At 41.6% G+C, this 72,089-nt stretch overlaps 2 long non-coding RNA genes across 5 annotated transcripts; one reads left to right on the top strand and one right to left on the bottom strand.

Annotated features, from left to right (window-relative positions):
* Positions 1-17,639: 17,639 nt before the first annotated feature.
* LOC144296501 (uncharacterized) lies at positions 17,640-24,961 on the top strand. The gene is made up of 4 exons (XR_013363598.1): positions 17,640-17,852; positions 19,194-19,327; positions 21,456-21,498; positions 24,235-24,961. It is a non-coding gene; the product is annotated as an uncharacterized LOC144296501 (long non-coding RNA).
* Positions 24,962-55,223: 30,262 nt separating this feature from the next.
* On the bottom strand, positions 55,224-61,901 carry LOC144295961 (uncharacterized). Of its 4 annotated transcripts, none has more exons than XR_013363116.1 (6): positions 61,663-61,901; positions 61,099-61,205; positions 60,333-60,542; positions 59,684-59,740; positions 59,141-59,257; positions 55,224-58,800 (listed from the first exon to the last, which is right to left on the bottom strand). It is a non-coding gene; the product is annotated as an uncharacterized LOC144295961 (long non-coding RNA). The 4 variants fall into 4 exon arrangements; XR_013363114.1 differs by having other exon boundaries at positions 60,333-60,545; positions 61,663-61,898; XR_013363115.1 differs by lacking the exon at positions 61,663-61,901 and having other exon boundaries at positions 59,141-59,253; positions 60,333-60,545; positions 61,099-61,482.
* Between the last annotated feature and the right edge of the window lie 10,188 nt (positions 61,902-72,089).

Here is a 72,089-nt window from a genome sequence, read left to right as displayed (position 1 = left end):
GTTCTACTTTTGTAGCTTCAGTTTTACTTTTGTCTGGCCTCCTCTTGAAATTTCTCTTCAAATCCTCTGAGAATTGATTTATCTGTTAGTATATAAACATGCCCAGGAAGACAGTGTGGTCTCAGATAGACCTATCAAATATCAGACTGCCTCCTATTCACAGTATATATTTGTTATCTATTGTGTAACACTTTACTCCAAAGCTTAGTGGCTCCAAACAACAACACTTATTATCTTGCAGTTTCCATGGGTCAGGAATCTGGCCATGATGTCGTTGGACTTTCTGGCTCAGGGTCTCTCAGGACACTGCACTCAAAGTGACTGCTGGGACTACAATCTCATCTGAAAGCATGATTGGGGGAGGACTTGCTCTTACGCTCATGTTCATTGTTGTTGGCAGACCTCAGTTCCTCATGGGCTGTTGCACTGAAGGCCTGTTTCTTTACATGGGCCTCTCCATAGGAGAACTCATGACATGGTAGCTTTCTTCATTAGATTGAAAAGTGAGAAGAGCTAGAGGGAAATACAGACAGTGAGTTGAAAGTTTAATCTTTCATAACCTAATCTCAGAAGGGACATCCCCCCATTTTTGCTTTATTCTGTTGATTAAAGTGAGTCACTAGTTTCAGCCTGCTTTCAAGGAGAGGGGATAATACATAGTATGGTGCAGATACCAGGAGGCAGGGATCTTTGGGAGCATTTTAGAAGTTGCCTATTATACAATGTGACTTCAGGAAAGTGAATGTCTTCCTACTTCAGTTTCTTCAGTTGTAAAGTGGGGATAATAATGCCTGTCTCATAGGTTTGAAGGAAAAAATAAATGGAGAGTACTGGGCACCTAGCAATTAAGAACTCAATGACCATTAGTTCCTATGTATTCCTGGTAGAATAATATCCATATAAATAACTGTAGAATTGAATTACTCAGGGGGCACCTGGCTGGCTCAGTTGGAAGAGCATCCAATTTTTGATCTTAGGGTCATGAGTTCAAGCCCCACATTGAATGTAGAGATTACTGAAATAAATAAAACTTAAAAAAAAAAAAAGAATTGAATGACACAGACTTTTTCGTGTTTTCTCCCCACATAGACTTTGAGGCCTCTGAGGAATAGTAGCAAACGGAAAATAGTGGAAACACAATGATTTATTTTATCTTAAAGTTATCAATCAAAATAATAAAATAATCTTTAACCTGCCAGTTATTTTTATTTTTTTTTAACCTGCCAGTTATATCCAGGAAAGAAATTAAGTAGTCATTAGAAGGCTGGTTTCTGTATTTCTCACAATTGTATTCCTACCACCACAACATCTGATTCATGGCAGACACTTAATAAATATCTCTTGACTTATATGCTTTTTTAAAATATATATATAAACTGTTTCCCAAGGAAACTGACATAACATGTTGCTTTGACTTCGAGGGACAAGCTTCTTAATATCACAGGGAATGTTATTAAAAAAAAAAAGACATTACTGTTTAATCCTTGTTTAAAGCTAGACATTTCTAGACATTTATCCACATGGAATACTGACATGTCTGATACTTTAAGAAGAAAAGTTCCTACTGAAGGATATTTTGAATGATGGTCATAATCTCAAATTCAAAGTGCCATATCTTTAGGGTAAGGGTGATCTGACCCTCAAAGGGATTTACCCCTCAGGTTCATACCATCTTGGGGGTTTAGGAAACTTTGGGTAGTGTTGGAACTGGTGGTGTCTCTACACCAGAGAGGAGCAAATGCAAATCCTCTCTGGAAAAAGAAGCTTCACCTGAGGCCTCAAATACTTCCTATAAATAATTATTTCTAGTACAGTAGTAGCATACATAGATAACAAATGCAAAAGGAGAATAAAACTGTGACTGAGAACCAGAGGAAACAACAGGACTAACCTCACAAAGGCATAAGCTATTGGAATTGTCAAGCACAATTGAACAACTGTACTTATTATATTTAAATAGATAAAAGATATAGGGAAATGAAAATAAACAGCAACAACAAAGATAATTTGATAAAAAAAGAACAAAATAGAGCATCTGGAAGTAAAATATATAATAACTGAAATTAAAAGTTCAGTGGATGGTTTCACCACCAGATTACACATAGCTGAAGAGAGAATAAATCATCTTGAAGAAAGGTCTGAGAAATTTTCCAAAAGGTAGCACAGAGAAACAAAAGGATAAAAAACACAGAAAAAAAATATTAAGGGATGCCTGGGTGGCTCAGCAGTTGAGTGTCTGCCTTTGGGTCAAGGTGTGATCCCAACTCCAGGGATTGAGTCCTGCATTAGGCTCCCTGTAAGGAGACTGCTTCTCCCTCTGCCTATGTCTCTGCCTCTCTGTGTGTGTCTCTTATGAACAAATAAATAAAATCTTTAAAAAGAAGAAAAAAGATAAAAGAGTAAAAAAAGTCTAACATATATTTAATCAAAATTTCATAAGAAGAGAAAAGAGAGCAACAGCAATATTTGATGAGAGAAGGGCTAAGAATTTTCTAGAAATTTGTAGAAATTGGGGATCCCTGGGTGGCTCAGTGGTTTACCATCTGCATTCGGCCCAGGGTGTGGTCCTGAAATCCTGGGATCGAGTTCTGCATGGGGCTCCCTGTGTGGAACCCGCTTCTCCCTCTGCCTGTGTCTCTGCCTCTCTCTCTCTCTCTCTCTCTCTGTGTGTGTCTCTCATGAATAAATAGTTAAAATCTTAAAAAAAAAAAAAGGAAATTTTTAGAAATGATTTAGAGATAGCAACCCAGAGATGTAAAGCCTTAAGAATCACAAGCAGGTTCAATTTTTTTAAAAAGTCCATGTTTAGGGGTACCTACATGCTTAGGTTAAGTGGTTGGTTAAGTGGCCGACTCTTGGTTTCAGCTCAGGTTATGGTCTCAGAGTAGTGGGATTGAGCCTCACATGAGCTCCATGCTTGTCAGGGAGTGTGCTTGGAATTCTTTCTTCCTCTCCCACTGCCCCTTCCCCTACTTGCTCGTGTGCTCTCTCTCTCTCTAAAATAAATCAGTAAATCTTTTTTTAAAGTTCATATTGAGATTAGAAGACCAAAAACTAAGAAAGATCTGAAAAACTACCCAAGAAAAGGATCTTCAAAGGTATGACAGCAAGACTTACAGCTAATTTCTCAATAGTAACAATGGAATCCAAAAGATGATGGAATGATATTGTCGAGTCATTAAAAGAAAAATCCCACTTTATATACAATAAAGATATATTTCAAGAATGAGGATGAGGGGCGCCTGCATGGCTTAGTCAGTTAAGCTCAAGTCATGATTAAGGGTGCTGGGATCAAGCCCTGTGTTGGGCTCACTGCTCAGCAAGGGGTCTGCTTCTCTCTTTCTCTCTGCCCCTCTACCTACTCATTCTCTGTCTGTCTCAAATAAATAAATAAAAAATCTTTAATAAAAAAGAATGAGGGTGAAATAGAGATTTTTCATAGAGAAAAACACAAAGTGAGAGAGTTTGCTGTGTCAGAAGCTCAATAAAGCAAATTCCAAAAGATGCATTTTCAACAGAAATAGTGTGATACCAAATTAAGAAATGAATAAGTGAAAAAGTGGTAAATATCTAGGTAAAATCTTAATTAACACAAATAAGATAGAACAATAATAATGCCTTGTGAGGTTTAAGGTAAAATTAAAATACATGACAATAAGAGCAAATGTGTTGGACAGGGATAAATGAGTTAACGTGTTCTAAAGGCTTTTTGTCCAGAGAAAGAATACATATTGACTAATTTTAGCATTGGGAAGTTAATTATGTATGTTTTAATTTTTAGGTATTCATTAAAATAATAGGATCAGAATATATAACATAAAAATCCACAGAGGGAAAGAGAGAATGATAAAACATAATCAAGTGAAAAGAGGCAAGGAAAGGGAAAAGAAAATAGATGGGAAAAAAAGAGAAAGAAATAGAGAATAAATGGTATAATTAGAAAGCATAGCATAAGGTACTGGATTAAAATGCAAATGTATACAAGCAATTGCATTAAATATAAGTGGACTGTATGTTCCAGTTACAAAACAAAGATTGTCAAACTAAGCAAAATTAAATCATATGTGTTTACAAGAGACTAAGCATAAAATAATAAAAGTATGAGAGAAGGGGCAGTGTATTACTTTTCTATTTCTGCTGTAACACATCACCACAAATTTAGAGGCTTAAATAATAACCGTGATATCTCACTCTGCTAAAGTCAAGGTGTTGTTGGAATTATGTTCCTTCTGGAGGCTCTAGGTGAGAATCCATTTGTTTGCTTTTTCTGATTTCTAAAGTCTGCCCATGTCCCTTGGCTCATGGCCCCCTGTCTTTGTCTTTCAAGGCCAGCAATATTGGGCTGAGTCCTTCTTACATTGCACCACTCTGACCACTCTCCTCATCTGCCTCTCTATGCTACTTTGAACAACCTTCTTGATTACAGCAGGCTCATTCAGATAATCTGGGATAGTGTCTCTATTTTAAGGTCAGCTGATTAGCCTGGTCATCTTAATTCCATTTGCAACCTTAATTCCCTTTGCCATGTAACCTATCATATGCACAGGTTCTGGGGATTAGGATGTGGACATCTCTGAGCGGCCAGAGGCAGGAAAAATACACCATGCAAATATTGACCAAAAGGAAGCTGGTGTAGCTATATTTCTACCAGGAAAAATAAACTTTAAGAAAGATATCAAAGAAAACCTAAATAAATGGAGGCATATTCTTTGTTCACCAATTAGGACTCAGTCGTCCTCATCAGTATAGTGGTGAGTATCCCCGCATATCACATAGGAGACTGGGGTTTGATTCCCCAATGGGGAGGCGAGATGCCCTTGGGGCGCCTGGGTGGCTCAGTCAATTAAACATCTACCTTCAGCTTGGGTCATGATTCAGAGGTCCTGGGATGGAGCCCACATCGGGCTCCCTGCCCCGTGGGGAGTCTGCTCCTCCTCTCCCATATGCTTGTATGCTCTTTCTCTCAAATGAATAAATGAAATCTTAAAAAATATATTGGAGTGCTTAAATTCATTAAGATTTCACGCAATTTGATTTGTACATTCAGTGCAACCCCAATCAAAATCTTAGCTGGAGTTTTTGTAGATAGACGAATTGAATCTAAAATTTACATAGAAAAGTGTAAGAAATAGGATAGTCAAAACAATTTTGAAAAGGAAGAAAAGTTGGAGGATTTGTATTGCTTGACTTCAAAAATTACTATAAAGCTACAGTAATGAAGACAATATGGTATAGGTGAAAGAATAAACTATGTATCCATACAAGCATGAAATAGACTCACCAAATACAGTCAATTGATTTTTAACAAAGTTAAAGGCAGTTCAAGGAAGAAAGACTAATCTTTTCAACAAATGATACTGGAGAAATTGGACAGTTATATGCAACCTGTGCCCCAAACAAACAAACTCCCCAAAACCCTTGGCCCATATCTTAGATACTATATAAAAATTGATTCAAAATATATTATAGACTTAAGTGTAAGGCATAAAACTATAAAACTTCCCAAAGAAAACATATGAGAAAAAATTTTTGTCTTTGAGTTTGAGAAAGTTTAGGACATAGCACCAAAAGCATGATCTATAAAATAAAAAAAGGGCAGCCCAGGGGGCTCAGTGGTTTAGCACCACCTTCAGCCCAGGGTGTGGTCCTGGAGACTTGGGATGGAGTTCCGGGTCAGGCTCCCTGCAAGGAATGGAGCCTGCTTCTCCCTCTGCCTGTGTCTCTGCCTCTCTCTCTGTGTCTCTCATGAATAAATAAAATCTTAAAAAAAAAAAAAGAAAAGAAAGAGACTTCAATAAAATTAAAAACTATTGATCTGTGAAAGACATTGTTAAAGGAATGAAAAGACAAGTCACAAAGTGGAAGATACTTGCAAATAACCTTATATGGCAAAAGACCTGTACATGGAACTCTGAAAACCTAACAACAAACACTAACCAAAAATTTTAAATGAGGAAAGGTTTGAACACTTTCACCAAAGATACAGTAGACACACATGCAAAGTTGTTCAGCAGCATTAATCATTAGAGAAATTTGAATTAAAAACCCAATGAGATACTACTACATACTTAATAAAATGGTTAAAACAAAACAAACAAAAGCCTGATAATACAAGAGCTGGCAACAATGCACAGCAATCAGAACTCTCATTCATTGCTGGTGGCAATGCAAAAAGGTGCAGCCACTTTGGAAAATAGTTTGACAGCTTCTTACAGAGTTCAATGTACATGTACCATATCACCTAGCAAGGCCATCCCTTAGAGGAAGAAAAAATTTTGTTTTCATGAAAATTTGTATGTGAATGTTTATACCTTTTTGTTTTTAACCATCAATAAAACTGTAATAAACCCCAGTGTTTATCAATTGGTGATTGGATAAGCAAACTTCGCTACAAGTATACAATGGAGGGGTACCTGGGTGGCTCAGTGGTTGAGCGTCTATCTTGGCTCAGGTTGTGATCCCGGGGCCCTGGGATCGAGTACCGCATCAGGCTCCCCATAGGGAGACTGCTTCTCTCTCTTCCTGGGTCTCTGCCTTTCTCTCTGTGTCTCTCATAAATAAATAAATAAAATCTTTAATAATAATTTTTAAAAAAGCATACAATGGAATACCACCTAGCAACAAAATAAATAAATTATTTATATATGCAATAATAAGGATGAATCCTGAATGCATGCTCATTGAAAGAAACCAGACACAAAAGGCTGTATACATCACAGTTCATTTTACGTGATATTTTGGAAAAGGCAAAACTATAGTGATGGAAAACAAATCTTTTTACCAGGAATCAGTAGTGGAGGTGTATACAGAGGAACAGTACAAAATCATTTTGGAGGCTGAAAGAATTGTTTCATACCTCAATTGTGGTGGTGGTTACACAACCCCATGCATTTGTCAAAACTCATAGAACTGTACCAAAAAGAATATTTGTAAAATAATATTTGTAAAATAAAAATAAATAATAAAAGGACTTTAAGGCAAAAAGGAATATTAGACATAAAGAGGGTCACATCAAAATGATAAAAGGTCAATTTATCAGAAAGGTTGATTAATTTCTAAATTTGTATTTACCTAATAACCATTCATAAAACTTAATGAAAGATCATTTGACAGAATCATAAGAGAAATAACCAACCTACAATTATCCTGGATGATTAAAAAAAACCTTATCTCTCAATAATATATAGAAGCAGCAGCAAAAGAATCACTAATGATAAAGATTAGAACATCATGATTAATGAAAGAGAACTAATGTAAATATTTAGAACAATGTTTCCGATAATTTCAAAATAAAAAAATATTTTGAGTGCACATACTTTTAGAGTTGACAATGTTCTGGGCCACAAGTGAAAATATTTTAAAGTATTGAATATGAAATTCTTATTATTTGAATAAAATATGAGTAAGCTAGAAAGCAATAATAGAAATATAACAAAATAATCTCCATAAACTTGGAAATTAAGAAATGTCCCATAACCATGAATTTAAAAAGAAATCATAACAGAAATTTTGAAATATTTTTAATTGAACAGTAATAAAAATAGTGCATTTCAAAGTTCATTGTTACAGCTAAAATTATACTTAGTGGACATTTACAACTCTTTTTTTGGTAGATTTTATTTTTAAATAATCTCTACCCCAACTTGGAGCTGGAACTCACAACTCTGATATCAACTCAGTTGCATGTTCCACCAACTGAGCCAGCCAGGCTCCCCTACAACACTTAATAGTTAGTTACATTATAAAAAAAAAAAAAAAGACTGAAAATAAATGAGCTAAGCATCCATCTTAGCTATTAGAATATAATAATAAAATGAACTTTAGAGAGTAAAAAACAAATTAGTTACGATGAAAGCAAAGATTAGTGTAATGAAAAATGAATCCACAGCAGAGAGGTTTGATAAGGCCAGATACTACTGTTCCCCCCAAAAAGATTAATAAATTTGACAAACCTTTGGTGAGACTGATTGAGGAATAAAGAAACATAGTAAAAAAATGCAGAAGTGGAAAGGAGATATAACAGTATAAAAACTAGCAATATAATAAGGTACCGTGAACAACCTTATGCCAAAACACTTGGGTCAAATGGATGAATTCTTAAAAAAAGACACTTTACCAAAACTGAGTTTGGGTTCTAAAACAAGATTGTGGTTATAGTTGCACAACTCTGCAAATGTACTAAACTATTAAATTATAAACTTAAGATGCTTGAATTTGATGCTACGTAAACTATATCTCAATAATGTTCAATATGAACATTGACTCTGTAAGAGAAAGCAAACCTGAAAATTTTTATAAACGACTGGAACGATTGAATTAGTAGTTAAAAATCTTCCTACAAGCATAATCCCAGGCCCTGCTGGCTTCACTGGAAAGTTCAATCCAATATTCAAGGAATAAATGATTGAAGTCTTACACAAACTTTTTAGAAAACATAAAAAGAGTTTCCTTCTAATTCATTTCTGAAGCTGTCATAATCTCAATATCAAAATCTGATAAGTAAGCAAAAAGAAAATTATAGGCCAATCTTACACAGGTACAAAAATTCTAAACAAAATGTTAATAGAATCTAGCAGTGTACAAAAAGGATAATATATTAGCACTAGATTGCTTTATTCTGGGAATCTAGGGTTGGAGAAATATTAGAGAAACAATGTAAATTACCACAAGAACAGATTAAAGGAGAAACATTTGTAATCATTTTAAGAGATGGAGAAAAGGCATTTTATTAAATTTAGTGTCCATTCATGATAAGAACCATAGCCAAAGTGGCAGCTGGGTGGCTCAGTGGTTGAGTGGTCACCTTTGGCTCAGGTCGTGATTCCAGGGTCCTGGGATGGAGTCCCACATCAGGCTCCCTGCAGGGAGTCTGCTTCTCCCTCTGCCTATCTCTCTACGTTTCTTTCTGCTTCTCTCATTAATAAATAATAAAATCTTTAAAAAATTCACAGCCAAATAGGAATAGAAGGATATATCTTTTTTAATTTTGTAAAAAGCTACCTACAAAACAAAACTAATGGAGCAAAATAAACAAATAAAAAACAAATCCTCAGCAAGCTACACACTTAATGAAACTAGAATCCACTATCATTGCTTTATTCAACATTATACTAGAAGTCTGAATCAGCACAGTAGTTCAAGAAAAGCAAAATTATTTATTTTCAACTTATTATTTCAACTTATTTAGTTGAAACAAAATTTCCATCATTTTACATGATCTGATTGTGCACATAAAAATTCCATAGGAATTTACAGTTCAAAGATTAGAATAAAAAATAAATAAATAAAAACCCAAAAGCAAAAAACAAAACAAAACAAAACAAAGATTAGAATCAATGAACGTTTAGTCAGTTGACTGGATGCAAAAATCAGTTATGTTTTTATACTGCTTGTCACACAGAAAACGAAAACAATTTAAGAATAATTTTATAATATCAAAAAATATGAAGAACATAAAAATATCTATACAATCCTTTTACCAAAATAAACATCTTTAGCATGAGATATTAGAGCATACCTAATTGTGGAGAAAAAAGTGGAGAAATATCCTATGCTTGTAGTTTGGAAAACTCAATATTATAAAATGTCATTTCTCCTCAAGTTCATCAGTAGCTTCAATGCAATCCAAACAAACTGTTAGTAAAACTTGATAAGCCAGTTCCACGATGTCTATGTTAATACAAGAGCCAAGAAGAGTCAAGGGGCTCATGAAAAGAAATATGAAGCATTTATTTTACAATTTATTGAGAATAATTGTAAAGCTGTAATAATGAAAGCAGTGTAGTACTGGAATAGAAATAGGCAGATGGATCACTAGAACTGAATATATATTAAGAAACATTCAAGGATACTTTATGTGTTCTAGAGTTGGCTCTGCAGAGTAGTGGAGGAAGAATGGTATATTTGGTAAAGAGTACTGGGGGTGAATACATACCCATTTGGGGAAAAAATAAGGTGGATTCCTATCTAACATCATTTACAATAAAACATTCCAAGTGGAAAAGTTTTTAAAGTGAAAGGAAAAATTTAGGAGATACTGTAGGAGAATATTTTAATAATCTGGGAGTAGGAATGGATTTTTTACATAGGACATACAAATTTCTTGACCTTATGGTGAGGAAAAAACCATATATTTGATTACATAAACATTAAACATTTCTATTTATCAAGACTTTATAAAGAGTCTTTAAAAAAGGCGGGGGGGGTGCCTGGGTGACTTAGTCAAACTCTTGCCTTCAGCTTGGGTTGTGATCCCCAGGTCCTGGGATCAAGTCTTTTATCTGGCTCCCTGCTGAGCAGGGAGCCTGCTTCTCCCTCTTCCTCTGCCCCTCGCCTCCTGCTCATGCTCTGTCTCTCTCAAATAAATAAATAAAGGTAAAATAAAATAAAATAAAAGTCACAGAAAAGCAGGTATTTATTGCAGCACATACATTTTACAGGGGATAAGTATCTAGAACATAAAAAGAACCTTTGTAAATCAGTAAGAAAAAGAAAAACAGCCTTCTCCAATGATCAAAACACTTAAATAAAAGGAAATTCAAAAGCCCAATGAATATATTAAAAAGTATTTAATGTTAGGTAATCAGAAAAATGGAAATTTTAAAAAATACATTTATTTATTCATGAGAGACACGGGGGGGAGAGACAGAGACATAAGCAGAGGGAGAAGCAGGCTCCATGCAGAAAGCCTGATGTGGGACTCAATCCCAGGACTCCAGGATCATGCCCTGAGCCAAAGGCAGATGCTCAACCACTGAGCCACCCAGGCCTCTCTGGAAATTTAAACAACCGTGACATACCAATATACATTCACCAGCTGGGAGAAATTAAAAAAAAAAAAAAACCTGACAACTATCAACCATTTAAAGAAAAACTAATACCAATTCTTCACAAACTCTTTCAAAAAACAGAAGAGAAAGGACCACTTCATTTTATGAGGTCAGTATTATCCTGATACAAAAACCAGGCAAAGACATCTCAAGAAAAGAAAACTACAGATCAATATCTCTTATGAATATACAGGTGACTCTTGAATAACATGGGTTTGAACTGCGGGTCGGCCTATATGTGGATTTTTACAGTATAATACTATAAACATATTTCCTTTTCTTTATGATTTTCCTAATAATGTTTTATTATTTATTATACTTTGTTTATATAGAGAATATAATACATACGCAAAATACGTGTTGTTTATGTTATTGGCAAGGCTTCCATGGACCACATGTGGGGTCGGTGGCCCTACATCATTCAATGGGTCAACTGTAGACACAAAAATCCTCAACAGGGTTCCCTGGGTGGCGCAGCGGTTTGGCGCCTGCCTTTGGCCCAGGGCGCGATCCTGGAGACCCGGAATTGAATCCCACGTCGGGCTCCCGGTGCATGGAGCCTGCTTCTCCCTCTGCCTGTGTCTCTGCCTCTCTCTCTCTCTCTCTCTCTATGTGACTATCATAAATAAATAAAAATTAAAAAAAATCCTCAACAAAAAATTAGGAAATATGGGGTGCCTGGGTGGCACAGTCAATTGAATAACCAACTCTTGTTTTGGCTCAGGTAGTAATCTTAGGGTCATGAAATCTAGCCCTGTGTTGGGCTCCACGCTTAGCACAGAGTCTGCTTGAGATTCTCTTTCCCTCTGTCTCTGCCCTTACCACTCATTCTCTCTCTCTCAAATAAGTAAATAAATCTTCTAAAATTTAGGAAATCGAATCTAGCAATATATGGAAAGATTTTACTTTGTGACCAAGTGGGATTTATCCCAGGAATGCAAGATTGGCATAGCATTTAAAAATCAGTGCAACATGCAAAAAATTAGTGCAATACACAGCATAATTAGAACATAGGTCAATAAACACACAATCATCTGAATACATGAAGAAGCAGTATTCAATCATGATAAAAGCACTCAACAAACCAAAAATAGAAGGGAACTTCCTCAATATGGTATAGGCCATCTATAAAAAGCCCACACTAACATATTTAATGTAAAAGCTTTTCCCCTAATATCAGGAACAAAACAAGGATGTCTCCTCTCACTACTTGGTTCAACATTGTATGGGAGATTCTATCCAGGGACATTAGGCAAGAAAATGAAGTAAAAGGCATCTGATTGGAAAGGAAGAAGTAAAGCTATCATTTTTTGCAGATGATTTGATCATATATAGAAAATCCTAGGGAATCCACCAATAAATTCATTCTACAATGTTGTAGGATACAAGATCAATGTACAATGGTTATTTATGTTTCTATATGGCAGCAATAAACAAAAAATGAAATTTAGAAAGCAATTCTATTTTCAAAAGAATAAAAAAGAACAAATACTTAAGACTAAATTAACAAATGCAGTACAAGATGTGTAAACTAAAAATTACAGAGAATTATTGAAAAAAATTAAAGACCCAAATAAATAAGAAGACAGTTTATGTTCATGATGGGAAAGATTTGGTATTGTTAAGATGGCAATATTCCCCAAATTGATATACATAGTCAATGCAATCACCATCAAAATTCCAGTTGACATTGCAGAGATTGGCAAGCTGATCCTAAAATTCATATGAAAATGCAAAAGATCCATGATAGCCAAAACAATTTTGAATAAGAAGGACAAAGTTGGAGGACTAATACTTCCCAGTACAAAATTTACTACAAAGCTGCAGCAATTAAGACAGTGTGATATTGATATAAGGATAGACATATAGATTAATGGAACAAATTGAGAGTACTCTACAAATAAGCTCTCACATTTTCAGTTAATTGTTTTTGACTCAAGTGTCAAGACATCTCAATAGGAAAAGAATTATTTTAACTGGTGGTATTAGAACAACTGGATATCTACATGTAAATAGATATCCACATGGAATAAAATTAGACTAATATCTCACATGATATATAAAAATTAATTCAAAATAGATAAAAAATCTAAATGGAAGAGTTGAAACTATAAAAAATTTATTTTATTTTATTTTATTTTTTTTTAATATTTTTTCTTTATTTATTTATGATAGTCACACACACAGAGAGAGAGAGAGAGAGGCAGAGGGAGAAGCAGGCTCCATGCACCGGGAGCCCGACGTGGGATTCGATCCCGGGTCTCCAGGATCGCGCCCTGGGCCAAAGGCAGGCGCCAAACCGCTGCGCCACCCAGGGATCCCGAAACTATAAAAATTTTAGAAGAAAATTTAGAAGTAAAACTTCATGGGCTTGGATTAGGCCGAATGGTTTCTTAAGTACAACACAAAAAATCATAAACAGTATACAGAAAATATAGGCAAACCCGACATTACATTTAAAACACTTGTGGGGGATCCCTGGGTGGCGCAGCGGTTTAGCGCCTGCGTTTGGCCCAGGGCGCGATCCTGGAGACCCGGGATTGAATCCCACGACGGGCTCCCGGTGCATGGAGCCTGCTTCTCCCTCTGCCTGTCTCTGCCTCTCTCTCTCTCTCTTTCTCTCTGTGTGTCTCTCATGAATAAATAAATAAAATCTTAAAAATAATAAAAATAAAATACTTGTGGTTCAAAAGACACTAACAAGAAAGTGAAGACAACCACAGTATGGGAGGAATTTTTTGCAAATCATATTCTGGTAAGGGAGATATATCTATCTTACAACTTAGTAATAAAAAGACAGCCCAATAAAAAAAAATGGCCAATAGAAAAAACACTTCTCTAAAGAAGATATACAAATGACCAATAAGCACATGAAAAGATGCTCAACATCATCAGCCAACAGGGAAATGCAAATCAAGACTATAAGGAGATCCCAAATCACATCCACTAGAATGATTATTATATAAAAAAAAAGATAATAACAAATATTGGAGAGGATGTGGAGAAACTGGAGCCATCATGCATTGCCGGTGAGAATGTAAAATGGTGCAGCCTCTTTGGAAAACAGGCTGGTAGTTCCACAGTTGGAAAAATGTAGAGTTACCATGTGATCAGGATCTCCACTCCTTGGTATATTAATCAAGGGAAATGAAAACACATGTCCACACAAAATCTTGTACTTGAATGTTCCATAGTAGCATATTCATAACAGTCCCCAAAGAGAAAGAACCCTAATGCCCATCAACTGATCAATGGCTAAATAGCATGTGGTATATGCATACAATGGATTGTTATTTGGAATAAAAATGAGATACTAATACATGCTACAATATGGATGAACTTTGAGAAATTACGCCAAGTGGAAAGGCCAACCACAAGGTTATGCCAACAACAAAGGTCCACATAACGTATGATTTCACTTACATGAAATGTCTGGAACAGGTGAATCTATAGAGTCCAAAAGTAGACTAATGGGTGGAGTTTGGAAGATTGAACAGTGATATCTAAGGGACATAGGGTTTTTTGTTCTGGTGGTAATTAAAATGTCCTTAAAAATTTCAAAATATTGATTCTTGGGACGCCTGGGTGGCTCAGCAGTTGAGTGCTTGCCTTCTGCCCAGGGCGTGATCCTGGAGTCTCAGGATCGAGTCCCACATCGGGCTCCCTGCATGAAGTTTGCGTCTCTCTCTGCCTATGTCTCTGCCTCTCTGTGTCTCTCATGAATAAATAAATAAAATCTTTTTTAAAAATTAAAGAAATAAAAAAATAAAAATATTGATTCTCTTTTTACAGCTTTGTTGAGAGCTTTTTTATAACTGATAAATAAAATTGTAAGATATTTAAAGTACATTTCAATGATTTGACATATGCATTAGAAAATGTTCCAGGGATGCCTGGATGGCTCAGTGGTTGAGTGTCTGCCTTTGACTCAGGTCATGATCCAGGGATCCTGGGATGGAGTCTCACATCGGGCTCCCTGCAGGGAATCTGCTTCTCCCTCTGTCTATGTCTCTGCCTCTCTTGTGTGTCTCTCATGAATAAATAAATAAAGTCTTTAAAACAAAGAGAGAATGCTCCAAAAATTGATTGCGATATTGGAAGCACAACTTTGTGAATATATTAAAACTGATCAAATTACATTTTGAAAGGGTGAATTGTGTGTTATGTGAATTATATCTTAACAAAGTTGTTTTTAAAAAACTCTGACAGAAAAGATAAAAATAAAAATAAAAAAATAGAAACTCTGACAATACCAAGTATTAGGAGCACATTGAGCAATGAGAACTCTTAGGTGCTGTTGCTAGGGGTGCCAATTAGTATAACCTCTTTGGAAAGATGTTTGGCAATGTAGTTGAAGATATGCATCCCTATGACTCAGCAATTTTACTGCTGAGTATACCCCTAGGGAAACTTGTACACACATGTTCCAGGATACATTTACAAGAATCAGCATTGCTTGTAATAAACAACCCAGATGTCCATCATTAGTAGAATGTGTAATTAAGGTCTAGTCATATAATGGAAGACTATCAAGAAAGAAAAGAAATGATCTAAAACTGTTCTCAGAAAACAATTTTAAAAATAAAATACAATAAAAATAAAACTGTTCTTAGCAAACATGGATAAATCCTAAAAAAACCTAATGTTGATGAAAACCTAATGTTGATGAAAAACACAATAAAACACAGAGAGTCCACTTACATAAAGTTCAAAACCAGCCCAAACTGAAGTTTAGCATATAGGAGTATATCCATTGATGGTAGAACATAAAGAAATGCAAGATAGTGATGATCTCAAGTCCAGATAGTGTTTACTTTCCCTTTGGAGGGAAGGGACGGACACATAGGGGATTTGGAGATGCTGGTAATGTTCTTCCTTGACCTGGTTTGAGTACATAGCTATTCCCTTTAACATAGTTCATTAAACTGTGTATTTATATATTTTTGTCTTTTTCTGTATGCAATAATACACAAAGAGTATTATTTGTGTGTAAGAGTAATACAAAAAAGAGTCAAAGAAAAGTTTGAAGAAAGTTTTGGAATGAATACAGGGAGCACCGTGTTAATATTTTAAACTTGTTTTTATTTATTATTTATAGGTATTTGGAGTGAAGTGGGAGAATGATATGTGCTTACATATAATACAGCCCTCCTGACCCAGAAGTTGATATATTGCATTATAAACAAAAGAACTCATTGCCTGTAGCACCTGGAATGCGACTATATGCTGAAGTTCAGGAGGGGTTTAGATGAATTGATGAAAGAGAGATCTCAAATGGTGATACATAGGATAAATTCCTAACCTTTTGAAGCAGATGTCAAAGAGGGTAATTGGATTCCCTTCAACATGTTTCTTGTTGCTGTTGTCAGATAGAAAGCTAGACTGGATCGATGGAGGGGCTGACCCGGGAAGGCAAATCTCATCTTCTTCTGTAACTACAGAAGATACAATTCTTCCCCAGAGGATCTCAGCCTGTGTCAGGTGCCCAGAATGAAGGTTGCAGCTGATCAACTAGCATTTTCCATACAATCTAGGACTAGAGGAGATTCTTGATCCTTGTTTTCAAAGAATTTACAATCTAACTGGGGAGACAAAATGGACACCTGAATAGAAACCTTAAATTTTGAGTTATATGGTTTTAATTATAAATATATTAAGAGGGAAAATATTTGTACATAGATACTATGCCAGAAAAATGTACAAATTGTTAAGAAAAATATAACAGCCCAATAGAAAAATGTGCAAAGGACTCAAGTAGGAAGTTCACAGGAAAAGAAATTCAAACAGCAATAAGCATATGAAAAGCTCCTCATCTTCACTCATAATTAAAGAACTGTATACTAAAGCTATTCCTTATCACCTATCAGATTGGCCAATATTTACTGGTTTGAAAATAGCTGGTGTTGGTGAGGATGTAGGGAAATAAATATTGTTTGCTGCTGGCAGAAATGTAAATTAGTATTTACTGAGTCCTAATTAGTATTACTAATTCTCAGATTGATATTTACTCATCACTAATATTTACAAATTATATAAGTACAAATTTTTGAAGAACAAGTTGGCAGTACCAATGAAAAGCCTAACAAAATCACATACTGTTTGACCCAACAATTTGGGTACTTGGAATTAGCTCTTGGATAGTCTCTTAAATGTATGACCAATGCAGATATAGGTAAGAAAGTAACATTAATTGCCTCTATGGAGGGGGAACTGAGACCTGGTGGTTGTGCAGGAAGGGTGTGGAATGGGGATTACAGGAAAGAAAAAGAGACTTTTTACTCTATAATCTCTTGTACATTTGGATTTTGAACCATGTGAATGTGTTATTGTTTTTTTAAAAAAATAAGACTTAAACGCGGGACCTCGAGACAAGTTCAATGGAACAGGATTATAGCAAAGAATTGAAAATTGCCCAAATATCCACCAGCAGGGGGCTGGTTAAGTAAATATACATATGGTGGAATACTATGCAGTGGTTGAAAACAGTGAGATAAATTCTATAGAAAACATCTCCCAGATGTATGCAACAAAAGTAAGCTTATATATACATACATACAGGGTAATTCCATTGTGTGTGTGTGTGTATAAACAAAATCTTAACTAGGGGTGGCGGAAGGGGAGGTGGGTGGGGGGTGGGGGTGACTGGGTGGTGGGCACTGAGGTGGGCACTTGACGGGATGAGCACTGGGTGTTATTCTGTGTGTTGACAAATTGAACACCAATAAAAAATAAATTTATTTTAAAAATCTTTGGGAAGAACTGGGATTGAGATTTATTTATCTTTATTTTGCAGTTTCTATATTTCTTGAAATTTTTACGTTTTGCATGATTTTTATTTTAAAACATTTTAGTAAAAAAAATAAAACATTTTAGTAAAGTCCTTCAGAAGATCATTAATTCAGCAAACACTGACATTTGTTGTCTTCCAGACTCTCTGCTAGGCAGAAGAGATGAGACATGAAAAGGCATAAAACCTTTGCTGGAAGAACTCAGTCTAACTGCAGACCACAAAAGTATTTACAGGTAATTATAGGACAACAGAGTAAGCCCTGCTTGTAAAGAGTGACTAACACTGTCTAGAGAGTCAAGGAAGACCTGGATGTTGAAGAATCTGTAAGGGTGTCCCAGGCAGTGAAGAGAATGTTGCCCTGAGCCAGGCAAGTGATGATCAAGATCCAGTCTAGGGCAGTAGCAATGAGGATGGAGGATGGAGATGAAGGATTCCAATTGTTTCAGTAGTAGAATTGACTCAACTTAGGTGATTCATGGGACGTGGGTGGGGCTAGGCAGTGAGGAAGAGGGTTATTTCCACGTCACTGGGTTAGAGACATCAACTGAATTTGGTATTATTTTCAGAGCAGCAGAAGCTGTTATGCATACTGACTATGCTAAGTGTTGGGATGCAAGAAATGTACAATATGGTCCCTATCCCCAAAGAGGGTTACAATCTTGTTGATAAGAAAAATAATATTGGCTTCTATTGACTATTGGTTTAATGCACTTTTATTGACAATGTCTGCCATGCAACATTTGTTAACAAACACCATCAAAATACTTTCATCACGCAACATTGCCACTGTGGAACTGTGGAGTCATACTGTCTGACTTTGCCACTTACGATCTTGAGTAAGTGACCCAACTGCTCTATACCTCACTTTCCTTATTTGTGAAATGGGCATGGTAATAACACCTGTGAATCAGGCTTTTATGGCAATTAAATGATCAAAGATGTGTAGGGAGCTTAGCACAGTGTTTGACACATATTTATGCTCAATACATATTATTCTTAATTGTTATTTGCTACATTGATACATATAGTTATTATGTTATTTATGTTATAAAATTGTAGGGGTAGGACTTTAGATCTTCATTAGCAAAACTCTTCCTAGGTATTTTTAAAATTTTATTTATTTATTTATTTATTCATGAGAGATACAGTGAGAGAGAGAGGCAGAGACACAGGCAGAGGGAGAAGCAGGCTCCATGCAGGGAGCCTGATGTGGGACTCAATCCCAGGTCTCCAGGATCACACCTTGGGCTGAAGGCGGCCCTAAACCGCTGAGCCACCAAGGCTGCCCCTTCCTAGGTATTTTAAATTGTGAATAGGCAGTAACGCTATTTGAGCTATGAAGACTGAATGCATACATGCAGAATTTGAGAATAAAATCCACAATAAGGTTGGTCTACCCCTCTTAGGGAAGTGTATATTTGTTGTTGTGCCACATGGTAATTAGATATATACAGCAATCTATTTGTATAAAAAATAATTAGTGTAAAGATGAGTAAATTTCTCTTTTTATAGGCTGAACAATATTCCATTATACATATATACTACATTTTGTTTATCCATTCATTTGTTGATAGATATTTTTGTTGCTTCTACCTCTTGGCTGTTGTGAACAATGCTGCTGTGGACACAGATGTGAAAATATCTCTTTGAGACCTTGCTTTCAATTCTTTTGGATATATAACCAGAAATGGAATTGTTGGATCCTATGGTAATTCTATTTTAAAATTTTGAGGAAGTATCATACTATTTTTCATAGTAGTTGCACCATTTTATGTCTATCAACAGTGCACAAGGGTTCCAATTTCTCCAAATTCTTGCCAATACTTATTATTTTCTTTCTTTCTTTCTTTCTTTCTTTCTTTCTTTCTTTCTTTCTTTCTTTCTTTCTTTCTTTCTTTCTTTCTTTCTTCAGATTCCATGCCCAATGCAGGGCTTGAACTCACAACCCTGAGATCAAGAGCCTCGTGCTCTACTGGCTGAGAAAACCAGGCTACCTCTCTCTCTCTCTCTCTCTCTTTTATAGTAGTTATCCTAATGGGTGTAGGATGATAGCTCATTGTAGTCTGGTTTACATTTCTATGATGATTAGCAACACTGAGCATCTTTTCATGCACTTGTTGGCCATTTGTAGAATTATCTTTGGAGAAATGTCTATTTAAGTCTTCTGCCTTATTTTTAATTGGTAATTTGAATTTTTTTGTTAGTTATGGGAGTTCTCTGCGAATTCTGAGTATTAATCCCTTATCAGATACATGATTGAGAATATCTTCTTACATTCTGTAAGTTTCCTCTTCACTCTATTGACTGTATTTTTTGATGCACAGAAGTTGTAAAGTTTGATATAGTCCTATTTGTCTATTTTTGTTTTTGTTGCTTGTCCTTTTGATGCTATATCCAAGAAATTATTACCAAATCTAATATCACAAGTATTTGTGATTATCTGTGCTTCTTCTCGTAGTTTTATCATTTTGGGTTTCATGTTTAGGTAACACATTGATTTTTTAAATTTCCATGAGTCTATACTAATAACTAGAATGAAGATAAAAATAAAATTAATGATAGAAGAAATGATAGATAGCAATTATATTTAATCTTGATTCGGGTAAGGATTATGAATGGATGAATACAATTGTTGAAGAATAACATATTTCTATGGTCTCCACGTATTGCCCCTCAGAATCTTACTAATTACCAAGGGCAACATGTACCTTTAGAGTGGAGAGAACTGTGGGTCATCACTTGAGTTCAGAAATGAAATTTAGCATCACTAATAATGGGACACCCTGACATTCTGCACCTTCTGATGTGATGCAACAAGGGGTACACAACATTGTCTATGATGTACACTTGCCAAAAATGTCTGACTTGAAACTGAGTTATGAGGAAGCAATAAGACAAATCCAAAATATGAAGCATTCTCTAAGACAACTGGATAACTCGTCTAGACTTGTCAAAAATTAATATAACTTAATATAATATAATATATTAAAAAGGCAATAATACTGTTTTAACTTAAGAGAGTAGTAGATCATTATAACAAATGCAATGCATGACATTTAATTGAATCTTGGATGAAAATAGAACAACAATAGCACAACCATAAGTATTCTTGGTCAACTGGAGAAATTTGAATATGGACTGTATACTGGATGATGTAAAATTATTGCTAATTTTTAAATGTGATAATGCTATTGTGGTTATACAGAAGATGTCCTTTTCTTAAGCAATGCATTATTGAAATATTTAGGGAAGAAATATCACAATATGGAAAGAATGAGCAAAATGGCAAATATCAACTGGTGAAGAGTTTGTAGAGTTTCTTGTATTAGTCTACCACTTTTTTGAATGTTTGAAAATTTCAAAATAAAATGTTGGGAGAAAAAGGAAATTTTTGAAATTTTAAATTTGTGTCTGATGTGCAGCAGATGATCAAAAAGTCATTCTTCTGATTATCACATTTTCATCAGGCTATACAAATGTTCTTGCTTATGTAGCTCTTAAGCATTTTTTAAAAAAACTATGTTCTCTCTGACACATTTTACTTCATTCTTTAAAAAAAAGGTTTTATTTATTTATTTGAGAAAGTGAGTGAGAGAGAGAGCATGAGCAGGGGAGGAGCAGAGGGTGAGGGAGAAGCAGGCTCCCGGTTCAGCAGGGAGTCTAGGATCATGACCTGAGTTGAAAGCAGACACTTAACTGACTGGCACCCTAAAACTAAAACATTTCTTTAATAGTTGAAAGTTTTGCATAATTCCATTTCTCCTTGGAATTTATAATTGTCCTAAACTTCCTGCACAGAATTTTGTCCTAATGTGACTCTTTTTTAATGTTTGCAGGTTCTTCGTTGATTATCTTATCCTACTTGACTATTATAAAAAGGTGTGTATAATGTGAAATGTTAAATTTGAAATCATAAGTCTCTAATATTTCAATAATTTTTTTCAGGGTTGAGTTAGTATTATTAACATACGATCAAAACAACCTAAGAATTTTGTAAATAATTATTCTCTTCGCATTCTAGTCCAGGCTGGGAAGTTAGGCTGGAGGCTCATTATTTAACCAGAAAGAGATTGTCAGGATTTTGTCTAGACTTTTCCTGCACCACAATCAGTTTGATTCTTTTTTGGAGAAATGCATGATGTTGTGGAAAAGTGTGCTTGAAATTGAGGGATTTCCCAGGATGCAGGATTTTGGGAGATAACACTGGGATAGTCCCAGCAAACCAGGACAGTTGGTCACCCTATGTCTGGTTACAAAGTTCCTGATTTGGATTCTGGCTTGGCTACTACATCAGTCAGGGATCAACATAAACAAATTATACCACTCAAATTAAGAGAATTCAGAAGGGCAGTCCTGGTGCCTCAGCAGTTTAGAGCTGCCTTCAGCCCAGGGAGTGATCCTGGGGACCTGGGATCCAGTCCCATGTCCGGCTACCTGCATGGAGCCTGCTTCTCCCTCTGCCTGTGTCTCTGTCTCTCTCTCTATGTCTCTCATGAATAAATAAATATTTAAAAAAAAGATAATTCATGTGGGAAATATCAGAAAGGGAGACAGAACGTAAAGACTGCTAACTCTGGGAAACGAACTAGGGGTGGTAGAAGGGGAGGAGGGTGGGGGGTGGGAGTGAATGGGTGACGGGCACTGGGGGTTATTCTGTATGTTGGTAAATTGAACACCAATAAAAAATAAATTAAAAAAAAAGATAAGTCAGAAAACTAAGGGGTGCTTGGCTGGCTCAGTCAATAAAGTATGAGACAGTTGATTTTGGGGTTAAGTTTGAGCCCCACATTGGCTGTAGAGATTATTTAAATAAAAAATAAATCTTAAAAAAGATATTTCAAATAATTCAGATAATTTAAAAGTGAAAGAATAGTATAAAAGATACCCATAAACCCATCACCTGCTAACATTCAGCACATTTGGATACATCTACACTCTCTCTATCAAATTAAAACAATCTAAGAGGCTTTATTTACAGAGGAACTCATTTAAAAAGTGTGGTTGGGTAAAGAGGAACCACAAGAATGTTGCAGGAACATGAGGCTAGCAGCATTTAGAGGTGTTACCACTTCTAAGCTTGAAGGGAAGAAGTTACCAGAACTGGGAAGGAAAGTTATGTAGAAAGGTTGCCTTGAAAAGAGCAATGACCTTTGGTCCAGATTCATAGCCTTCTGAGGTAACTTCTTAAGGAGAGAAACCAGGGGAATAAATATCCTGACCTCAGTCCCTTGCCTTCTTCTGATCCCTTGCCAAACTCCCCACTGGCCAAAATCAATGAAAGTCACAGGGCACAGAACCCTGCTGGTCACATTAAATTCAGCTGTGACACTGACAGGGTGGAAAAAGTGGATGTGGAGGGGCAAAGAGCAGGTGTCTGGCACATGTAGGTATTGGCTTTGTAGTTCTGGGCCCCTTTACAGGGTTGTCATACGAAGTAAATGGGGCGCTGCCTGTAAAAACATTGGCTAAGCCATAAATAGTTATTACATCAATTCTATTTAATAAAACCCCTATCTGCTCCAAATTAAACTCATTACTTCTTGTCTTATGCAATTCCTAGTGTGGTCCCTAGTACCTAGGAGGAATCTGGTAAATATTTGTGAATGTATATGATTGGTGGGGGTAGTTAGTGGAAGTGGGTTGGGTGGATGGAGGATCTGGTCATAGCTAAATACCAGGATATCCTGGGCCCATGTTATTACTCTTATAATAAAAAATAAAATAAAATACAATAAGAAGAAAATGCATTGTTAACTCAGAGAATAATGAGGGAAACTTTTGGTAGAGAAAACTTAGTTGTTGGAGTGAAGATCTAAGGAAGAAGCCTCAGAGATTCCATGCTAAGGACAAGGGGCTAAAAGCCCCAAAACCAAAATGCTAAATGAAAGGAGAAACATTTCTGCAAGAAGAAGAATCTTAAGGCAAAATGCATGTGTGGGGTAACGGGTCTATGGGAAGTCTCTGTACCTTCCCCTTAATTTTGCCATGAACCTAAAAGTGCTCTAAAAAATAAGGTCCATTAGAAAAAAGAGTGAGAAGGGAAGGATAGGGGCAGGCAGTGACCTTTTCTGCTGCCTAAAATGTCTCTTCAATGAAAAAAGCATCTATTGATGAGCTGTAGTTCATTCCTTCACTTGACATTTGGAGATGCTTTGAGAAATCCTGCCTCGGTATATCTGGGGGCTGCATGCTAAAGCCTGTCTAATCCCAGATGGCTGCATGGGGGTGGGTTTCTTTCCTCTTGTTTTCTGTGCCAAAGATGCCTTTCGAATGACGATTCCTTGGCCTTATGAGAACACAAAAGAGAAAGTGGACTCGGTTGGGTGCAGAAAGTCAACACTGGATGGAGTAAAGGATATGGGGACAAGTTGCAGGGCTTTTTTGGTGGCCTGTATCTCCATCACTGTGCCACATCTTCAGAGCCTTGCTGACATGTGTCCACACAAATACATTAGCATGTCCATCTCAGCAGATGTCTATTCAGCAACAGTAAGTTCATGTGCCAATGTGTGTGCTGACCCAACATGATCCTTCCACCAAAAAGTGGAAAGTAGGCCATTGCATGAAATCAACCCTTGAGAAGCAATACGACTTTGTTTCTCTTGCTTTTCCCAGGGACACCCATTGACCTACAGGTGGTCAATGTTACACTCATGTGCAGAGAGAAGAAGAGGAGTGGAACACAGACGCAGTTTACAATTTATCGAGAGTGCTGGTGGCTGTGCTTTCTTTAAAAAATCTTTCTATATTATTGGCCCCTTTTAGAAATTTGCAATGTCATTTTTAAAAAAGATTTTATTTTTAGGTAACTTCTACACCAAAAGTGGGGCTAAAACTTATAACCCTGAGGTCAAGAGTCATACACTCCACCAACTGAACCTTCCAGGTGCCCTGCAATGTAACTTTTTATGTTAGGATCTACAGTTACACTGCTTGAGGCCTATGAGTTTTTAAAGAGCTTACAAAAAATGAGATAGAAAAAAATGGATGGCTCCAAAATAAAAACAAACAAACAAACAAACAAAAAAACAAACGAAAGTAGCAGATACTGAACTAAATATTCACAAAACGTAATTTTATATTAATTTAATGAATTACTAAATTTATTGTTCATAAAATACATTATATTTAAAAGCTATCTGTAGGTTTGATTTTTCTCAGTTTATGAGAATTCTGGTATCTACTAAGTGATTACTGAGAAGTGGGTGCCTGGGTGGCTTAGTCGGTTAAGCATCTGCTTTTAGCTCAAGTCATGATCCCAAGGTCCTGGGATCAAGTCCAGCATTGGACTCCTTGCTCAGCAGGGAGCCTGCTTCTCCCTCTGTCTCTGCCTGCTACTCCCCCTGCTTGTGCTCTCTCTTTGTTAAATAAATAAATAAATAAATAAATAAATAAATAAATAAAGTCTTTAAAAAATGATTGCTGAGAAGTCATAGCCAAATTAAATGTGTTCTTCAGAGCTAAATTATTTCTTTTTTTTTTGAGCTAAATTATTTCAAAAGCAACTTATAAAACCCCTTTAAACTTTTTACTGCAAAAACAGTGATGTTTGATGTGAGCTGGAGGTGCATTTTACAATGTTTGGTGTGATGTGGAATGGGGCTGTAAGAAAAGATAGGGCCTATGAAATCTTAAAATGGCAATATATGCAAATACCCAACTGCAAAGATGTTCATCACAGTGCGATTTACCTACAAGGCTATTCATCACAGTGATTTGAAATAACCTAAATACCAACAACTGGAGACATTTTTAACAAATGATAGTACCACACAATAGATGACCACTGAAAATGAAGTCATAGGAGAATATTTAATGAGCTAGAAAGTTGTTCACAGTATATCAAAATATAAAAAGTTTGCACAATATGATTGTTCTTGTATGTAAATGAAAAAAATACTCTTAGGTAAAAGATTGGCAGGATATATTCCAACATGGTAGTGATTAGTGGCTATGTGTAACGGTAGAATTACAAGTAAGTTAAGTTTTCTTTTCTTTTCTTTTCTTTTCTTTTCTTTTCTTTTCTTTTCTTTTCTTTTTTTCAATTCTTTCTATTTTCTGCCAGCAACACTGCTGGCAAATTTCTGGAAAGCAGACAGATAAGATTTATAAAGATGGAAAATCCTTTTGATTTGATGGCTTTTTTCTCTGACAATTAATAAATTCTAACCCAAAAGGCTTATGTTTGGCTTGCATGGAAGCTGCTTCCTTTTGCCTCTCTCATGTCTGAGGTTGAACACCATGGAAACATCATTTCGATGTAGATTCTTACTGGATAATGGCCATAAACAAACAAATAATGGCTTATTTTGATGCAACCAGTAGTTGGAGTAAGCCATTTAAAAAATAAATTGAATTTTGCAGCCTTTAAATGTCTTCTTAGGATAAGATCTGAAACCTTTATCAAAACCACCCCCTTCTCTGAAACTCTGTATGTGTCTCCAGGGTCTTCTTTAGCTGCTCACACGCTCCAGTGTGAGAATCTGTAGTCATGAAAAGATGCCCCTACTGCACCGGTGAGGTACAAAGCAGATTACAGAATAGTGTGGATGGCTTATTCCCATTTATGGAAAATTGAATACCTATGTTTTAATCTGTATACATGACAAAACTTTCTGGAAGGATATGCTAAAAATGTTAACTGTGGTTACCCTTGGGTATTGTCATTTTGAGTAACTTCAAAACATATGGTTTGAAATTCTTACAGAGTTAAAGTGTCATTTTCAGGGAATTGATCTGTGACTCTTACATTGTTTGACTCACTGTTGTTTACTTTAGTAGTTCTGATGGAAAAGAGCAAATGAAATGAGGTCTCAGAAGTTAATTTTTAAAAAGGGAAATGGATGGAAATTGTTCTAGGGCAGTAATATGAAGTAGGGCTGCTGAACTGTTTGGTTTCCTTCTGTGGGTCTGTGTCTGGTCTTAAGGCTGAAGTAACGTGTTATGAGGGCGACCCAGGTATTTGTTGATTTTTCTCTTTGGCTAAAGGCTCAAGATGTCAACACTGCTGAGGCTACTATTCTCCCATAGAGGGGCATAGGGTCAGTCTGCTTTAGGCAAACGCCACGAATATACCCAAGGGCCCCACCATCTTGGAGGAGGATACCAATTTGCAGGCAAAGCACATAAAAGAGAAAACCACCTTTTGAGAGCTGAAAATTAAACACTCTATTTAAAGGTTTGTGGGCGGTGCTATAGAGAGGTGGTTAATTGGAAGAATCTGGGGTCAGAGAGGTTTCTGTTCCAAGTCTGCCTCTACCACACACTAGCTGTGGACCTTCTTTTTAAAAACCATTTCTTTAAAAAATATCTTATTTATTTATTTGAGAGGGAGAGAGAGAGAGCGAACATGCGTGCACAAGTAGGGGAGGGGCAGAGGGAGAGGGAGAAGCAGGCTCTAGCCCAGTCGGGAGCCAGATGCAGGGCTGGATCCCAGGACCCTGAGATCATGACCTGAGCTGAAGGCGGACACTTAACTGACTGAGCCACCTGGGCGACGACTTTTCTCCTCCTTCTTCTTCTTTTTCTTCTTCTTCTTCTTCTTCTTCTTCTTCTTCTTCTTCTTCTTCTTCTTCTTCTTCAGATTTTACTTATTAATTCATGAGAGACATAAAGAGAGGCAGAGACACACAGGCAGAGGGAGAAGCAGACTCCCTGTGGGGAGCCCAATGCAGGACTCAATCCCAGGACCCCGGGATCACATACTGAGCTGAAGGCAGACTCTCAATCACTGAGCAACCCAGGTGCTCCCGGCTGGGGACCTTCTTAACATTCCAAACTCAGTGATGTGCCATCTATGTCTCATGTCAATGAAGGACTCCTTGTCCTAATTGCTGGAAGTGTGGTGAGCAGATTTTTTCTCAGCTTCCTTGGGGTCTGCTTCATCTGCAGAGCCACCTTGCCCGAAGTCCACCCTTCTGAAGGATCCATGTCTAATGACTGATTGAAAGGGAGTATAAAGACCTGGCCATCTCAGCCCAGTTTGCAACAATGCCAAAGGGCCATTCTATCTCCAGAGCTTCCCATGGGTTGGCTGAGGCTGTCAATGGGCATCACAGCTCAACTTGTCCTATTCCCATCCCCTCTGCTCCACAGATGCTGATCTCGAGGGCACTCCCTAACAAACATCCTGCATAATAGCTCCAGAGTCTGCTTCCTGGGGAGCCCAATCTGGGACATTTAAGTTACTTAATCACACTGAGCCTCCACTTTTTCATCTATAAAAAATCAGGATGATAATAATAGTGCCCGTTTCATATGGTTGAGAATTATATGAGATTATGTATGTAAAATGCTTGCCATATAGAACATATATTCTTATGTTATATATGTGACATATAGCAATTATTCAATAAATGCTAACAATTATTATTGTAATTGGGAAAGAAATAGCCTATCCTTAACAATTCACCACCATGTCAACAGTTTATCAGAGTTTGCCTCAAGGAGAAAGGTCTTAAAGATGTAGATACAGGATAAAAATATGTTGGTGGAATATAAAAGGTTGGGAGCAAAGAGTTTTACCAAATAAGGACAGACTAGAGACCTACATCCTCCTAGTAAGAGAGTCTAGACATCTGGTTTATCTGAATCTTTTACCAGTTTGGTCAGCACAAAGCAGTCCTGCAGAGCCTGGCCACTTTTGAGCAAACTGATAAGTTGAAGTCCTGGCCTGCAAGGCTGAGAGAAGGAGCTAGAGCTTCAATGTCTCCTGGAAGACTGAAGAATCCTAAAAAGTTCATCTTCTTGATGCATCATAACTGACAATGTCGTATCATCATGTCTGCCAATGATGGCCCACAGTGTAAGGCTGTGCACATAGTAGGGCCATGGATACATGTGAAGCCAGGGTCTCACACTTTAACAAGGAATGGACATCAAGTGGGCCGTGTTGTTAGAGGAGCATACACCCTTCCACTGTTACTGCTGTGTTCTATTGACCTCCACTCACCCTGTACATTTCCAGGGCTTTGGTATCTAGTTTGTGGTCCTCCATCCACCCCCTCCCTCCCGCCACGTACATGTGGTGCTTGATTCTGACAGAAGAGTGATCGATGACTTTATAGTGACTGGAACTTTTTGTTCCCTGGGTTGTTTTTGTATCTGCCTTGGCTGCGTTTTCCTCTAGAAATCTGTGTCCTGGGTATAGCTTTGGCTTTGAGAGAACTGTCCATCTGGATTTGTTTGATTGTAAAGTGCTGTCTTGTATTTAAAGCTATGGTTGTTCATGATGAAGAGCAGACCTGTGGATGTGGTTTTCTAGCCCAGAGATTGCACAAAGCCTCTGGGGCTTAGATGAATATGGGAGGCGTGTGGTCTGTAAAGTCATCTGGTGTTCTGAGACACCCGATTTGTCCCTGAGCTCTGGCAAGTGATGCTCAGAGCAGCCTTTGGCTGCCAATCTCTTTACACAGTGCCTATAAATTTTAGAAATTTTACTTTAAGGATATCATTTCACTAGGACATCATTTTTCTGATGGTTTATTGACACTCAAAAATAATGTTTGCAATATTCCAAGTTTGGACTAATGTGCATTGATGGTCTACCATCTGGCATCATTAGGAAATAAGGTAGTCCTCTCTTACAAAAACAATAACCTATTAAACAGAAAAGTCACTTTCAAGATAAATCTAATACATAATGCATACTTCTCCACTTTTTCTTTCCTCTTAATAAATTTATTTATTTATTTATTTATTTATTTATTTATTTATTTGAGAGAGGGAGATGGAGAGGGAGGGAGAGTCCCAAGCACACTCAATGTGGGGCTCCATCTCACCACCCTGAGATCATGATGTGAACCAGAACCAAGAGTCAGATTGTTAAACTGACTGTGTCACCCAAGTGCCCTTCCTCCTTTTTTCAAAAATTCCTAGCATTATTGAATACTCATTCTCTGCCAGCCCTATATATACATTATTGAATTCAGTCCTTAACAACCCTGCAAAGTAGGGATTATTATTACCCTTTATTCAGTAAGAAAAACAGAGGCTCAAAGAACTTACGTAACTTGGCTAAAATCACATGTTGGCTGAGGGCCAGAATGGGGGTTTGAATCTAATTTGTCCAACTCCAAAGCCAATGTTATTGGTACCACACTGTGATAACTCTCCTACTTTTCTCTCTCTTTCTTTCTTTCTTTCTTTCTTTCTTTCTTTCTTTCTTTCTTTCTTTCTTTCTTCTTTCTTTCTTCTTTCTTTCTTTCTTTCTTTCTTTCTTTCTTTTTTCTTTCTTTCTTTCTTTTTTCTTTCTTTCTTTTTTCTTTCTTTCTTTATTTTTCTTTCTTTTCTTTCTCTTTCTTTTTTCTTCAAATTAGTGATTATCAAGTACAATTTAACCTTTTTTTGATGAATTAGAGATGAGATTCTAAATGTTAGTGATAACACAATGCTGAAGTACTGATTTAGGTGAGACCCTTGGTTGAAGTAACAGAAATGCAGTGATACTCATGTAAGCAAAGGAAGGATTTATGAGAAGACAAGGTAGGTTGTGAGGTGCAACCAGGTCCCAGTAATGAAGAACTGGGACATGAGACTCAGGCTCATCAGACTTTCCCTGTTCCTCATCCTTGCTCTACTTATGCATGTTTTCTATTTTCTTGTTTCTCGTTGTGTAGTCTGGTCTGAAGGTAAGCAGTCTGGGGTATAGTGCTGCGGTTCTAAATCATCAAAGACCTAGATACCTCATAGCTGCTCTGCCTTTCTTTTGCTTTTGTGCCATTATCAGAAGATGGCTGCTATATTTCCAGACATCAAGTTCTTATTTCAGGCTAGAAGACAACGGGCAAGAGGGAATTTGCTTTTTTATTCAAAGGATGTTCTGTCGAACAGAACAACTTCCTCTGTCTTTTTTATGGTTGCATAGTATTCCAATATATGTGTTTACTACAATTGAAGTGAATCTTGAGGACTTTTAAAAAATGCTCATGCTCTGGGTTTTCCCCAGATTTAATACCTGGATAGAATGTGCAGAGGGATGTAAGAACCATTGGTGTTGCCTACTGGCATCTTTCTTCTTCAGTCTTGAACAGAAATGAGGCTGGTTTCCTAGAATTCAGAAACCTGGTTCAGGGTTCCGGAAAGTGAAATGAAGAACAGAAAGCAGTCATAAATAAGACTCTCATTAGCAAGACATAGTCACAGGAAATTGGGAAAAGCTGGCTTGAAGCCCTGGACCTGTACACAAGAGGAGAGCAGGGGATTGCATGGTGCAGTCTCCAAGTATGCAGTCTGCTTTTGACTTACCAGATAGTAAAAATGTAGACTGAGGGTCATAAAAGGAAAGAAGCTCTTGCCAGACTCTCTGAGCTGCAGAAAAGTAGCAAATGAATTTCAGCACGGCTACATAAAAGACAGAGTGTTGAGAAAAACAATCATCCAAACTATACTTACAGTTTCTTGGCTAAAATATCTACAGATCATATTAGACTGTTCTCTGAGCTTCTCAGCTTCAAGTAGCCAAAAAAGTTAACTAAGTGTAGGGCCCAATCAAGAAAGGTATTAAAAACACAAGGGAAAATATTATCATTGTACTGTCACATAAAAGTCTTGTGTTCTTGAGTCTGATTTGTGTGCGGAATTTCGGTCAACACATCTCAGAAAAATATGCTAGGACTTGAGAAGGGTGCTTTAAAAACTGAAAGAATCAGGCAAGGATGAGGATAAGAAAGGAAACAAAGCATTTAGGCTTTTGAGTATGATAAAACTGTTGGCTGAAGGTGTAATTTTTAAGAAAAAATATTGTAAAGTCAAATAGATTTCCAAACTGAAAACATCCCAAACGTCCTTCAGTTCAACTGTGCTGCATATATACTATGAAATACTACTCTGCCATAAAAAGAAACAGATTATTGATATGTGCAGCTACTTGGAAGGATCTCAAATCTCTAAAGGTTACATCCTGTATAGTTGCATTTATACAACATTATATAAATAAGGGACGCATGGGTGGCTCAGCAGTTGAACATCTGCCTTTGGCCCAGGGCATGCTCCTGGAGTCCCGAGATCGAGTCCCACATCAGGCTCTCTGCATGGAGCCTGATTCTCTCTCAGCCTATGTCCCTGCCTCTCTCTCACTCTGTGTCTTTCATGAATAAATAAATACAATCTTAAAAAATTATATAAATAAATTATAGAGATAGAGAACAGATTAGTGTTTTCCAGGGATTAGGGAGCAAAGTGAAGAAGGGAGGTGGCTCTGAAATGGTAGCATGAGGGGTCTTTGTGGCAATGGAACTGTATTGAAGCTTGATTGTGGTAGTGAATACACAGATCTACACATGTGATAAAATTACATAGAACTAGACACACACACATACAAGTGTATGTAAGATTAGAGTCTAAATAAGGTCAGTGGATTATACCAATGCTCAATTTTCTCGTTGTGATATTGTACCATAGTTACACAAAATGCTTCCATCTGTAGGAGGTTGGGTGAAGGATGCATGGGATCACTCTGTATTGTTTCTTACTACTGCATGTGAATCTACAATTATCTCCAAATCTAATTTAAAAAATTAAATAAGCATAGAACGTTAGCACTAGAGAAAATTAGAAGTGGACAAAGCAACATTGACATTGCTTTCTATCCAATTCAGAAAGGGGCAGCTCTTGACCTTTAATATAGTTTTAAAACCAATGGGACTATGCATCTTTTAATGCATTGAGTAATGAACTTAGGGGATGTATTCACCTAAAAGATGTGAGATAAGTATACTTTAAAAGATATAAGTATACTTTTAGAAAGCCATAATGGGTCTCTAAGACACCTTAAGATGTTTTGGAAGCTTTTTGAATCTTGGAGCTTGACACCACAAAGAATCACATACTTTCAACAACAGGGTCACGATGTGAGATGTAGGAATTTTTAAATTAATTCAGCAAACATTTGCTGAGCTATTTTGTGTCAGGCACTGTCCCAGGTACTCTCTGTCAGAAAGGCAAAAGACACAGCCCTGTCCTCCAGAAGCTCATTACCTAGAGCTCTTCTGTAACTCTGTAAATGTTCCACTGTTCAGGAATTCAATGTTGGTGACATTATTTATGGAACAGAAATGAATGTCATCCTGACAGATATTATTTTTAATGATATCCTGATTAATAGTCACACTTGAGGCTATTTTAAAAATGGAAGCAGTCACCATGAAGTGTGATAGGAGTTACCCCAAAATAGACCATTTTATCCTCTGTGAATAATTTAGACCCTGGCACTCCAAATGCAGTGAAGAGCATGAGGATTGTGGAAGAGCTGATTGGGAGCTTTCAGAAAGCAGGCTCTGCATCTGATCTCTGCATTACAGGACTTAACAGTGTGTGGTTGGTATGCAGCAGGAGCTCAATAGATGCTGAATTGACAGTATACAGGATCTTCTTACTCTAATTTTATATGAGTTTAGGCCAGAAGGAGGTTATGGACTTACCTTTAATGGCTAAAAATTGATTTTGACTAGTGTCAGAAGAATCTAGAGTGGGATATAAATGAAAAATCTGAGGAGAGATGTAAAAAATCTTTGGCACAGGACTGACTTATAATTGTACCTGGGGAATGCTTTTGACAACCGGACACACTTGGGCCTGCACCAGCTCATCCCTGCACACTGGCCGCTCTGCTACCATGAACTTGAGTTTCTCCTTTCCTTTCAGAGATAACACAGGGATGTGTCTTGACTGGCCATTTAACTTTCATGCAGAGAGATTAGCCTGGCATTGTGAACATTATAAAAATGATACCATGGCAATGGCAAATCATTGTGAATACTTCTGGGTGGTGAGCTTCTCAGAAGGCAATTATCAAAGAAATTATATGGGACAAAATGTGAAGATGGCCTTTAGCACTTTTGCCTTTGTTGACTGCCATCAATGGCAGTGCTGTTTTTGATCTGTAGGAGAAAATAACAAACATTTACCAATATGGTGGAGATTATGCAGTGATAGGAAGTTCATCTCTGTGATTAATTGGCACAACTGGGTATTTAGATCAACAAATAAGCAAACAAACAATTGAAAAACATTATGTGTTTATTCTTTTGTTGAATGTAACTTTTTTTTTCTTTCTGTGCTGTTGGAGTCAGAGAAGGCCTAGAGCACTGCAGAGTAGTGACCATACCTGGCAGACCTCCAACTGTAGGGGTCATAAGTAACCAAGGGTCCCAGCTCTTTGCTCTGAAATCTGCAGCAGTGTTTGTGCTGAGTCCAGGCTTCTGTTGGGTGCTCCCAGTCAATGACTAAATGTGCAAGGATACTGACAATTGACCTTGGCTTTAATACTCCTTGGTGGCCTTGCAGAAACTTTCTTAGACTCCATAGCAATCCGGGATGCTTTCATCTAGCCTCCCTTCCTCCCTTTTTCCCTCAGTTGGGGTCAGACCTGTTTCATGATCTGACATGGCTCTCCAGGCTTTTGGGCTTCCTTCTATTTGGTCTCCCATAGACATTTCCCCTTGCATGCTTATTCCTTTCATGGTGTTTGCTTCTCAGAGGACCTGAACCAACATAAGTGGTATTGCGAGTGGTGTGAGAAAACCAGGGGCGAGATGGGGATGGGGGACTGGATACGCCACCACCCAACATAGGAAGAATAAGCCATCTTGATTAGGAGGTGAATCACTATAATGTGGTGGCTCATTTGTCAAAGATTTCACTGGTGGTGACTCGGAAAAATGTCATGGTGGAGGGGAATGCTGTGGCAGGTGTAATGATGCAGGAATTTGAAGAAAATGGAGGAGAACAGGGAATCCCTGGGTGGCTCAGCGGTTTAGCTCCTGCCTTTGGCCCAGGGCGTGATCTCTGGATCCTGGAGTCCCAGGATCGAGTTCCGCATCAGGCTCCCTGCATGGAGCCTGCTTCTCCCTCTGCTTGTGTCTCAGCCTCTTTCTCTCTGTGTCTTTCATGAATAAATAAAATCTTAAAAAAAAATGGAGGAGAACAGTGCCTACAAAGACAATGGAGCCGAGTGATGACTGCAAAGTTGTACTGATGCTCTGCAAAAGGATAATGAGAGACTGAAAGCTATTAACAAGCAGATAATGGCCAAATGCAAGAGCCAGAATGGCTTGGTGGTAGTTGACAAAGAGGCAGACACACTTGAGCAGCAGGCTGAAGAACTCATTGCAAATCATAGAGCTCCAAATATATTTGAATGCTCTGCTAAGGCAGGTCTGTTATGCAAAGAATAGGGCACTGGGAAAATCTGTGCTATGAACTGAATTCTGTTCCCTTCAAATTCATATGTTGAAGCTTTAGTCCTCAATGTTACTGTATTTGGAGACAGAACTCTTAGGAGGGAATTAAGGTTAAACGAGATAATAAGGGTGAGACTCTAATTTGATAGGACTGTGGTCTTCCAAGAAGAGGAACAGAGATCTCTTTCTGCCATGTAAGGACACAGCAAGAAGGCAGCCAGTCTGCAAGCCAGGAAGAGAGATCTAGCCAGAAACCAAATTGGCCAGCACCTTGATCTTAGACTTCCCAGGCTCCAGATCTCTGAGAAAATGACTTTCTGTTGTTTAAACTGTGTAGTCTGTGGAATTTTGTTATGGCAGCCCGAGCAGACTGAGATGATCTGGGACCCTAAAACATGGGACAAGGGCATCTAGATGGATGTTGAGGATGTTAACTCTACAACCACTATGAGGCCTTCTGGGCTTGAGGAGGTAGCCAACCTTTCCCTAGTAAGGTCTAGACTTTTTTTTCTTTTCTTTTTTTTTTTAAAGGTCTAGACCTTTTGTTTTGCTGGAAGATGCTGCAGAAATCACTCCCCCAGGGGCATCTGGGTGGCTTAGTTGTTGAGCATCTGCTTTTGGCTCAGGTTATGATCCCAGGGTCCTGGATTGAGTCCCACATCAGGCTCCCTAGAGGGAGCCTGCTTCTCCCTCTGCTTATGTCTCTACCTCTCTCTGTGTGTGTCTCTCATGAATAAATAAATAAAATCTTAAAAAAAAATCATTCTCCTACAAAGCGTCAGGTGCTCTCCCTAAGGAGTTGATCTCATCTCCTCTCCTGACTGCCAGGCTGATAACTAGTTAAATCTCAGCATAGATTTAAATCTGACTGGAGGTATGCTCAGCCAGATGAAGAACAGAGACTCTGCACCTAAAGAATTATATAAACTAGATGACATGTACTGGCAGGATGCAGGGGGGCATGTCTGGGATAGGGGTACTTGATCAGAGGAGTTGGAATATGAAGCTGGATAGGCAAGAATGCATTGACTTGGAGGCACTTGAGAGCATGAGATTTAACACTCTATTGATGACCCCACAGGATGGAAAAAATTCAGCTGCTTGCTGGGGTAGCTCTTAGAATCCTGGAAAAAACAATGGCCAACACTGAGCAAAGTGAAAAATATCTGAGTTATTCTGGAAGATGGTAGTAGAGGGCAGAAAGGGGGAAGTGGGTATACTAGAATAGATATATAATATAGGGCCAGAAGAAGATCCATTAGAGGTTTATGTTCAATGGGCAGGCCCAGAGGATACATCATTTTACTATGGGCATTAGGAGTGAATAAGGAAGTTCAGTGGTGGTTCTTGTCTGCAGGCCAAGAAGGGTAGAAGAATTGACCACAGAGCTAAGCCCACTAACCCTTATTGGAATGAAGAGTTCTGAGTAATAGAGGCCAGGTGGCAGCAGGTAACTCCCAGAAGCCAGGAGGCCACAATAGCTGTAAAAAACACCAGGGATGGAGAGATAGCCAAGTGGGCTTGACCCTCAGGGAATTGTGGAAATGGTTTGTAGAGCATGGCATCTCTAGAGGAAGAATAGACAGGTGTCAAAAAGGATGCTGTTTTAACATCTATAATAAAAAATAAGGCAAGAATGGAGGTTAGTAGCCTGAGGACAGCTACTCCAATAAAAAATCAAAATCCTTTGTTCAGTTCCCTGGCTTGAGCCAATTTTAAGATCGGAAACCCATTGACTAAAGAGATAGTCCCTAGAATGAGAGAACCTACAATATCATGGCAGTATAAATTGTAATGATCTCCAAGTCCTTCCCCAAGAGGCCCAATTATTTGGGTAATTGAACATAGAGGAAAGAGGAAAACAATATATATATATTTTTGAAAACAAGATATATTGTTTGTTTGTTTTTTAAATTTTATTTATTTTTATATTTTAGATTTAAATTCAATTAATTAGCATATAATGTATCATTGGTTTCAGAGGTTGAGGTCAGTGATTCATCAGTCTATATAACACCCAGTGCTCATTACATCAACTGCCTTCCTTAATGCCCATCTTCCAGTTACCCCATCCCCCATGCCCCCCCCCCTCCAGCGACCCTTGTTTGTTTCCTATGACTAAGAGTCTCTTATGGTTTGTCTCCCTCTGATTTTGTCTCGTTTTATTTTTTCCTCTCTTCCCCTATGATCCTCTGTTTTGTTTCTTAAATTCCACATATGAGTGAGATCATATGATAATTGTCTTTCTCTGATTGACTTACTTCACTTAGCATACTATCCTGTAGTTCCATCCATGTCGTTGCAAATGCAATATTTCACTTTTTTTCTGATGGCTGAGTACTGTTCCATTATATATATATACCACATCTTCTTTATCCATTCATCTGTCAATGGACATCTGGGCTCTTTCCATAGTTTGGCTATTGTGGACTTTGCTGCTATAAACATTGGGGTGCAGGTGCCCCTTCAGATCACTACATTTGTATCTTTGGGGTAAATATCCATAACCAGACATTTTGAAGAGCATTAGAGCCAGGATCTGAGATGACACTGACACTTGGAGATCCAAGGTATTCTTACATTCCCTGGTAAGAAAAAAGGCCTGTGAGGGCCAGGCAATAAATGGGGTCCTGGTACACTTAATGGTGGGTCTACTGGGTCTTTAGATCCACTTGGTGGCAAATTCCCCAAGTTTAAAGTGCATATTTGTAATAGATATGCTTGGCAATTGGAATAACCTCCACACCAGTTCCTGACCTATGTTGTACAAAGCCACCATAATGCAGAAGGCCAAATGGAACCACTGAAACTGACCCTCTCCCAGCCAAAGAAGTAAATAAAAAACAATATCATGTCATAGTGGGGGTTGGAAGGAAGAGATGATTAAAGGATGTAGCAGTAGTAGTCCATTTAATTTGCCTGTCTGGGTCCTGTAAAACCTGGTTGGATTCTAGTCAATGACTATACTACCACAGACTTATATCAACTAGGCCTTGATTGTAGCTTCTATATTGAATGTGGTATCACCATTAGAGCAGGTTAATCAAGCCACAGGTACATGATATGTGGCCTGTGATTTGGGAATGTATTCTTTTTAAATCCAATTAGAAGAGGATTAGAAACAGTTTGCATTCTTGTGGGGTGGACAATGTTCATTTATGGTTTTGCCTCAGATCTATATTAACTCTGTTTTCTGTCATAATATAGTCCAAAGAGATCTGGATTACACTACTATTGATGACATCCTGCTGTTAGGATGAGCAAGAGGCAACTAGTCCATATTGCTGGAGGCTTGTGTAAGACATATGTACTCCAGTAGGTGGTAAGAAAGCCCTATGAAGATTCAGGGATTGGGCACTTCAGTTAAGTTTTTAGGAGTCCAGTCATCAGAGCCCTCCAAAATAAAAAACAAATTGTGTATCTTGCATCCTGTACAACAATGAAGACAGCCCAGCACCAGTCAGCCTATTTGAGTTCTGGAAAAAACATTCCACTAGTAAAAACATTGCTCTGGCTCATATAGTAGTAACATTGAAGAGTCCGGCTTTGAGGATGACCCAGAACAGGAAAAGGTAATTTAGCGAGTCTAGTTGTGGTGTAATTGCCATGCCACCTGGGTCATCCAATCTTGCAGATCCTTTGGGGCTTGAAGGTGTGAATAAAGGAAAAAGACACCCTATAGAGCTTATGGCAGCACCCATGGGAGAATTACAATGCAGGTTCTGGGATATGGGAGCAGAGTCATGTCATCATACTCAGAGATTGCCATGTCCTTTGAGAATCTGCTTTCAGCATATTACGAGGCCCTAGTGAGAATGGAACACTTGATCATGGGATACCCAGTGACCCTGCACTCAGAACTGCTTATTATGGGCTGGGTCTTGTCAAATACACAGAATCATAAATTAAATTGTAGCATTCCATTGTAAAATAGAAATGGTACATCTTAGATTGAGTCTGAGCTGGACCAGAGGGCATGAGTAAGCTGCAAGAACAGGTAGTCCAGACCCTTATGTCATCACCCATCACACTTGTCCCAGTGCCCCTCCTCCATGGTTGTACCAAGGGCTGTGTACAGGATCTTGCATGACCAGCTGAAAGAGGGAGGAAATCCCAAGTTTGGCTTACAAGTGGGTTGGCTTGATATGTGGGAACAAACTAAAAATGGATAAGAGTCACATTCAGGGATAGCCTGGAAACTCATTTTAGAGAGAAAGTCTTCTCAGTGGACAGAGCTGTGGGCAGTGCACTGAGCCATCCACTTTGTATAGTACCTTAGTTGGATGTAGGCTGATCTGGTCAGAGGTAGAGACATGTGCATATACAAATAGAAGGGAGTACAAAATGTGAATAATTTTGTAGCACACTTTAATGTCCACCCACAAGCATCTGCTATGGGAGAGGCTCTGAGCAATCAATTAGACAAAATGATTTGGCCGATGATGTCAGCTGTCATTGTCCACCCCAGAACTGGCACAATAGGTTCATGAACAGAATGGCTGAGGTGGCAGAGATGGAGACAATGTATGGATCCAACAGCATGGACTCTCACTTACCAAGGCCAATCTTGCTACTGCTGGCTCTGAATGTCAGCCATAAAGCTGCCCTTGAGACAGCACTGTTCCTCAAGGACACCAGCCTGAAAAGGTCACTGACTCATCCTCACATGGGTAGACACTAACTCTGGGCATGGATTTACCTTTCTTGCTTATGATGCCTCCACCAGCACCACTACCTGGGGGCTTATGTAACTCCTGATCTACAGTCATGGATTCCCATATGGCATAACATCCAACCAAAGGGACACATCCCAAGCTAAGGAGGTTCAGAAGTGGGCCCACGATCATGGGACTCCCTAAGTGTATCACATACCGCTCCATCCTGAGACAGCTGGTCTCACAGAATCCTGGAGTGGCCTTCTAAAGGAGCAATTGAAATGCCAGCTTAGAGGAAGTAACATGAAAGGATGGATGCCATGCTTCAGTGGGCAGAGATGTATATGTGGTACATCTTCCTATATATAGGAAGGATTCACGAGTCTAGAAAGCAAGAGGTAGAGGCAGAAGTGACCTTACTTACCATCATTCTCAATGACCCATGGGTCAGATTTTGTGTCTCTTGTTTCTGAAACTCTGTGCCTTGCAGGGTTGGAGGTCCTGGTCCCAAAAGAGGGCACACACTTGCCAGGACACACAGCAAGGGTCCTATGAAACTACAAGTTGAGGTAATCACCAGGATACTTTGGAGTCCTTGTGCACAGAGATCAGCAGATGAAAAGGGGAGTCACCATATGGACAAGAATCATTGACCTTCATCAGCAGGGGAGGTAGGAGTGTTTTCACACATTGAGGGGCCACCACTGAGGCACCTCCTGCGACTCCTTTGTTGCACTGCAGCTGTGACTGGACATGTGTAGCCACTCCAAAATGAGAAGGGTATGATGATCAGTATTTAAGATGCTTTAGAAATGAAGTTCAGGGCAGCCTGGGTGGCTCAGTGGTTTAGCACCGCCTTCAGCCCAGGGCGTGATCCTGGAGACCAGGGATCGAGTCCCACATCGGGTTCCCTGCATGGAACCCGCTTCTCCCTCTGCCTGTGTCTCATGAATAAATAAATGAAATCTTAAAAAAAAAAAAAAGAAGTTAGACCCTCAGGTAAGCCACTGACACCTGCTGAGTTGAGAGCTAAAGGTGAGGAGGATTTAGAATGAAGAATGGAGAGAGATGAGTATGCCAGTTGCAGCCCCAAGATCAACTGCAGTGATGGGGGCTGTGGCTTACCCCTTAGGAAGCAAAGCCCATGGGAACCTTCAAGGAGTTGTTTCCTGATCCTCCCTGTGTGGTGCAAGGGGTGGACTGTGGTGATAGCGAGAACAGGCCACGTGGACCACCACCAACAGAGATCACGAATGACTTAGGGTCCCAGATGCTGGGCTCAGAAATCTATTGCCACATTTACACTGAGGCCACACTTTCCATGGGCTGCTCCCTGTAAATGACCAAGTGCTGCAGGGATACTAAGACAGGCTGGTTCCTGGGACACCTACACTGAGGGCCGACTTGGGCTCAAGGACTCCCCAGCAGCCAAGCAGAACCTTTCTTCTAATGCTTATATAGTTTATGATGCTTCCCCCCAACCTCCTTTTCTCTCTCTTTCCCTGGCTTGGGGTCAGACATGCTTTGCTGTCTGACATTGCTCTCTTGGCCTTTCCCATTTTTTTCTCACACAGGTGCTTTCCCTAATAAAACCCTTCCGTGTTTAATCCCATCTTGGCACCTGCTCAGTGGTGTGTGGTAAACCGAATCTCCAAGAAACAAAAGCCATGATTTGTAGCAATGGCTGGCGTCCACGGTATAAATACTCCCACCGTGGCAGGCCTCCACCAATGGCTCTTGCAAAATTCCTAAATAGCTCTCATGAGTGGTATAAGCCACCCCAGTGCACCACTTCATCTACCTCTGAGGGCTGAGGGGATCTGGACCAATAGAAGAGGGATGAACCTAGAGGAGATTGGGTAGGACAAGTCAAAATTTGGCTTAGGGGGCATTTGCTGACTGTCAGCATTTGACTTCAATAGGAAGGTATATTTTCGGTGCTTGAAAGTCCCTGGTGTTTCTGGCACTTTTTCATGGGAGTGGGGGCTTAACCTATGAACTTACAGAAAGATGACATGTTCCCCATCCTTAGCAACGCATCATCTACTCATCTCGCCATTTGTCTCTATTCCCTTCCATCTGTTCACTTGCCTGCTGTCTGATGAGCTTCCCTAAAACAATCTCTGACATTAGAACACCCCTGCTCAAAAATCTCCAACAACTGCCTTGTCCTGGAGAGATGTTTTTCAATGTATGGAACTCCCTTTTGGAGGATGTTAGGTGTTGTGAGAATCCAAGGGTAGCATGAGCAAATGAATTCGGGCAACACTAAATTAAACAAAACTTCAGGATTATCACTGATAAGCTATTGTATATTGCTCATAGGGCTACATAGCATTTCCCAAACTTATTCAATTATGGCTCCATCTTCTTCTTTACCCACAGCATCTCATGGAACCAGTGTTATGTGGAACACACTATGGGAAGGCTGGCATAGAGGATAAAATATTGGACTTTGAGGCCCGGTTGTCTAGTCTTCAACAGCTATTTGAACTTATTTTTTTTCCTGAACCCTCATTCCAGGAAACAAACTTCTCACTGTGCCTATTATGAATACATCACTGCCTTTGGACATTTCATGCTCTTCCCTCTGTTTCTATTGTCCTTTCTTCTCTTTACATGGTGAAATTCACCTGACCTTCCAGGCACAGCTCAAGGCTACCTCTTCCAGGAAGTCTCCTCTGAAATAACACCATATTTTTAAAAATTGTGGCAAAATACACATTTATAAAACTTACCATCTTGGGCATTTTTAGGTGCACAGTTCAGCACTATTAAATACATTCATATTTTTGTGCAAGCATCACCACCATCTATCCACAGAACTCTTTGTCTTGCAAAATTGAAACTTTGTGCCCATTAAGCAAGAACTCTCCAACCCTCCCTCCCCCAGGCCCTGGTACCACCAGTCTCCTTTCTGTCTCTATGAATTTGACTGCTCTAGATGCATCATATACATGAAACAAACCAGCATTTGTCCTTTTGTGACTGGCTTATTTCAAGTAGCGTAAGGTTCATCTATGTTTTAGCCTGGGTCAGAATTTTATTCCTTTTCAAGGCCAAGTAATATTCTGTTGTATGGATACTCTGCATTCTGTTTATCTATTCATCTACTGATGACATTTGAATTGCTTCCACCTTTATGGCTATTGCAAATAGTGCTACAATGAATGTGAATGTGTGAGTCCTCGCTTTCAATTCTTTTGGATTTATACCTAGAAATGGGGTTGGTGGATTCTATGGTAATTCTATTTGTAAATTTTAGAGGGTCTATTGGTTATACTGTTTCCCACAGTGGCCACACCATTTTGTATTCTTGAAACTACATGATGTTTTAACAGCAGACTGTTAGTTATTACTTTCTGTTATGTTTTCAGCTCTTTCTACAAGTCTTCTCTTCCCTGTATTATTTCTAGAAACTAAGAAATCCCCAATCCAGATGTTGAAACTTTAATCCCCAATGTGGTGAGTGGGACCTTGGGGAGGTAAATGCATTTGAATGAGGTCGTGGGAGTGGAGCTTCCTTGATGAGATTATAAGGGGATGGAGAGGTCAGAGCTCCCTCTGTGCCATGCGAAGACATAGGGAGAAGGCAGAGATCTGCACACCAAGAAGAGAGTCCTTACCAGGAAGCGAACCTGCTGGCACTTTGATCCTGGACTTTCCAGCCTCCATATCTATGAGAAATAAGAGTCTGTTGCTGATGCCACCTGGTCTATAGCATTTGTTTTAGCCCTAACTGACTGAGAAGTGGTACAAGGTCAAGTTTGATAGCTGGCCTTCGGCTTCCATTCTCCTCCTGGAGCACTGCTTCCCTGTTGAACAAAGATGGGGAAAGTCTCCATCTTTCCTACTTGAGAAGGAAACAAGGGTGAATGGGGAGCAGATCCTCACCATTTTTGATCCTTCCTACTTTGGGAGGAAGACATCCACCCAGCAGGCCTGTCTTTCTGTTTTCTTCATCACATTCTTCTCCCATAACTACTATTCTTCTTTCCTCAGGTTAACGTTTAACGGGGGGGGGGGGGGGGGGGGGGGGGGGGAATGTCAGCTACTTAGAATTTTGAGCAAATGTTAATCACCAACAGCAGTTTTAGTAATCTGCTTTTAACATTTCTCCTGAGGTGGGCAAGGCTAATTTAGCTCATCAGTGGAGGTTTTGTCTGCTATTAACCTCTTCACCTCTTTGTCTTTCCTGAGTCTCTTTGCTTTTGCAGGGTTTAATTGGATTAGGGTTAGGGTCTCAGATACTTTCAGATCTGGAACCTTTATTAGATGAGACAATGGGAAACAGGAGGTATGGGAGGGTGGGGGGACAGTAATTCAATGCCTGGCCTCAGAGGAGAGAATTAAACCCAGAATTAGTGAGGCTTGGGAGCAGGGCCTTTCCATGGGGATTTCCTTCAGGTCCCAGATTGCTCTCTGTCCAGGAACCCCTGGTAGATGAGAGCTTAGGCATTTATGCATTTCTGATGTTTCCTACCCCCCCACCCCTTTCTTTTTTAGGCAGGAGACAAGACATATTGGTGGTTTGCTAGGGAGAGAGCACAGTAAGGTAGGAGTGTAGTGTTGTGAAAAGCACCAAATGTTATACAGTTGTTTTTTTTTTTTAAAGTAACAATTTGTGGGATCCCTGGGTGGCACAGCGGTTTAGTGCCTGCCTTTGGCCCAGGGCGCGATCCTGGAGATCCGGGATCGAATCCCACGTCGGGCTCCCGGTGCATGGAGCCTGCTTCTCCCTCTGCCTGTGTCTCTGCCTCTCTCTCTCTCTCACTGTGTGCTTATCATAAATAAATAAAAATTAAAAAAAAATAAAGTAACAATTTGTAATCTTCACAACTCACTTCTATCATAAACTAAACTTGACCCTGAAGCATGCTGGGAGCTTGGCACCAGCATCAGGAGCAGTGGTCAGCATTTCAAACCACGGGACTCCAGAGGATGTGATGGGATCTGGTGTTGAGGCCTTCTGAGGAAGGAGGATGTGGGAGGGAGATGCTGGTCTGGTGGATTTGAGTCCAGAAATAGGATATTCTCACCAGGACCTCTGCCACACAGTGTGTACACCGTACAAGTCCAGGAGCACCTTCCATAGAACATTGGTGGTCATAGAACATGGTGGTATTATTTAGTACCTTTTCCTAGGTGGCTGCTCCTCCCTTACACCCACAGTTACCATGGGAGCTCATGCCTACACCTAGCTCACACTTGACCAATTGGGGGTTTCCATCTCTTTGGTCAAGTTGATTGGTCCCAGGGTGGGCACCTGACCTAAGCTGGGCTATAAAATGTAAAACCTGGGAAATCCCAAAGGCCACATGTCTTGCTGTGTGGACTTGGGAAGCAGAGGCCAGTTTGCAGAAAGAGAAGAATTAACTACATGCAGAAAAGCATGGAGATGGAAGACTCAAAGATGTTTAGTCCCATGTTTCCAGCCATTCTTTAGTTACTAGATTCTTGCACAGGGTCCATAAGTTGCTAAATTCTCATGAATGTGTACGCTGGTGCAAATTGGGTTTCTGTCACTTGAAATTGTCAGAGTTCTGAATAATATGCCAGAGGTCATGGTCAAGGATGTAAACATACTACTGTCTGAAGTCCTTCATCAGATATGGAACAGGAATCCTCCAGAGGTCAAGCCTCCCCCTCAGAAATTGGAGACAGGCAAGAAGGGTTTCAGAGAACCCAACAAGGAGGTAAGTTTGAGGATTTAAGCATATACTACCAGGAGACCCATGGTGATCAGCAGGCATGCAGGTGACCAGGGCAACTACCTGATACTAGAGTTAGGACCATAAGATTTCATTCAGTGGACAAGGGGCTGCTGACGCTGCCATTTGTTGCAACTGCCTCAGATTTGACAAAGTAATGATTGTCACAGCAGCAACAAAATCAAACAATCCAATTAAAAAATGGCAAAGAACTTGAGCAGACATGTCTCCAAAGAAGATATATACATGGCCAATAAAAAAAAAAAGGCCAAAAAAGCACATGAAAGGATGCTCCAACACCACTAATCTTTAGAGAGAGCAGATCAAACCACAAGATGCCACCTCACATCCATTAGGATGAGTGCTGTTTTTTAAAAAGATCTTATTTATTTATTCATGAGAAACAGAGAGAGAGAGAGACAGAGAGAGACAGAGACATAGGCAGAAGGAGAAGCAGGTTCCCTGCAGGGAGCCTGACTCAGGATCCTCGATCCTGAGGTCCTGGGATCATGACCTGAGCTAAAGGCAAAAGCTCAACTACTGAGCCACCCCGGCGTCCCAGGATGACTGCTATTTAAAAAACAACAGAAAATAACAGATTGGCAAAGTTGTGGAGACATTGGAACCTCATGCATTGTTGGTGGGAATGTAAAATGGTGTATACTATGGAAAACAGTGTGGTGGTTCCCAGAAAAAATTAAAAATAGGATTTCTATGTGCTGTGAACTGAATTATCTCCCCCCAACCCCAACTTCAGATGTTGAAGCCCTAACCTCCATGGGATGGTATTTGGAGACAGCAAATATTATTTGGGAGTGATCAGGTTTAGAAGAAGGTGGGAACATCATGATGGCCCTTATAAGAAAAGACCAGAGTTCTCTCTTGCTCTTTGTCACATGAGGACACTGCAAGAAGGCAGCCATCTGCAGGCTGGGAAGAGAGCTCTCACCAGAACCCAACCATGCTGGCACTCTGATCTTGAACCTCCAGCCTCCAGAACTGTGAGAAAATAAATTTCTGTTGTTTAAGCCAGCCAGTCTGTGGTATTTTGTTATGGCATCCTGAGCTGACTAAGACATTATATGATCCAGCAATTCCCACATGCAATCTGGCCCCAAACTTTCTTTCTGATGTATTGTCATTATACCTAGGCTTCGTCCTGCTGACTCTCCTCATCTCTGGGATGGTGCTCAAACTAATCTTACCATTTAGGATGCTCCTCCCAACCCCCACTTCAATATCCCACCTGCCTCTTGAAGTTTCCCTAACCCTCTCCTTGGAAAAGGCATCTCTTTCATTTGAGCTCTCCTAGCATTTTGACCATCTCTCTTATATGACACCCATCACATTTGGCTTCGTCATGATTATTTTCATATTTGTCTTAGTTTTTCTTAGTCTGTAGGATTATTGAGGACAGAGAGGGAGTGAGTCTTATGCATCTACACATTCCTCCTAGCTGACATCAATGTTTGACACACCGCAAAATTTTAAGAAAAACTGCTTGAAAAATGAATATGAGAAAGTTAGAAAAGATCTGTAATTAACAGTATGAGAAATAAGCATGGAATTAAATTTAGGAGCATGTCCCATACTCGTGTCTATTTTCTCTCACATACAATTTGGTCTGTGAATAGGAACAAATGTCAGTCACCAGTGTGACCACGCTAGTCCTGTCATTTCTGCTGCACAGATGTACCAAGTTATTGTTGCCAAGAATAACCCTCCACAAAAGCATTGCTATCCCCACTCCTGACACATGCACATAGTACAATAATCCTAGAGATTCCAGAAGGCTTCATGGAATCACAGTGGGAAAAGTCAGGACGGGCTCACCGCAGAGACCATGGGCAGGGCAAAGGACAAGGTTGGTCCAACTCAGATTCTGAGGGAAGAGAAGGAGTTGTTTCCTGTGTCTGGGGAGGAATGGGCCTTGAGTATAATGGCTAGTGAGCATTTATTGAATACTTACTATATGCCAAGTATTATACTAAAACCTGTACTACCTGGCACAGGAGCCACTAACCACATGTGTCTACTGAGCACTTGAAATATGACTGAAGAGTGGAGTCTCTCATTTAAACTTAAAAACAGATACTCTGGGGGCACCTGGGTGGTTCAGTGGTTGAGCTTCTGCCTTTGGCTCAGGACGTGATCCCGGAGTCTGGGATGGAGTCCTGCATCAGGCTCCCTGCAGGGAACCTGCTTCTCTCTCTGTCTGTCTCTGCCTCTCTCTCTCATTCATGCTTATGAATAAATAAATAAAATCTAAAAACAAACAAAAATCCCCAGATACTCTGTTTGGTTATTAAAAGATATTTAAGGGCACCTTAGGTGGCTCAGCTGGTTGTCTCTACCTTCAGCTCAGGTCATGATCTCAGGGTTCTGGGATGAGCCCTGCATTGGGCTCCCTGCTTGGAGGGGAGCCTGCTTCTTCCTCTCCCTCTGTGTGCTGCCTGCTCCCCTCCCCCCCAGATTGTGCTCTCTCTCTGTGTCAAATTTTTTTTTTTTTTTACAGAAAATAGAATGGTGAGAACTAACTTGAGCATGTGAATTTACCTCTTCAGCTACAAATTCTATGAAACCAAAATATGAAGCAAGTTATTTCTGATGAAAATTTAGCATCTGAATTGAGATGCATGAGTATAAGATACACATCAGAGTTTGAAGATTTACTATGGTAAAAAAAAAGGTTAAATATCTTAGTATGGTTTTTATATTGATTGCATGTTGAAATTACAATATTTTGGGTTATATGTATTGGGTTAAATAAAACATATGCTTAAAATCCATGTCAAATGTTTCTTTGTACTTACAATATGGCTACTAGAGATTTTCAATTTCCATATATGCTAGCATATAATTTTATTGAACAGTGCTTTGTGCTATGCTAAACATTTTAACATGCGTTGTTTATTGAATCCTGACAACAACCCTATGAAGTAGATAGCATTATTATCATCACTTTTTTACAGAACATGCTCAGAGAGGTTTAGCAACTTACCCTAAGTCACATAGCTTACTGAAGGAACCATGAATCAAGCAGAGGTAGTCTAATGCCAAAACTTGCAGTCATATGCCCTAAGCTATGTTCTCTCTGGGGGCTGAGGGCTAGGCCTGAGCATACAGGACTTTCTTCTTGGGTGCCAGAATCACAAAGGGTCTCATAGGAAGACTTTTTAGTAATATCTTTGGAAGATGCTACACATACCGTATAGAAAGCAGATATTAATCATGTAATTTCAAATTCTTTTTTTTTTTAAGATTTTATTCATTCACTCATGAGATACACAGAGAGAGGGAGAGAGAGGCAGAGACACAGGCAGAGGGAGAAGTAGGCTCCATGCAGGGAGCCTGACATGGGACTCGATTCTGGGTCTCCAGGATCACGCCCTGGGCCAAAGGCAGCTGCCAAACCACTGAGCCACCCAGGGATCCCCTAGATTCTTAACTATAAGTATATAAAATACACCATAAGTTGGGTGACTCTGCTTTTGGCATTTCTTAATTTTGCAATATCCTGGAATTGTCAAAAAATGGAAGAAACCAAATTCCTCTAGACTTCTGAGAGGCCCTGGTATTGCACTAAATGATGTTCCTAGATGCCCCACATGCTATCTTGGATAGTTTTTAGTCAATAGCATGATGAGTGATTCAGGAATTGAGTAAGACAGGTTTAACGCAATAGGGATGCAGTATGGCCTGGCAGCAAGATCATGCTCGTAACTTCTCATGCCACGCTGTTGCTATTGATTAATTGTCCACATGAAGGTGGCAAGATGCTGAGATAGAAGGGAAAGAGTGGAAAGATGGGAGAAACGTTTGACATTTTCCAAGTTCAAGTTTTCTCAGAGGTTGGCAGAAAGCTCGAAGGCAGTTACTGTACGTGCTGGAAATAAGTCACAACCCTTTTTGCTTCTTGCCCTCCAAGAACCTGCTCTGGCCCTGACTTTGCCATTTTTGGAAACACAGATGCACTGTGGGAATAGGACACAGTCAGGGTGTCAAGGAGAAGGGGGAGCTCTTTTAGACAAGGGAAGGACCAGCTAGGAAGAGAGTGAACAAAACCAATGCTGGATTATGGCAAAATCAAGCTCTGTCCAATTCCAATTTTGCCAGGAACACCTTTGAGTCTGCTTTGGATTTCTGGAGTGATGTGGGTTCACCGTGTCACATAGTCCAGCATTTAATTGAATAATTAATTTTCATTCATGGAATTGTGAAATCAGAATTCACAATTATGCAAAGTGACATGAAAGGGCTCGCTTTAAATGTGGTGGCCTTAATCTGAACTGGATTCATTATGCAAAATAATAAAGTTTTGCATTTATTAAGCAAAAATCACATCACAGGTGTTTTTGTTAACTGGCTCTGGGTTCTCCTCCCTGCCTTCAATTGGGACTAGTAGGCCATCAGAGCTTAAGGAGGGAAACAACGAGATTCATTTGGGGTTCTTGTATATTCTTTTACTTTTTTTTTTTTTTTAAGATTTTATTTTGGGTGGGGGGCACCTGATGGCTCAGTTGGTTAAGTGTCTAACTTTTGGTTTCGGCTCAGGTCACGATCTCAGAGTTGGGAGCTCCAGCCTGGGAGCTCCAGCCTTACGATGGGCTCTGTGCTGAGCATGGAGCCTGCTTAAGACTCTCTCTTCATGGGGAAAATTAACAAGACAGGAAACCACAAATGTTGGAGAGGCTGTGGAGAAAGGGGAACCCTCCTGCACTGTTGGTGGGAATGTGAACTGGTGCAGCCACTCTGGAAAACTGTGTGGAGGTTCCTTAAAGAGTTAAAAATAGATCTGCCCTACGACCCAGCAATTGCACTGCTGGGGATTTACCCCAAAGATACAAATGCAGTGAAACACCAGAACACCTGCACCCGATGTTTCTAGCAGCAATGTCCACAATAGCCAAACTGTGGAAGGAGCCTCGGTGTCCATCGACAGATGAATGGATAAAGAAGATGTGGTTTATGTATACAATGGAATATTACTCAGCCATTAGAAAGGACGAATACCCACTATTTGCTTCGACGTGGAGGGACCTGCAGGGTATTATGCTGAGTGAAATAAGTCCATCGGAAAAAGACAAACATTATATGGTCTCATTCATTTGGGGAATATAAAAATTAGTGAAAGGGAATAAAGGGACAGGAGAGAAAATGAGTGAAAATATCAGTGAGGGTGACAAAACATGAGAGACACCTAACTCTGGGAATTGAACAAGGGGTAGTGGAAGGGGAAATGGGCGGGGGGTTGAGGTGACTGGGTGATAGGCACTAAGGGGGGCACTTAGCGGGATGAGCACTGGGGGTTATGCTATATGTTGGCAAATTGAGCTCCAATTAAAAAATTAAAAAAAAGTCCCCTCCCCGTTCACATGCTCTCTCACTCTTAAAAAAAAAAAAAAATTTTTTTTAAAAAGTAACCTTTACACTTCCACCTGGGGCTTGAACTTACAGCCCTGAGATCAAGTTGCAAGCTCTACGGACTGAGCCAGCCAGGTGCCCCGAAATGTGTTTTCTCATGAACTATGTCATATCTGTGTGTTTGGAGCATTGGTCTGTCTGGAATGAAGGGGCAATGAAGCTTTCCTCACATAAAAAGTGGGGATGCTAGTGCTCTCCTGCTTTCCCACTTTTGGATGCCTTTATTAGAAATTTCTACAACTGAATACCACAGAAATATCTCTGGGAAAGTTAAGAAACTAAGCAAATTGCATATTATTGTTGAGATGACTTAACCTCACTGATTTTCTCCTAATCCCTGTTGACCACAGAGAATATGAATGTTTTCAAGGGACTGGAGGAGGACAGCTGAAGGAAAAAGTTGATATTTATTTATTTATTTATTTATTTATTTATTTACTTACTTACAACACACCACTGCGTCGTTAGGCAGACCTTGGATGAGACATGAATCCGGGGTGATGAAGGGAGAGATTTGAGTAGACGGGTAATGACAAAGTAAAAGAAATATTCTGCAAAGAGGATAGGAAGATTTCAAAGAAGAGGTTTTTTTGCTCCTTGAATTTTTGCCTGGGATTGGGCACGCATGCAAGTCTCTCTACCATGCACACACTGTCTGAAAATCAAACTCCAGACCTCTGGCTGAGTCAAGCAGGGCTGAGGCTCAGGGATGAACTGGACACACTTTTAAGCCCCTTCATTCCCTGTGAGGTCACTCTATCTGTCCTCTGCCCACAAGACCTTAATGCATAATTGAAGCTTTTCTGCAAGAAAAGCAGGACAGCTGCTGCTAATTTAATTACATCCAATTTGGTGGTATTTATGGAGCCTTATGTGTAAGGCACCTTCTTAACAGCGTCCCAGACCTCCACAACATTCACTCCCACTTCCTCCCTCTGAAAAACCTGACCATTGGATTCCCACGCCAGGATGTCTTTGGCCTCCTCTGGCTTCGTCTGAAGGGGGTGATGGGCTTCCAGGTGGCAAAGGGCAGCCCCAGCCGAAGCCAGCTGCTCTGAAATTTTGTTTTCTTTCCATCGATTCTGACGCTGATACTATGCAGGTTGCTACAGAACTGCTAGAGATCAATGTGAGAGCACGTTAGAGCATTTAGGGCGTTATTTCAAAATGGGGGAAGCAGGGAAAACAGACAAAGAAGAATCTTCCTGCCGTCATGATTTTTTACTTTTATTTTCCTGTTTCCAGAACACCAGGAATGAGAAGCGCTTGCTTCTGTATGTCAGTGAACTTGGAGCACACAAATAAAACGAGGCAAAAAAAAAAAAAAAAAAAAAAACCCAAAAAACAAAATCAAAACCCCAAAAAACCCCCACACCACTTTTTAAAAAAAGGCTCTGGCCCCCAATTGCGTCAGCTCCACCCGGTAAGGAACTAAAGCAGGAGCTGTTTCCAGGGCATCTGTGGGAGAGACAAACGCTCCCTCCTCATCTCTGAAAATGGTGCCTTTTCCAAATTGCTTTTTCAAGTTTCCCTCCTTGAAATGTGGAATGACAAGGTCTGGGCACAGGGTGAGAGCCGATGGTGTTACACATATATATGTGGTAGCTGTCAGCCGGGCCCTGGGGAGGTAACAGGAGAGCCAGGAGGGAGGAGCAACTCAGGGGCCAAAGCACTGCACTGGCCTCTGGCTGAAACAGGCTACTCCAAAAATGGCTCCAGCCAAAGAAAGCCCAGAGGTGGTGAAGAGAGAGCAGAAAAACTTCAATATTATATTTTAAAAAAAAACCTGGGAATTGTTGACTTCACCTGCAAAGAAGAAATCTCCCTCCAAAGGAGGAAAAAAAAAAAAACCCAGCTTCAAAGTCCCCCACCTCCCCCAACTGTGCTAAGTGCGGGGACAAACAAAATGACTGATGTGCCCTGTAAATCAGCTCAGGGTGGGGGGAGGGTCTGAATAGAGGCGAAGGAAAGAAGCAGAAGCCAGGCATAGTGTTAGCTGATTCCAGCAGAGGCAGTAAGCAGCAAGGGGCCTGGGCTATGGGATACATAATTGGCTAACGAATAATAAAGCCAAAATTGGATATTAACAGCAATTAGTTTCTGTAGAGGCACTGGGGAAAAAAGCTGCAGAAAACCCCATTGGGCCTTAAACTGAGGCAATCTGAAATTAAACCAGTGTCTCAATTAAATGGGAATAAATATTGCCACATCAATCTGTGGAAGTGTGAGAGGGGGCTGAAGGGAAGCCTCCTGCAAAGTCCAGGTGCACTCTCCCGCGAATCAGAGGCTTCTGGTGGAGTGACCTCTGCCAGGCACGTTCTGGTCCGGACTGCAGTCTCTTGAGGCCAATCGGCCTCCTTTCCTTGAGCACATGACCTTGAGACCAGGGCTCTGAAGGTTATTTCAGGGCACTGGCCTGTTAATTCCAAAGAGCCTCACATCACTGCCTCTGCACCGTGGTGGGCCTAGCAGGTGAAGAAAAGGAGGGAATTCAGTTCTCTTTAGAAGGGAGACTGCGTCCAGGGGACCAGTGGACGGGAAGGTGGTGCATCTCTTCCGCCTGGGCCTGGGACCCCAGCAGGGGTTTGGAGGCTTATGAGGAGGGAGCTCATCTGCTCCCCCCTTTTAAAAATATTTATTTATTTATTTATTTATTTATTTATTTATTTATTCATTCATTCATTCATTCATTCATTCATGAGACACACAGAGAGACACAGGCAGAGGGAGAACCAGGCTCCATGAAGGAAGCCTGATGCGGGACTCAATCCCAGGTCTCCAGGATCAGGCCCTGGGCTGAAGGCAGCGCTAAACCGATGAGCCCCCCGGGCTGCCCTCTGCTCCCCTTTCTGAGGCCGACTTCCCCTCTGGCAGAAGACTAGCACCAAGGCTGAAGGAGAAATGTGTCCTCTTTCTTCCCGGTTGAGGATTTTGTGATGGTTGTTTTGGCTTCTTCAGAGTGTAGTGGGGGCGGGGGAGGAGGATATTTGGGGATGGTGAGGACCTAGATGGGGTGGGGGGTGTGGATTGCTGGGTCCTGGGGGACAGTGCCCAGCGACCTGGCCCCAAGGCTGGGGGATAGAGCAGGCTGCGCGGTGTAAAGGGGTCACAGAGGACTTACTGAGGAAGAAACACCGCCCCCGTCCCAAAAAATCCACCCCCAAGGAGCTTCCACCCGGCCGGAGCTGGCTCCTGGGATGCCCAGAGGGGTTGAACAGTGCCTTTTCGGTTGGGGTCCTCTCGCAACCTCCTCCCTGAGCTGTGCCCGCCCCTCTTTCTCGGACATTCTGTGGTTTTACGGGCTGCGGAAGGAAGGAGATCGCAAGGAGATGGTGGGGACTGCAGCTGCAGGTCCTGGAGCGGACAGGGAGGAGGCCTGGAGAAGGATGAGGGGAGAGGGACTGCCCCGGGGGGCCCCCATCCTCCGCGCGCACCAGCCTGGCCAGGTCTAGGCCGCGGCCTGCGCCTCCGGTCGGCCACGTCCCGTTCTTCCAAGCTGTACCCCCGCCTCGACCCGCCCCTCCCATCCCCGCCCCCGGACTCCGTAACCATCTCTCACTTGACCTTCGTGTATCCATCTGGCGCTGGAGCGAAATTGGGGGAACGGAGGTGCGCGGCAGAGGGAGAGAGGGATGGGCCCTCTGGGGCCGAATCCGCCGCGGGAGCCTCCGCGCCCAGGGCGCCCAGCTGTCTCCGCGTCTACGCGCACTTCGGATCAGTCCGAAGCTTTAGGAAATCCGGGACGACTCAGGGCTTGGGGGCCCCATCTCTTGATTTAGGTAAAAAAAAAAAAAAAAAAAAAAAAAAAAAAAATTAAGGCTGGGGAGACAGAAGCAAGAGAGAAAAGAACGAGGAAACCAGAGCCTGTTCTTCGCCTTGCTCAATTTAGAGGTCTCAGGGGGCATGAAGAGGAAGAGAAAGCCTCGTGCGCTGGAAAGCGGGTCACTGGGAAGCCCTGGGCGTGGGGCCGCCGCCCGGCGGATGGCAAGGCCTAGCCCGCACTCCCGCCGCCCGGGCTGGACAGCAGCACGCTCGCTGCTCTCCACGGAGAGCGGCCTCTAACAGGCTACATGAAGTAGCAAGCGGAACTTCCAGCGAAAATACCGCCTCCTAGGTTCTAGGTCTCAGTATTTGTACACGTCTAAGAAATAGACTGGATTCTAATTTCAAATAAACCTGTCCCCGTTCTAATTCTGAGAAAGCCCTTAGTGATCCTGGAGGTTTGTTTTGGGGATGGGGAGGGGGAATGCAGCCATGAACCGGATCCTCATTTTTTGGGCAAACGTTTCTAACTTAAGATGAAAGGGCGAATGGTAAGAAAATGTAAAGGCGAACCTACTGAGAGCTGCTGACACTTTATTTCTGACCTGGAACACTTTTTGCTTTCAGTAAGGCCTGCATTTTTTTTCCAGGCCATCTAAATTTGGTGCAGATCTCTCCAGGCCCCCAGCATCCGGGTAAGGTGGCACAAAGCAGCACACATTGATTGGACTGAATCCCATTTGAAGTCCTTTTTCTTGTTCTAGGCCTGTATTGGAGATGCAATTAACTCTTAAATTTTTTTTTTTTTAAACTGGAGTCAAATGGGGTAAGACTTGGCAAAAACACCCAAATGAAAGAATTATAGATGGGTCTTGGAAGAAAAAAGATCTTTATTAGATATCATAATTCTCATAATTGTTGTTATTGACATACTCATCACCATGAATCAACGAGGGAAGCCTCAAACACACATACCACCAGCACAGCCCAGTCCCAGTTGACTCATGGGGCTTTAAAACCACCCACAGAGTAGATGAGGAAGGGAGGCTCCATCTGTCCTAGGGAGAGTGCTTTGCAGCTGCCCCCAGAGTACTCCATTCTAAGCTTGGAACAAGGGGTGGGGGTATTACATAAGCTCAATAGTGGGAAAGAGAAAATTATGTCTTTGTGGAGACAGTATAGATAGATATGTGTGTTGTGTTTAAATGCTTTCCTATAAATGTAAGCAATGGATATAGTTAGGAGAGAAAAATATATGTATATACGTGTGTATATGGGCTTATGCCTGCTGGGAAAGCACCCCTCTGCCCAGTTACTCAGTTCTCTGGCTAAGGCTCCTCATGCAGCCACAAAAACTGTCCCTGATCCCCATCCTTTGGTGATAGAAATGATAGAGGAATTTCCCTTGGCTTTTGTTAAAAGATCAGTTTCTTTTCTGCTTAAACAGAGATATGGGTCTGGGCCGTCTCTGGCAGGAGAAATAGTATTATCTTAATATATCTGGTACAGTCACCTCGAGCAACATAGGAGCTCCCATAGTCATGGGGACCATAATGATGGTGATGTGTGTGGACTCATGGGGGCCTTCTTAGCATATTCAGTCAGCAAACCTCAACATGTCCTATGTTTTAAAAATATTTTCTCCTTCGTTTAATGCATAGGATGTAATTAGAGGGACTCAAGTAGATGATGATATTGAGAGTTAAAGAAATGCCTTGGGTGACCATAAATCTTCAGTTTTCTTACATAAATATCACTAGGTACAAACAGTCCCTGAATATAGCAGAAGGGAAGAAGCTAGGACTGACCTTCACTCAGATGCCTCTATTTGGTGAACACAAAAGGGGCCTTGAAATTACACCAGGGGCAGAGTGATGCATTCATCTCCGCCATTCCATTTTCGGCCATTAGAGCCCCACATAAAAATGCATCTCCTAATGAGACCTGGTGAACACTGGAAAACCCCCACACCCGTGCACACAGACCCCGCAAATGTAGAACATTCCCACACCCATTAAAGCTTTCTGGAACAAGAGTTTACATAAGTAATAAAAAATATGCTTCTCCCTTCCTAGTTTATCAGCAGCAGGAACCTGGCGGGCCTTGTCCATGGTGCCTGTGGTTTAAGCTCTCAGGGAGAAGCGTGTTAGGTTTCCACCTAAAAGGGCCATTACTTGGGGGAGGCGTCTGGAGATTGTACTGACCAATAGGCACATTAGTGAAAGGACACGGCTATGTCTGATGGACTTAGGGAGAAGCAATTACAGAGACAAATCTCGGTATTATGGATAACCATGGGGCAAAGGGTTGGTCATCGGAGGCTTAAACCGTGCCCCCTCCCCCTAACACAAGAGCAGCCTTCTTGGGGAAAGAGGGAGGGAAGAGGCAAGGGGATTTATACCCCAAGGAGGCACCATTTGGAAGCTGGTCTGTTTTGAAGGCAATGGCTGCCACTGCCCCTTAGGACACCACTGGCTAAGGTTCAGGGGCCAGAGAAGCTGCTTTCTTTTCTGTCCTTTGGCCAAACTTGCCTTCTGGAACTTGAGGGATAGCACCGTGCCTGCACTTTGCATGATGAAAAGGCTGCCTTCTCTCTGCAGGGGCGAGCAGGTTGTTGCACATTTCCACAGAGAATGTTCTGGGAGTATCTAGAAGGGGTGCATTACCCTTAACCTCACCTGATCCCAGACACTCCTTTAGGAGGGCAAAGGAAGAACCTAAGATATAATAATTACACATGATTGGCACATAGTATGTACTCAAGAAGTATTTGGGAGGAAGTGAGGCTAAGGCTCCGTGGTCTCTCCTTAAATACTAATTTGCTAAGTGGGTTAGACCGAGGCTTTGCAGAGGAAAGTAAGGAAGCTTCACTTGAGACTCCTTTAGACCTCGATTAATGTGTCAGAAATCAAACTAAAATCCCAAGCATCCCTTATGGTCTTGGCCTTGCAAAGACAGGCCTCTGCCAAGGGTGGGTAAAAGGATGCAGCAGGCTTCCTGGTGAAAGGATGCAGCTCTTGGCCTCCTTTCTCTGCAGGGACCTGCCCCTTGACCATTTCCTCCACCTGGAAATTGATGAGTTTAGTCTTGCCACCACCCTCTGCAGCTAGGGGGGGCTCCCTAAGACCAGCTGCTGCACTCCATCTAGTGCTGGGGAGGCAGGCCTGAGTGGGGAAGCAGGTTCTTCAGGACGGAGGGCTAAACCTTTCCATGACAGCCTCTTTTAAAACAGTCTTTCCTCAGAAACAACACTTGTGCCCGATCTGTTTTTCCTTCGGTTCAGATTCAAGAAGGAATCCATTCCCTCCCCCCTTTGGTACATGTAAGTTACTGCGCCTTTCCCTTCCTCTGCATCTCCTGGATCTCTGCCTGAAACTACAATTACAGCCGCAAGGAGGAAGTGAGATGCTCCTAAGAGCCCTGGCCATGCTTTCAGCCCCGATGGAGCTTGTGAACCGTCCAGAAGTTCCTTCTTCGTCATATATCCCAGTGACTTTCTCAAGCTTGTCAGGTGTCCCCAGCTCTACAGCAAAGAATGACAAACACCTCCCTCCTCCCTTCCAACTGGCTACCCACCCTCCTCCCCCCCAGTCTCAAAGAGAACACATTAGATCTGCAGTCCAAGCCCTGGCACAGGCTGCCAGTCTTCTGGATGCCAGATCATTTTTTTTAAAAGGGCAACCCAAAAGCTAAGCCCAGAACAAAAACACAGCCACGAAAGGAAGGTGTCGACCCACATACAATGCGCCCCCAGCCCAGAGAAAAATACGCACACAGAAGCAGTCCGTAATGCGCTCACAAGCAACAACCCCCCCGCGCCCGCCCGCCCCCATCGCATCTGTGCTTGCACAGATCTGTGTTTCTGTCACAGAATCCGCTTCTCTCCCTGAGTCGGTCTGCGTCTCTAAGCCCCCTGTCTGTCACAAGCTGCACACCTCCCCGTCCCCAAGGGCTCCGGTTCCGGGCAGCCCAGCCAGCGGAAGCCCGGGACCCCTCCCGCCCGAAGCCGCGGCGCTGAGCTCTGCGGAGGACGCCTCGGCTCTGCGGCTCCTTCCCGGCGGGCCCTCTCGGACCGACGGTGCTCAGCCAGCCCCATTCTTGGCATTCACCGCGTGCCTTAATTGTATGGACATTTAAATCAAGGTCCGCTGTGAACACGGAGAGAGAGGCCTTTCTCCTGAGGAAGGAAAGGAGGAAGGAAGGACAGGTGGAAGAAAGGATGGGGGGTGGGGAGAAGATGGAATGAGAAAACAAGGAAAAATAAGTAAAAAGAAGCGCGCGTGCGTGCGCAATGACAGCGGGGAGAGGGATGGGGGTGGGGAGGCAGGGAGAACAGGACCACAGCATCCTCCCTACCGCAGCTCCCCCAATCACACAGACAATGAGATAACAGCGACGTCTTCCAAAGGCTCTTTGTTCTCCCCCATCCTTTCGGATCCAGGCTTTTTCCTGCAAAGCGGAGGGGGTGGAGGGTTGGGGATGTGGGTGGAAGTGGGAGACGGAAGGGTGCCTCCCCCGTGTTAATTACCCCAACTCCCTTAGCCCCTTCCTCGCGCCTCGCCTCCCCTGCAGCTCCAGACAATGAAAAAAACAAAAAACAAAAAAACAAAAAACAAAACCAACCCCACCTCGCCCCAGCACAGCAAACCCTACCCACCCATCTCTCACCCTCACTTCAGCCCAGTAAGCTGAGGGGGGCCAGGAGGAGGAAGTCGAGGGCGTAGAACACGGAGGGCAGCGGGGGCTTGGCAGCGGCTGCCAGGGCAGGGCGCGCCGCCGCCGCCTTTACCTCGCAGGCTGAGTGCGGGCGCAGGCTGGCCGGGCGTGCCGCAGGGGCGAGCTGCCGCGCTCCGGGCCGGGATCTGGGGAGGCAGCCTTCTGAAACTCTCCTGCTGCAGTCCTCTTGCTCAGGTCCCAAGTGGTGGAGGGGAAAAAGGAAAAGAGGGGGGAAAAAAGGAAAAAAAAAAAAAACCATAAGAGCGAGGCCCATCTGGCCCCTCATCAGCTTTGTCAAGTCTTGCATACGCTAAAATGCTAATGACCTAGATAGCTCATGCAAAATGCAGCAGGGAGGGAGGGAGGGAGTGAGGGAGGTGGGAGGGAGGAAGAGAAAGAGTGATGGGGGGAGAACGAGGGAGGAGGAGACGAAGGGGAGGGGAGAAGGGAGGAGGGAAGAGGGAGGAGAGAGGAAAGAGGGGAGGAGGGGAGGAGAGGAAGAAGGGAGGGGGAGAGGGGGGAGAGAGAGAGGAGAGAGAATATATATGTCTTCGAAACACCCCTACCACCCTCCTCACCCCACCCCACCCCACCCCAAACTGTCAACGGGCTTTACCAGGTAAAGGGTGGGCGTAGATTTAAAAGGTCACTCGTGTCTAATGGAGCTGGATCCCTGGGTCAAAAAAAGGGGGAGGGACAGAGGATGAGAGTCCCCAAAGCCAAAGGGATAATAAGACATTATTTTAAGCCCCCTTCCTCCATGCCCTCTTCCACCTCTCAAGTCTGTTTACACACAAATCCAGATGCCTCCTTATGTGTGTACATGGACCTATCAATTCTTCATCAATTTCTCAGAGCTTCTATCGACAGTCAACCATATTCTCCTCCCCAGCAAAACTCATCCTGTGAACCCAAAGAGGGTTTAAAAAAAACAAACAACAACAACAAAAAAAACCTCTTCTTTTCAAAATCTTCTTTCAGCTGGCCGGTTCCCACTCACCCGTCGCCCCACTCTTCCCTTAGTCCTCCGGACAACATCTCCTGTGTCTACTTTTTTCTAAACCTTCTGCTTCCCAGTCTCTTCTCAGACACCCGGGTCTCGAGAAGGGGAGGAAGGGGAGCAGGAAAGCCAACTTAAGTCTACCTGGTCTCCCACCATTCAGCTCGCTTTCCCGGAAAAATTAAACCAGACCAAACTCTACCCCTCTCCAGCAATGTCACTGTTCAAGCATGCCAAAAAGATAAATAAAATTCAATCCGAATACCCTCAGAGGTCCGCACGCTGGATGGGCGCTCTTGGGCACCCGAGATCACTCCGGTTCGGAGCCAGCGCTCCCGCGCGTCCCTTCTTGCCGAGCCCAAAGTGCTTTGTCCTGGGGTCCACTCAAGGTCTTTCTTCCTCTTTTTGTTCTTCTTTTTAAGAGACTGGTCGCAGTCCGCAGCGTTTCAGCCAGCCCAATGGAAAGGCAATAGATCTACTGGAATAAAGGGATCAAGATATATACATGCAGATGAAAGAGGGAGGGATGCGGAGAGGCAAAGGAAGCCCGCATCCAGGGAGCGGCCGCCAGGGCCGGGCCCGAATCGCTTCCTTCCCTGGGGAAGGGGCTGGTGGCGAGAAGGCGCTGGTGGTCGCTCCACCTGGCAGGAGGAAATGATAACCGCGATAAGGAGCATCATGAGGGTGATCATGAGCATGATAAAAAAAAAAAAAAATTCAGATTCTCTCTTTGGTGAACCAGAGCATGCGTGCAGGAGGCACTGCACTGCTGGCGGCGGCGGCCGGGGGGAAGGAGAGGAGCGCAGGAGGCAAAGGTTGTGGCGGCAGCACCCTCAGATGAATAATAATAACGCGCAGCGCAAGTTGCGGTTCAGCCTGAAAATCCAGCCCTCCGCGTGAACTCGCGTCGAGTGCGGATTGCAGGGGATGAGGAAGAAGGGGGGAGGGGAGGGAGGTGAAGGGAGGGGGAGGTGGGTAGAGAGGAAGGCAGAGAGGGACAGAGAATTTGGAGCCTTTTAATTTATCCTTACCAAGCCCTAATCTCGTTCGCCATCCTCTTTGGGTGAGGTCGATCTCCTTTTTAAAAATTATTATTCCTTTAACGGATTATTCAGCTAAAAGAAGCCACATCTGCTGACTGTACCGAAAACAAGAGGATTAGGAGCCGGTCCACAGAGCGGGGCCCGCAGCCCCCCACCCGCTCTCTGCACCAGCACACGTCATTCTCACTGCCCCCGGGTACCTCCCTCTGCTTCTTGCTCCGGGAGAGCTGTGCCAAGGAAAATGCGGATTTGGGGAAAGTGAGAAGTGGGAGCGCTCGGAAGAGCGGGAAAGCCAAGGTTGGAGGTGGCAATTCGCACCCCCACATTCACACGCGCTTCCGTTTATCCGTTTCTATCCTGGGCGAAGGGGGCGCTTTCGCCGTGCCCACAAGCGCGGCACCTGCAGCGATGCGTGCCCTCCGCCCCCTAAACGTAACCCCGGCTGCACCAGTCCCGGGCAGACTCCCTCCAGCAGTCCTGGGCGTCAATCCTACACCCAGGTCCACCGCCCCCCCACCCCCGCCCCTTCCTCCGCCCCGGTAGCCGCCGCACCACCGATCGTCCACTCCCTGTCTCTCCCGCTTTCGCAAATGGAGTGGGGGGCTCAGGACACCGGCACGCCCCCTGCTTCTCGTCCCAAGGCTGGAGGCGCCAGACTGGGGTTTCCGCCGACCGCGGCGCGGGCGAGGCCCGAGGTGGGGGTGGGATGGGGGAGTGCTGCGGAGGATGCGGTTGACATCACTGCGGAGAGCACGCGGCTGTCCGGCCGCTGCGGCGACCCGAGCGCCTTTGCACCTCCCCTCCATCCCTCCCTGCCAGCCCCTAGCAGCGTCTGGGCAGGACGGCGGCGGGGGTGAGGTGGGGAGAAGGGTTGGTGCGGATGGGGGAAGGTAGCCCCATCCTCCGCCCCCCTGCAGTCAAGGTGAACGTGAAGGAGAGCGGGCGCGCGTGCCCGCGCTCTGGGTACGTGCGCGCGCCCCTCCCGCCTCCCCTCCTCCCGCCCCCCCGCCCGCCCGCGCCCGCCGGGGCCAGATGGACTCCCGAGATTAGAGAGGCACAAAAGTGCTTCTCCACGTCCGGCCGCCACCCGTCCCGCGTACATTTAGACTCACTTCGGGGAGGCGCCTTTTGTTGTGATGGTTGTGGCCGTGTTGTGTGTTTTTTCCGGGAGCATGGGGTTAGCTTGGTCTTAGGGAAGGGCTCAGAATGCGTCTGCCCAGAAAAACAAAACCCAAAGACACCCCCCGCACCCCACCCCACCCCCCGCCTAAACCCCCAACAAAACCCCAGCGCCAGCAAGGAGAAATCTGTCTTCCCGGAGAGTCCGTTCCGCAGCCGCGGGAGTCAGCCCCAGCCCCAGCCCCAGCCCCAGCCCCAGCCCCAGCCCCAGCCCCGGCGGTCTCGGCGCACGCAGGGCCCATCTGCTTCTCATACTCCGGCTTTTCTTCTCTAATGACTTAAAACAACAACAACAAAAACAACAAAAACCGAAACTGTTTCTTGGGCAGCGCTGGATTCAGAGCCCCGAGAGATGGCTAGGTAGCGCCAGCCCTGACAGCTAAAAGCAGCATCCTCAAATCAGATGGCCCGTGCGGGGCGGCCGAGAGCGGTCCCGCGGGGGTCACTGCAGATGAGCGCCCGCAGAGCCACAAGGGTCCAGATGCACGGTGACCCTGGGCGCTGTCCCGCCAGCTTCAAGGCCGTTTGGGCTGTTGTCAATTACTGGGTGTGTGTCCCCATGAAAGAATAGCAATCTCGAACCCCCGTAGCCCTGGCTTTTTGCCTCCACCAATGTACCACGAGAAGCTTCAAAATCAGCAGTTTTTCCTTTTCCTAAGAAAAGGAAAGCTTTGGTTTCAGTTGAGGGCGAGAGCGAGACAGAGAGACGGGGAGAAATAAGAGAGAGGAGAAGAACAGAATATAAAACACTCCTGCAATAAGTGCTTAATTTCTGAAGACTGTGTAGTTAGTTGGAAAGAGCCATCCATCCTCGTGGGATATCTTTTTGGGGAAAGCTTACCCTTCGGCTAACGTTCCTCTCAAACTAAAATACTTTTCTGGTGGCCAAACTATATTGGCGGTAGATTAGTTCAGGACTTCCACCATTTTGATGAGGGTTTTAGATTCAGGACTACTTATTTTCTAGTCACTAAGAATTCCTTAGGCAGTTTCCGAACCCCTTCTACGTGGAGGGATGGGGCTGCCGCTTGCAGTTGGTTTTGCCCGAGAGGCAGCAGGACACACTGCTGCTGGCCTTCCCTAGGTTTTTCTTAGAGGCCTGGTTTTGTTTAGCTTGAGGACGGTTTCAATGCAGTCCTCCTGCGCTGTTGCTGCAATGCAGGATATTTGCTCTCTCATCTTGCGGCATGGGGGGAGGGGAGCAGAGAGATGGTTTTGTAACGGGCTCTGCAGGCCTGAGTGGGAACGCCTTAAATGATGAGCCCTGGGTTAAAAAAAAGAAAAGAAAAAAGAAAAGAAAAGAAAAGAAAAAGCAGCTGATGCCGAATTAATAGTTACAGCATACCCCTGGGGCTCTCTCCAACCAGGGGGTCAGGAGTCCTTTCCCCTCCCCCAGTCACAGATTTCTTATCTGTTTTTAACCAGTCTGATCAGATGCTGGGACATTTGTGATGGCTTCTTAAAACCTAAACCCTTGGGCTTAAGAGCTGTCTATACCCCTGATCAAACTCACCCCAAATACTAGCACGTTAAGAAATTACATTGTAAAACCTCCCCAAATCCGATTGACTGGGCTGTTGGGGCCCATATGGCTGGACAGCTGTGCAGCTCCACGTGAAAAGACACCATTGCCCCTCGGATGGTATAAAGCGGGGTTCCCCAGAGAGCTCAGACATGACCTAAGTATTAGCTTAGCCTGGGGTGAAGACTGAGTTAAATCTCTCTCTTCTTGGGGTTAAAATAAAGACAACAACAAAAACCAAAAGAGGTGCACTTTTGAATTCATTGTAAATTGCATGCCTCCCGCTGGTTCCACCAAAGGAAGGAGAGAAGACCCGAGAAATAAACTCTCTTCAGCTTACCACAAGCATGACGCTAGGCAAACTGAAGACACAGGAGATTTGGAAAGAAATATATTATTTGCCAAGCCTACCATGTGTCTGTGACATTTGTGGTTCCCTGTTCAGAGAAGCAGGGTTCTGACCTCAGCCGATGCCTCAGTGTTAACCATAAAGAACAGCCATTAGAACGCAATTTCCATGGTGAGAAGATGAAACCGTGCTTTAAAAAGGAAAGCCCATTATGAAATGCAGCCGGATTTAATTTTTAATATGATGGCGGATCCTCTAACGCATTCTTTGCTGGTGTTTGCATTCAGGAGGAGTGATTCATTCAGTGGCAGAAATCAAAATAACACTGCAGTACTTTTAAACGGGCTCCTCGGTCCTATAGGTGTCCTGAAATAGAATATTCTATAACCTTCAAGTTGTGGTGGCCAGAGAAATGGAATACAGAGCTGTGTTCCTGATGTGTTCAGGCTAGATAAGAACCAGGCTCATTCTTACTTATTTACGTGTGCCCACACATACTGCTACCCCATATTTCTAGTTCTCTTCAGGGCCTAACAAATATTTTTAACTAAGGAAGAGGGGAAAAAAATAAAACCCCTCACAAATCAATCTGGAAAGTGAAATGGGAGGAAAAAAATGCTGGTTAGAGGGTTAGATTCATAAGCTCTTCATCCCAAGTCAGTCACCATTGTTTTGGAGAATTATTTCAATAGTGAAACTACCTCCTTTGAGAGCTTTACATAAATTTATCAGACACTAACATGTCAGTTCACATCTTGGAAATAGCTACAGATAGTTCTACAGTTACTGTGGCTTCCAAAAAATAAGTCAGTTTTGGAGATAACATTGGAATGCCATAATTAATGCTGAAACCCTGGAGATCATTTGGTTTTCTTCTTATTCATACAAAAGAGGAAAAGCAAGAGAAAAAAACTAGGCCTAGAGAGAAGGAAACATTGCTTCTGGATATCATGTGGATGGTTTGTAACAAATCCAGTGTTAAAGTTAAAAACAAAACCAGCTCTCTTCCTTACTTGCCTGCATATTTTCCTCCTATCACATTTGACCTTTAAGTTTTCTTATGATTTTAGCAAATAAAAGAAATAGCCAAGCAACCCTAGCAAGTACATTTAGTGCATAGCTTGGATTTAATTTTGAAATTCGAGTCTTTCTATTTAAATGTGTCTAGTTTTAGTGATATTTCAGAACATATTTAGAAAAACACACACTACCAGCCTCTTGTGGCCCCAGAGGGATAGGGCAAGAGTCACACAAAAGTTCCAGAGCCTTTGGCCAATGGATTGAATGCCACAACATGCCCAGAAAATAATCGCATTAAAGCCAGGACCAGAGGTTTTGAGGAAGGACCCCCCAAGACAGGTCTGGCAAACAGCATCCTTTCATAATCATTTTGAGGGAAGGATGAGGCACATGGCAAGAGTATCTGACACAGATCTAGCTTATCAGGTGGCTGTTACCAAGTCAATTTATTTTGTTTCTGTCTTATTCAATAAATTATTCACGTTGTACAAAACACAATCTTTAAGAAACCAAAGAAAATGAAACAGCTGTATGATGAAGGTGACTCGGATGACCTTGGGCAGGTAAGTCCCTCTCCTCCTTGTTTCATATCCTCTTATAAAGCATGAGGTACTTGGAGTAGATGACTTGTGAAGTCCTTTATGACACATAGTGTACGATTGTATTATTTAAGATAAAATCCACATGTTCCTGAGCCTGAAAGATATTCTCTCCCTTTAAAAATCTCTCTGGAAGACACTATTCAGGGCCTGAAAAGTTGAACACAGAAGGCTTAGAGAAAAGTTGTGTGTGTGTGTCTGTGTGTGTGTGTCTGTGTTTAAATGGCATTCATTTGAAAGTACAACCCTCTTGATTCTTGATTACTCTCTGGGTTAGGAAAAGGTCCCTCTATCAGGTGAAAGCATCTTTCTTCTATCCCCCTTAGAATGCCTCACCACAATGTGTCTGCCTCTTGTGCCTTCACATAAACAGACTCAACCTGAGCCCTGTAGCCGATTTAAAAGCCCTTCCCTTTGGCTCCATTCTGACCTAGATTGCAGGATGACGACTAATGATTCATTTGCAATGCTTATGATGGGCATCTACTGCAGGACTGTCCCCCCCCCCCCCCCCCCCCGCCCTGGTTCAGAAAGAAACCCTGTTACCCTTATCATCTGATATTACCACAAGTAAATATTTTTGTTCAATTGCTACATAGGGCATGAGGCTATTTCCTAATGAATTATCTGCCCCAGGGAGAAGATCTATAACTCGCCAGTGCTTCAGGCAATTTTTAGCATGTGTCAGATTGTGTTTGCATTGGAGAACTTGGACTGGTTTTTTTTTTCCCCCGGTACAGACAAACTGTTTTTCTTTTCGTCCTTATGCAGAGATATACAATTCAACATACCTTTACAAAAAGAAAAGCCTTATTTTGGGCTTAAGAGTCTGATTGGAGCATGCAAACAGTGTTCATATGCATAAAGGATGAAAGCCTAGAGAGGATATTCTGTTTGTACTCACAAGCCAGATACTGTTTTCATGCAAACTGGACAAGGCTTTCTTTGAGTTTCATTTAGAAGCAGCTACCTTGTACTGTAAATTATGAAGTCAGTGCATTACACCAGAGAAAAATGATCCTGACTAATAATGAGGTGCCGATTGGTGTGTTCATTAGATATACAGATTTGAAGCAGAATTAGTAGAAATTACTGAAATGGAAATCTTGTCAATCATAAATGAGACAGCTGACAAGTCAGAGGGAAAAAAAAAAACCCAACCCTGAATGTGATTCATATCTTGTAGGATTGTGTCTGAGGATGATTTAAATAAATTTGGACATTAGGTGGTGACAAGATGAAAATGAAAAATAGCATCCAATTGGGCAAAAGACTGTAGTAGGCCTGGGGGAGCGTAAAAAAAAAGTAAAGGGGAGAAAGGAAGAACGAGGGGGTCGTTTGGAGGATAGCTTGTTTGTAATGAATGAATGAATAAATGAAATCTACAATATTTATTTCCCAGTAGCCGACACTCAGGAGACATCCAACTATTGTTCATAAAATAAAATCAGTGTCCCTTCTGTGTTGAGCAGCATCAAACAGATTATCTGCATATATAACTCTGCTGGAAGGCCAAAGACTCGTCAGCCAGAAGTATGGTGCAGGGAATGTCAGCTTACTTTCAATCTTTAATTTCAAAATGCGGTAAACAGACATTTAAAAACACTGTATGTGGAACAAAGGAGGCTGCTGCATGCCAGTCTGCTGCGTGCCAGGCACAGTGCTGTTTAGGTGTTTTTCATATATTATCTACAATCTCACAGCCTTGCTAACTCCATTTTACAGAAGAGGTGGCTGCTTCCCAGAGCGGTTAAATGACTTTCTCAAGTGCATAAGCTGGAATTGGAATTCAGTTATGACCGGCCCCAAAGACTCTGCTTTTTCCATTACAAACTCCATGCTGCAGGCTTCCCAGAAGGAACAAGAATAACATTATATAATGTAAAGCTGATATAAAAAAATTGTAAGCGTTTGTCCTGCCTCATGTACCAAGTTGAAGCAAGCAGTGTGAGACTGACAGAGCAGATGAGAAACACCACTTAAGATAATTTTTCCTGCTAAACTCTGTTGTACACTATGCAAATATGATTGCAAAAGTGGAACATTATCAACACTTTAATGCTAGTTATCTTTCAAAGATGATACTTAGAGTAATCAACATAAACTTAGTATACTGTATCCTAAATAATAAAAATGTTGGCTTGCATCATTCTGACATCTTAGTACGACCTAGAAAACTGATCTGGATGATATATGGTGATAATAACATTCTGCATTTAAACAGCATCTTAACCAGTCACAGTGTTTCATCACCTGGGAAGGGTGATGGGGAGAAAGGAGTTGGAAAATAAGAAGGACTTAGGGGCTCATTTGAGGGCAGAGTTTCCCAGGGGAGATTCTCAGGAAAGAGGACTGTAAACCAAGGTGAATACACTTCTGTTTTGTTCTGGGTGATCTCCTGCTTCCTGGTTCCCCCAAGGCCGGGTAGATAAGCAGAACTCCTGCTTGGTGGGGATGTGCCCCTGTCTCTGAAGTCTGATCAGATACTCTGAGCTGATACAATAACAGAGGAAGAAGTATCACTAAAGCAAGTGATAGACAAGGTAGGAGAGGATGCAAAAACAACAACAACAACAAAAACAATGGGAATTTCATTTTTATGGGAATTTTTTCTCTGTTTAAAATATGCTTTTAAATTATTGGGCTACCCTAGGACAGGAAAAGATGGCATTTATTCCACATTTCTTACTCTTCACAGGTCAACAACCACAATATTACCCAGAGAATTCCTTGCCTAATAAAGGAGCTAGTGTGTGGCAAGACACTGTGCACTGTAGGCTAGTGGTCTGGGAGTCAGGAGGCCTGGGTTTTGGTTCTTCCTTTGCTACAAACAGTGACCTTGGACAAGTCATTTACCCTTTCTGAGCCTAATACCTCTCTTACTGGGAAGTAGAGGGTGTAGGGCTCTTTCCACTCAGAGTTCCAAGCTTTCTTTGTTCTGTTCTCTCCTCTCCTTTGGTGAGGCTCCCTCCTGATGCTTCCAGAACAAGATCCCAGCTCAGTAACCCACAAATACCTATGTTTTTTCTCTGAAAGAAAATTTTAAAAGGCTGCGACATCAATTAATAGCATTTTGGGAAACTGTAAACCAGTGAATGATGGCTATTTGGGGAAAACAGAAGATGCTTTCTTGACACCTGTGAAATTGTGCAGGTTTTGCATAGGTCTTCGGCTTCTACAAGGAGAGTGGATTTTATAGGAGAACAAGTGTGGGTTTTAGAGCCAAGACAGATGTGAGAGCACATACTAGTTGCATTACTCTGGGCTAGTTTTTCATATGTAATATGGGGATGATGATAATGCTGGCATCCTATAACTAATATTTACTGAGAGAACATGTATACTCTTCTGTCTTTCTGCCTTCTCTCTGAAGGTGGGCCCAGAGAGAACTCCTGCTCCTTTCCTTTCCTTTCCTCCCCTCCTCCACCCCAGAAAAAAGAGGGGGCAGGGAAGCAGGCAGGTGAAGTGCATGAGCACATGCTGTGTGGTCCAAGGCAGCCCCAGTCTGAGCAGAAGGGGAGCCTAGGAAAGGATTATTTTACGATGTAACCCATAGTGGACCTACAATCTGACTGAACAAGCGTTGCAAAAACAGCACAATACAAACCAGGGAGAAACACGGCTGTGAACTCCTGAATTCTGAGGGAAAGTTTATGAATCTGGAGGGTGCCAGAAGCTCCTACAGAAACACAGCTCTGCCTCCCCAGGCTGACTGGCAGTCTTGGCCACGTTTTGTTCACGTGAAGTGGTCAGACATGAGAATCTTAGAGCTAAAAGATAAGAAAATTGAGGCCCAGGGGAGTAAAGCACCTCGCTCAAGGCTACACATTACTAGGTGGCGAGAAGTCAAAGACAATAGGACTGCACATCTGTGTAGGAAACCAGAGTTGGGTACAGATGAGAAGAAGCAGAAAACTATGTTGGGAAACTATAGAGTCTATCGACTTGCTTTCTTACTGGGCCTGAGCACAGCTCTGCTAGAACTCCAAGCTTTGGAGGTTCCGTTTTACAGGGATAGTAGTTACATCTACTTCAGAGAGTTATTGTCAGGATGAAATGACATAATGCAAAAAAAACAAAAAAACAAAACACCTCACCACAGTGCCTTGTCGTAGTAAGTGCTCAACAAATATTAAGGCATTGATTTTTACCTTTAAAAAAGGGTAGCTTTTTTGCTATTGGCAAAGAGAGACTATTAGTATAATTTGTTCTTGATGAAAGCCAGAGAAGTTCCCCAATGCCTTGTGGTAATGGCATTACCATTAATTGCAGAGAAGGCCAATTGTAACCACATTTTCCAAGGGTCTAAGTAACTCTATTTCTTTTGAAGAACTGAGCCTTAAAGTTAAGGTCTGTTTTCAAGGAAGTGCCTGTCTATAAGATCTACTTCATCATCATTTCAGTTCTGGTACAATCTATTAGCAGGAATAAGAGGAGACCCTGAAGACTTCAAATGTAGATGTGAAGTTCTTTGGGGATGTCTGAGAAGGACAAGATGAAATGTAGGACTTGTTTGATGTGATGGAACAGCTCACACTAAGTGAGAGAAGGGGCTAATTCTTAACACCACAAGGGAAGAAATAGTAAGAAGTACCCTTAGAAATCTTAAATAACAAGGGGATCCCTGGGTGGCGCAGCGGTTTGGCGCCTGCCTTTGGCCCAGGGCGCGATCCTGGAGACCCGGGATCGAATCCCATATCGGGCTCCCGGTGCATGGAGCCTGCTTCTCCCTCTGCCTGTGTCTCTGCCTATCTCTCTCTCTCTCTCTGTGACTATCATAAATAAATAAAAATTAAAAAAAAAACTTAAATAACAGGGCCCTAGGCCCTTCATTTCTGGCAATAAGAAACCTGAAAACCTCCCAGAAGTTAGTGTCTACAATTTTTAGATAAGATATATGAATATTCTTTGAATGGCATAGTAGAGCTTGAAGGAAATAAATATAGCTGGACCAGAAATAAAAAGCTAGCTACGGGCTGTTTGCAAGAGATGAATAAAAAACATGTTAACAGAAAGGCTAAAAGGAAAAAGGTTGGGAAAAGAAATAATAGGTAAATACCAGCCAAAAGAAAAGTACTGTAGTTTATTAATGTCAGATAAAATACACTCAAAGACAAAAGGCACTACTGGTGGTTAAGATGCTCTCCACATAAAAACCACTGGAAAAAGAAGAGTTAAGTAGAAAAACAATTTTAAACTTGTATGCCCCTAGAAACATAGGTTCAAAATGTAACAGTAAAAAAAATGAAGTAATTTTGGGAAGAAAAAGACAAATTAGAAATGATAGGAGAAGATTTCAGTGTACCTCTTTTGGTAATTGATAAAACAGTCAGAAAGGATATGGAATATTTGAACACCACACTGTCGAGCTTGTTGTAATGGGCAAGCTTGGAAATCTCTTATTAGTAATTAGAAAAATTACATTATTTTACACATACATGGAACATTTACAAAACTTGATCCTATAGCAGCCCACAAAAGAAGCCTCAACAAATACTATGATATGATGTCATACAGATTGTATTATTTGACTACAATATGATTTAGTGAGAAATCATTAGCAAAAAGAAAAAAAAATCCACTTCCTTCCCCCCATGCACTTGGGGAAAAAAAAAAGACATTTCTGAGTAGCTCCCTGGTCTAAGAAGAAATTATATTGTAAAATATTAATTAATTAAAATACTACATATCAAGACTCTGTGTCTTGCAGTCATTAGAAATGCTTAAAGGAGAACTTAGTTTTAAAATGCTTATATTAGTACAGAAGAAAGGCCAAAGATTAATGATCTAAGTGTCCAATAGAAAAAGTTTAAAAAAAAAAAAAACAGAGTAAGCCTAAGGAAAGGAGTATAAAAAAATAATGAGAGGAGAAAAAAAAAGGAAGGACAGGTGGCGAGATTTATACTCCAATACCATCTGGAATAGGTCCATGGCTATTTTATGGATGAGGAGAAAAATCCCCCATGCAAATACCTTTCCCTTTCAACAGAATATAGTCTCTCCTCTGAAGGCCCTTCTCACTGAATCTGTGCAATCTTTGCTGCAGACTAAAACTGTTGTGCGCATGTCTAAAGCCTTCACATCTAGCACAGATACTTAACAATTCTATTCAATGACTTTGCTTCTTCATATTTCTGTATTTGACCCTTTTGCTAGATGGCAAGCTCTTTGAGGCTGAAAAGATATCTTTCTCATCTCTGCTCCCCCACAATGTGTAAGCCAGGACTTGTGCAAAGAAGCTACCTGAAATTTAAATGTGTTTGAAGTTGAATTGAGTTTGTAGACAGAGCTTTAGCTTATAGGCTGGGAG

Source organism: Canis aureus, chromosome 24, assembly GCF_053574225.1.
Source record: "Canis aureus isolate CA01 chromosome 24, VMU_Caureus_v.1.0, whole genome shotgun sequence".
NCBI classification, from domain to species: Eukaryota; Metazoa; Chordata; class Mammalia; order Carnivora; family Canidae; genus Canis; species Canis aureus.
Note: the sequence above shows the minus strand (reverse complement) of the source record. Positions and strands in the feature narration are given on the sequence as shown.